Source organism: Oryza sativa, chromosome 11 (genome assembly GCF_034140825.1).
Source record: "Oryza sativa Japonica Group chromosome 11, ASM3414082v1".
NCBI classification, from domain to species: Eukaryota; Viridiplantae; Streptophyta; class Magnoliopsida; order Poales; family Poaceae; genus Oryza; species Oryza sativa.
The window spans coordinates 23,100,164-23,170,464 of record NC_089045.1 but is presented as its reverse complement, the minus strand read 5'-3'; the positions used below and the strand labels follow the sequence as shown (position 1 = coordinate 23,170,464).

The 70,301-nt window shown below is 42.0% G+C and overlaps 7 protein-coding genes and 1 long non-coding RNA gene across 11 annotated transcripts; 4 read left to right on the top strand and 4 right to left on the bottom strand.

Annotated features, from left to right (window-relative positions):
* Positions 1-333: 333 nt before the first annotated feature.
* Positions 334-12,034, top strand: LOC112937000 (DNA damage-repair/toleration protein DRT100). The gene is made up of 3 exons (XM_026021696.2): positions 334-787; positions 2,340-2,847; positions 11,797-12,034. The coding sequence occupies exons 1-3, from the start codon at positions 334-336 to the stop codon at positions 12,032-12,034; spliced, it is 1,200 nt and encodes a 399-aa protein (XP_025877481.1).
* Positions 12,035-19,103: 7,069 nt separating this feature from the next.
* On the top strand, positions 19,104-25,124 carry LOC9269230 (receptor kinase-like protein Xa21). The gene is made up of 2 exons (XM_015761909.3): positions 19,104-22,042; positions 24,502-25,124. The coding sequence occupies exons 1-2, from the start codon at positions 19,111-19,113 to the stop codon at positions 24,888-24,890; spliced, it is 3,321 nt and encodes a 1,106-aa protein (XP_015617395.2). The 5' UTR covers positions 19,104-19,110; the 3' UTR covers positions 24,891-25,124.
* A 3,246-nt stretch (positions 25,125-28,370) lies between these two features.
* On the bottom strand, positions 28,371-33,921 carry LOC9267082 (uncharacterized). Of its 2 annotated transcripts, XM_015761599.3 has the most exons (11): positions 33,792-33,921; positions 33,160-33,349; positions 32,699-32,820; positions 32,255-32,363; positions 32,133-32,172; positions 31,239-31,328; positions 31,026-31,125; positions 30,778-30,917; positions 30,081-30,183; positions 29,395-29,906; positions 28,371-29,306 (listed from the first exon to the last, which is right to left on the bottom strand). In XM_015761599.3, exons 2-11 carry the CDS (start codon positions 33,314-33,316, stop codon positions 29,030-29,032), a joined length of 1,650 nt encoding a protein of 549 aa, XP_015617085.1. In that variant the 5' UTR covers positions 33,317-33,349; positions 33,792-33,921; the 3' UTR covers positions 28,371-29,029. The 2 variants fall into 2 exon arrangements, with proteins under 2 accessions (XP_015617085.1, XP_025877405.1); XM_026021620.2 differs by lacking the exons at positions 33,160-33,349; positions 33,792-33,921 and having other exon boundaries at positions 32,255-32,381.
* Positions 33,922-37,816: 3,895 nt separating this feature from the next.
* LOC4350746 (uncharacterized) lies at positions 37,817-47,232 on the bottom strand. Of its 2 annotated transcripts, none has more exons than XM_015761600.3 (6): positions 47,017-47,232; positions 46,080-46,511; positions 45,379-45,518; positions 45,169-45,289; positions 44,320-44,460; positions 37,817-38,124 (listed from the first exon to the last, which is right to left on the bottom strand). In XM_015761600.3, the coding sequence occupies exons 1-6, from the start codon at positions 47,218-47,220 to the stop codon at positions 38,038-38,040; spliced, it is 1,125 nt and encodes a 374-aa protein (XP_015617086.1). In that variant the 5' UTR covers positions 47,221-47,232; the 3' UTR covers positions 37,817-38,037. The 2 variants fall into 2 exon arrangements, with proteins under 2 accessions (XP_015617086.1, XP_025877406.1); XM_026021621.2 differs by lacking the exon at positions 37,817-38,124 and adding an exon at positions 40,817-41,307.
* Positions 39,325-43,549, top strand: LOC107277535 (uncharacterized). The gene is made up of 4 exons (XR_001541409.3): positions 39,325-39,681; positions 40,186-40,286; positions 42,374-43,203; positions 43,301-43,549. It is a non-coding gene; the product is annotated as an uncharacterized lncRNA (long non-coding RNA).
* Positions 47,233-47,902: 670 nt separating the features above from the next.
* On the bottom strand, positions 47,903-50,083 carry LOC4350745 (prefoldin subunit 2). Of its 2 annotated transcripts, none has more exons than XM_015760030.3 (2): positions 49,881-50,083; positions 47,903-48,595 (listed from the first exon to the last, which is right to left on the bottom strand). In XM_015760030.3, exon 2 carries the CDS (start codon positions 48,543-48,545, stop codon positions 48,102-48,104), a length of 444 nt encoding a protein of 147 aa, XP_015615516.1. In that variant the 5' UTR covers positions 48,546-48,595; positions 49,881-50,083; the 3' UTR covers positions 47,903-48,101. The 2 variants fall into 2 exon arrangements, with proteins under 2 accessions (XP_015615516.1, XP_015615515.1); XM_015760029.3 differs by having other exon boundaries at positions 47,903-48,580.
* A 3,233-nt stretch (positions 50,084-53,316) lies between these two features.
* On the top strand, positions 53,317-57,093 carry LOC4350744 (uncharacterized). The gene is made up of 5 exons (XM_015760085.3): positions 53,317-53,809; positions 54,747-54,986; positions 55,315-55,398; positions 56,025-56,154; positions 56,366-57,093. The coding sequence occupies exons 1-5, from the start codon at positions 53,457-53,459 to the stop codon at positions 56,774-56,776; spliced, it is 1,218 nt and encodes a 405-aa protein (XP_015615571.1). The 5' UTR covers positions 53,317-53,456; the 3' UTR covers positions 56,777-57,093.
* A 561-nt stretch (positions 57,094-57,654) lies between these two features.
* On the bottom strand, positions 57,655-59,885 carry LOC4350743 (receptor-like protein EIX1). Its single transcript, XM_066305901.1, has 2 exons — positions 58,995-59,885; positions 57,655-57,665 (listed from the first exon to the last, which is right to left on the bottom strand). The coding sequence occupies exons 1-2, from the start codon at positions 59,881-59,883 to the stop codon at positions 57,655-57,657; spliced, it is 900 nt and encodes a 299-aa protein (XP_066161998.1). The 5' UTR covers positions 59,884-59,885.
* Between the last annotated feature and the right edge of the window lie 10,416 nt (positions 59,886-70,301).

Here is a 70,301-nt window from a genome sequence, read left to right as displayed (position 1 = left end):
ATTAAAAAATTCAAATCTAAATAGATAATGACATATAAAATCAAATCAAATCAAATCAAATTAAATATTCCTTATAACAAAAGATGGCTAACATATTTAATTAAAAGTATATTTTTGTTTATTTCTGGTAATATTATAATAATATTTTCTTTTATTCCAAGCAAAGTATGTAAGGTCATTCCTAATTAAGCTATAAAGAGTTGCTAAGGTCATTCTGGTCATTCGTAAGTATAAATTGAGCTAAGGAGGGTTGGCCGTGCACATACAGACCGCCGATGCTGTCGTCCACTATTAGTCTATTACTCCACAAGTAGTATCTCTACGTGTGCCCCGATGAACATGAATCCCACCAGTAAGCCATTGCTCCTCCTCGGCAGCCTTCTCCTCCTAGCTGCCAGCACTTTACCCCTGCAGGCAACGACCGCCTGCGTGCCACGGGAATGGGATGCCCTGTTGGCCTTCAAGCGAGGCATCACCAGCGACCCCTTAGGCCTCCTCACCTCATGGAAGGAAGACGATCATGACTGCTGCCGGTGGAGAGGCGTCACCTGTAGCAACCTCACCGGCCACGTCCTCAGGCTTCACCTCAATGGCGGATATGACCTTGACCGTTTCGAGTTGGTTGGTTTGGTTGGAGAGATAAGCCCTCAGCTGCTCCACTTGGACCATATTGAACACCTTGATCTCAGCATCAATTCCCTGGAAGGGCCAAGTGGTCAAATCCCCAAGTTCTTGGGCTCTATGAACAGCTTGAGATATCTGAATCTCTCGAGCATACCATTCACCGGTACGGTGCCTCCTCAACTCGGTAATCTTTCAAATTTGCGATATCTTGACCTTTCCGATATGGAGGGAGGTGTGCACTTAACAGATATATCATGGTTGCCGCGTCTAGGATCGTTAAAATTCCTCAATTTAACTTACATAGATCTTAGCGCTGCATCTGATTGGCCTTACGTCATGAACATGATCCCATCCTTAAGAGTCCTCAGTTTATCATTTTGCCGTCTCCAGAGGGCAAACCAATCACTCACACACTTCAACCTCACAAAACTTGAGAAGCTCGATCTGTCCATGAATTACTTTGACCACCCGTATGCATCTTGTTGGTTCTGGAACTTAACAATCCTCAAGTTCCTCGATCTTTCACAAAACCGTTTGTATGATCAGCTACCAATTGCACTAGGAGACATGACGTCCCTCAGAGTCCTTAGAATTTCAAATAACGATTTGGGCAGTATGGCACCAAACTTGCTGAGGAACCTATGTAATTTGGAAGTTCTAGACCTTGATGAGAGTCTTTCGGGAGGGAACATGACAGAGTTGTTTGGGAGTCTACCACAATGTTCATCGAGTAAGTTATCGGAATTGAAAATGTCATACAATAACATCAATGGATCTCTACCAGCAGGGTTGTTCCGACAGTTTCCCAACCTTGTCACTCTCGACATGTCTATCAACCTAATCACTGGACCTCTACCCGTTGAGATAGGTATGCTCGATAGTTTGACTTATTTGAACCTACGTGGCAATAACCTAGAAGGTGTCATCACAGAAGAACACTTTGTTAGCCTAAAGAGTTTAAAATACATAGATTTATCTGACAATCAATTATTGAAGATTGTGGTGGATCCTGGATGGTTAGCACCATTTACATTAGAAGAAGCACGTTTTGCATCTTGCCAGATGGGTCCTCGATTTCCCTCTTTGGCTCCAGTGGTCAGTTAATATTTCGTACATTGATATTTCAAAAGCTGGTATAATCGATAAACTTCCAGTCTGGTTTTGGACAACAGTTTCAAAAGTAAAAGACTTGGTCATGTCTAACAACCAAATCAGTGGTGTCTTTCCAGCAAATATGGAAACCATGGCTATGGAATATCTTGATATACGTTCAAACAAACTAAGTGGTCAAATACCTCTGTTGCCGAGAAACCTTTCAGCATTGGATATTCACAATAACTCCCTATCTGGACCGCTACCATCAGAATTTGGAGTTAATATATACATGCTAATTCTTTCCCACAACCATTTGTCAGGCCATATTCCAGGGTCTTTCTGCAAAATGCAATACCTGGACACCATAGACTTAGCAAACAATCTTTTTGAAGGAGACTTCCCTCAGCAATGTTTTAGCATGAAAAACATAAAAGTTCTTCTTTTAAGTAACAACAGATTCGCTGGCACATTCCCAGCTTTTCTAGAAGGCTGCATACAGCTACAAATCATAGATCTATCAAGGAACAATTTCTCCAGCAAATTACCGAAGTGGATAGGAGACAAGAAGGATTTAGTGTTGTTACGACTAAGCTATAATGCTTTTTCTGGGGTTATTCCAGACAATATCACAAATCTTCCGAATCTTCGCCAGTTGGACCTAGCAGCCAACAGTTTATCAGGTAACTTACCGCGGAGTTTCACAAAATTAGAGGGGATGAAGCGAGAGGACGGCTACAATGCTTCAGGTTCCGTACCTGAAGATGGCTTGTCATCAAACTGCTTAATTGGTGGAATTCCCGAACAAATAGCTTCTCTTGCTGCTTTGAAAAATCTGAATTTGTCAAGGAATAACTTGAATGGAAAAATTCCATACAAGATTGGATCATTGCAGTCACTGGAATCGCTCGAGCTCTCAAGGAACAATCTTTCTGGAGAGATCCCATCTACCCTATCAAATTTATCATATTTGAGCAATTTGGATCTGTCGTACAACAATCTATCAGGAACAATACCCTCCGGATCACAACTTGGCACCCTATACATGGAACATCCTGATATGTATAATGGCAACAATGGTCTATGTGGGCCTCCTCTTCGAAGGAACTGCTCGGGAGATATTGAACCAAGGCAACATGGCTATGGTGATGACAACTATTGTTCAATTTGGGGAATTTTTCTAGGGTTAGCCTACTCAGCTCACCCCTTCCTCATCTATTCTATTAGCATAACACTTTACAGATAGGTCCTTAGTACAACACATATTTACACCAACACTCCTCCTCAAGATGGGCAAAAGATATCAATCATACCCATCTTGTTACATATTGATTGAATCTCACTAGGACCTAACCCCTTTGTTAGACAATCAGCTAGTTGTTCACATGACTTAATATACTCCAACCTAATCACCCCGCTATCAATCTTCTCCTTAATGAAGAACCTATCAATCTCCACATGTTTAGTGCGATCATGCTGAACAGGGTTGTTTGCAATGCTGATGGCTGATTTATTGTCACAATGAAGCATCACAGTGTCACTTCTTAGCACTCGCAATTCAGTCAACAAGCTCCTCATCCACAACATCTCACTCAAGCTCAAAGCCATAGCTCTGTATTCTGCTTCTGCGGTAGACCGAGCCACCACTGCCTGCTTCTTGCTTCGCCAAGAAACAAGATTACCACCAACAAACACACAATAACCTGATGTAGATCTTCTATCATCCATACTACTCGCCCAATCAGCATCACAATATCCTTCCACATTTAGATGCCCATTCTTCCTAAACCACAATCCCTTTCCAGGAGTCCCTTTCAGATATCTGAGAATCTTATGAACAACATCCAAGTGACCAGTTCGAGGATCATGCATATACCTACTCACAACACTAACCGCATAGGAAATATCAGGTCTTGTATGGCAAAGATAGATCAAGCGTCCCACCAGTCTTTGGTATGCTTCCTTATCAACGGGATCACCTGATTGAGCACACAATTGGTGATTCCTATCAATAGGCGTAGTACTTGCACGACACCCAAGCATTCCTATATCTGTCAACAGATCCAAAACATACTTCCTCTGAGAGAGAACAATCCCCTTTGATGAACGAGCAATTTCAATTCCAAGGAAGTAGCGAAGAGGACCAAGATCCTTCACCTCAAATGCCTTTCCCAGCCTTTCCTTTAGACACCTGATTTCTTCTACATCATCACCAGTGATCACTATATCATCAACATACACAGCCAAGATGGTGATGTGTGTCCCCCTATGTTTGTAAAAGATAGTGTGATCTCCATTACACTGAGAATACCCCATATCACACACTGCATGCCTGAACCTATCAAACCATGCACGTGGAGACTGCTTCAACCCATACAAGGATTTCTTGAGTTTACATACTTTTCCAACTGTCTGGCTATTCCCAAATCCTGGAGGGATCTCCATGTAGACCTCCTCATGTAAATCACCATGGAGAAATGCATTTTTCACATCAAGCTGATGAAGGGGCCACCCAAAGTTCACCGCACAAGATACCAAACCTCTCACTGTACCCATTTTTGCCACTGGTGCAAATATCTCATCATAGTCAATTCCATATGTTTGACTGTAGCCTTTTGCAACTAACCTTGCTTTATACCTATCCACCTTCCCTTCAGGGGTTTGCTTCACTGTAAAGACCCACTTACATCCCACTGTCCTTTTTTCTGGTGGAAGTTTTACAAGCTCCCAAGTCTTATTCTTCACAAGGGCATTCAACTCTTCTTTCATTGCATCTTTCCACTTTGGATCCTGCTTTGCACACTTCCAATCCTTTGGTATAGGCACTGTCTGTAATGATGCAATAAATGTTTTGTATGCTGGTGAAACATGAGAATATGTGATATAGTTTGCAATGTCATGCATAGAACTAAGATGCTCAAAACCAAGACGTATAGGAGGTCTACTAGCATTAGATCTAGTCTCTCTACGTTGTGCAAGAGGTAATTCTACATGTTCAAGAGTTGGAGAAGTATTACCAATTGTCTCAAGAGAAGCCAAGGAGGCTGGAGGAGAGAGACTCTGGGAGGATTCAGAGACTGGACATTTTGGGTGTGGTAACTCTTCAATTTGACTTTGCACTAACCCTTTTCTTTTCTCCCCCTGACTATCAAACCGCCTCCTTTGGTAAACTAGCACATCCTTTTGTTTCACCCTTTCGGCTCCCTCCATAGGACATGGAATTGTCCCAACAACTACTTCTCCTTCTTCTCCATCCTCTTCATGAGGGACCATTTCTCTATCCTCATCTTGTGTATCTTCAATGACTTCCACTACTTCTTTACTCGCATCATCAATAGAGCATGGTATTGATCCAATCACTACTGCCTCTCCATTCTTGTCACCAACATTTTTTTCATGTATGTCACCTCTCTCTCTCTCTCCCCCTCTCGACTATCAACCTCCATGACAGTCGAGAATTCCTCAAGAAATTGGTCAAGATCTCCTTTACTTTTATAATAGGGCTCAAACTCACGAAATGTCACATCCATACTCACAAACAGTCTTCTCTCAATGGGATCCCAACATTTATACCCCTTCTGACTCGAAGCATAGCCAACAAACACACACTTTACTGCATGAGGATCTAACTTGCCAACAGAAGGTCGGTGATCTCGCACAAAACAAACACAGCCAAACACCTTTGGAGGAACCTTGAACTCTCGCTTACCCAATAACAGTTCGGCAGGAGACTTCATACCAAGTATTCTAGAAGGCATGCGATTGATAAGATATGCTGCTGTCATCACAGCCTCACTCCATAGATACTTTGGTACATTCATCTGGAACATCAGAGATCTTGCCACTTCTAGCAAATGCCGATTCTTTCTCTCAGCTACACCATTTTGAGGAGGGGTGCCAGGACAAGTAGTCTGGTGAATAATCCCCTCATCTGAGACATATGACACAAATTCATTATTGATATATTCTGTTCCATTATCAGTCCGAATAATCTTAACTTTTGCATCAAACTGAGTTGTCACTAATTTATGAAAGTCTTGAAAGCAACGAAGGACCTCACTTTTGTGTTTAAGCATATAAATCCAAGTCATACGAGTGTGACAATCAATAAAGGTGACAAACCACTTGAAACCACTCACAGAAGTAACTGGGCATGGTTCCCAAACATCAGAATGTATTAATATGAAGGGCTCACAGTTACGAAGACCAATTCCAACATATGTAGAGCGAGTATGTTTGCCAAGCTCACAAGCATCACACACCAATCTATGCTTATCCACTCTACTAAAGAGGTCTGGATACAACTTACTCAAAATCTCAAAAGATGGATGTCCTAACTGACAGTGAAGCAAACTGATCTCCTTCTCAACATCTCCAACCACCGCAGCTAGTCCCAGTTCCTCATGATTGATGTACCACAACCCATCACGCCTGACTCCAGTCCCAATCCTCCTCCCAGTCCCCTTCTCCTGGAACAGACAAGAATTCTCATCAAATACAACAATGCACTTGAGTTGATCAATAGCCGAGCTAACTGAGAGAATGTTAACTGGAAAGGAAGGAACATGCAGAACAGAAGACAAGTTCATTGATGATGTGCACTCTACCGACCCTATACCATGAATAGGCTTGGATGTACCATCAGCGATTTGGATAGTTTCAGAGTGGATATAAGGAGTGTATGATGTGAAAGTATTATGCAATCCTGTGACATGCTTTGATGCTCCTGAGTCTATGATCCAATCTATAGGATGTCTATGTAGATGCAAGTGCCTGTGCCTGAGTACCTTCGCCCACTTGGGCGTAGTTGGCGAAGTTACCAAAGTGAGTGGTGGTGTTAGAGCTCTCATTGGTCTTGTTCTTCTACCATTCCTCCCATTGTGTCACTTGTTCACCTATTAGGGTAACAGCTTTCCCATCCTCCGTAGCTGCATTGGCCTGAGGAACACCTCTGCCCCTACCACGACCTCCAACACGACCTCCACGATCACCTCCTCTACCACCACGATTTCCCCCAAAACCACCACGGTCTCCTCCAAATCCACCACGAGTTCCACCATGCCCTCCTCGAATCGATCCCCTACCACCAATGTTCCGGGAAGTGGGACAATTGTAGCTCACATGACCCACTTGCCCACAATTGTAGCATTCCCTATTATCAGCTGCAATGTATGCTGATCTTATAGAATTTGTACCTCTCATCAACCTCAATCTCATCTCTTCCTGCACCATTGCTGAAATGGCCTCTTCCATAGTGGGCAATGTAGCTTGGTGGAACATAGCTGCTCTCCTTGTCACATCCTGATTTTTTGTTTCAGGATTTATAAATTATTTAATAAATTATTAATAGAATTTATATTAAATGTTCTTTAAGTTACAAGTGAAGTTAAATGTGGGAAATAAAATTTCCTAAATATAAAGCATGGATGGATTTAATTTTTATTAAATTCTCCATGGTTAAGTCAACTCTCTGAAATTTTCTCGGATTTTTCAGAGCTCAATTCTTAAATAATACAAAGAACAGTTCAGTAATTATTTGATCATTGATGATCTAATTATATTTGTTAAGAGCTTTTCTTGTTTAAAATCCTTAAATTATAAATTGTTGTTTAAAAGGAATTATTAGAAATGATTTTAAAAGCTTAAAAGAGAAGATCTAATTTTAATTTGCTAAATCTCAACATAAAATTGGGCTAGATAAAATTTTGTTAAATACTTTGCTTAATTCTATAATTCCTAGATTTTTCTGGGATTTATTTGAGCTAAGGAAGTATTTTTAATAAATGGAATTGCATTTAAGAAATAATTTAAATTGAAAAAAAGGTTTTAAAAGTCTTCTTTTGGCTTTGGGCCGAAAGCCGGCCCAAAACCCTTCTCTCTCTCTTTCCCTCGGCCCAGCCGGCCCAGTCCGCCGAGCCGCCGCTCTCCACTCTCTCTCTGCCGCTGACAGGTGGGCCCCGCTTGTCAGGTTCGTCGTTCTCCTTCGGCCGCCGCCGCCCGCAAACCCTAGCGCGCCGCCGCCGCCTTCTCCTTCCAAATTCGGCCGCGCCTTTCCTTCTCCGGCCGAATTGTTTGAGGGCAAATGATCCTTGAGATCTCCTCTTCCTTTTCTCTTTTGGAAACATCGGCTAATTTTCTTTGGAAACCGGTGGATTCGAGTTTGAATCGGATTCCTCTCTCTCTCCCGAACCCGATCTTTCCTTTCCGTCGCCGGCAGTCGTGGGCCTTCGCCGCCGCCTCCTTGCACCTATATAAGGACCCCCGAGCTCTCCTCTACCCGCCGCCTCTCTCGCCTTCGCCTCTCGTCGTCCGTATCGCCCTAGCGCCGTGTGCCCTAGCGCCGCCGTCGCCGCCGTCGCTCCAGCCGTGCGCCGCCGCCGTTCCAGACGTCGCCGTCGCTCGGGAAGACCGCCATCGGGTTCGCAACGTCGTCGCCGTCCCCGTCCACCGCTTCGCCGCCGCCGAAGACCGCCGGAGCGCCGTCGCCGTCGTCGACCCGAAGAGCTTCGCCGCTTCCTCCTCGTCGCCGCCGCCGTCCGTTGGTCTTCCGCCGACGTTTTGGTCACCGGTGAGTTCGCCGCGTCGTCCTCTACGTCCTGGTGCTCTCCGTTCGCGTCGCCGTGCCGCCGTTCGCCGGCGAGCATGCGCGCCCAAGCCGCCCGAGTCGCCGCTGGTGCTGACGTCATCGCTGACGTCATCGGAGCCGTTCACCGTGAGCCGGTCGTGGACCGATCGATCTCGGCCGTCCGCATTGGATCAAGTCGATCTCGGCCGTCCGTTCCCGTGAACCGTCGCCCGTGCGCCCGGTCCACCGAAACCCTAGCCGCTGGCGCAATAATCCTCCTTTTCCTTTTCAAAAATAATTCATTATTGCGTCATAATTCAATTAAAATCCATATAAGTGTTTTAATCCGATTTAATCTTTAAAAATTCATATCTAATTCATCTTAACTCAGTTTAATGTGGTTCAAGTTGCAAAAGTTGTGTAAAATAAAGATCTACATATTAAAATTGTCCACAAATTGAATTAAATTCATTTAATTCTTTTTAAATGGGCTTTAAATAGATTTAATCTTGTAAAATTCATAATAAATTCATTTGAAGTCAGAATGAGGCCGTTCAAGTCTCATAATTCATCTAAAATTATGATCTACATGTTTGTTTACTTTTTATGTATTGTTTATTTGGTTTTTATTAGTCTTTTTCCTCGTTTTGCGTGTTAGCTTGTCGTTTCCGTTGTTGCGAAGGTTCGCGAGTGCGCCGGAAGTATTCAAGAAGATTAATTGAAGACCGATTATTGCAAGGCAAGTCACACAGATCCTAAACACAATTCCTTTGAGCATGTTGATCCTATATTTAAATTCTCTATTTATTTCAACTGTGCATTTATTTTCGAATGTCACTGGGTGGTGTGAACCTATTCCTTTGTTATGGCCTGTTTGCATTGATTACTTTATTCCTTGATACCTTGGGTGATTATAACTTGACTAGTTGAGCTTTATATATTGGTTCAGCTAGATATTAGATGTGATTGCTTAGCCATGCTTAGAAACATTAGCACACAATTGGGATAACTAATGTTTCACTATCACTTATGGTTATATTTAATGGTAGCTCACGATGGTCAATCGTGATTGGTTAATTAATTACTTGTCAACTAAAACTTGATAATGGTGGGTTGTGAGCACATGGTTTTGAGAGTCGTGCTCATGACAATTAAGGACCGGTTCGCGAGCTACTATTGTGAAACATTAATCGTGCCAACCACAAGCCAGCGTGGGCAACGGCTTTACCTTTTGTATAGCATGGTTCATTGCGGAGCACCAGACTGAGAAGTGGCGGAGATAAGCCCACGGGGGTCGCTGGGGAGTCCATGCCTTGTTTTATAAGGGGGTGATTATGATCCAGGAATGGTGCGCTGCGGTGGATTGTGTTATGCAAGGGGTACTGTCACAGCCCCTTTCCGAGGTACCGTGGTGGTACTGAGGCACATGGTGACATGATGTGGGGCTGTGTCTTGTGGGTACAGTGGTACACCTCTGGCCAGAGTAAAACTATTCGAATAGCCGTGCCCGCGGTTATGGGCGAGTTGAGCAATGTTTTTCGTGATTAGTCTCACACCTCTCACAATAATTATTGATGCTATAACTGGTAATAATTTGCTTAGCTCCTGGTTTGGAGTTAGATCTGTTCAGCCGGGTATGGTTGTTCAGAATGGTTGGGCCTGTGCAGCATGGGTGTGCTGTTCAGTGTTGATTAAAATTCCTGATTAATTACTCCACTGTTTTACTTCTCTTAAATGTTTTGCTAAATGCTGCTTTTGCAAATGAGCCTATATTATGCCATCCTTTGGTATCCTTGTGCACTTGCATATTTGCTGTGTGGCTTGCTGAGTATGTCATATGCTCACCTTGCAATAATCAATCAACCTCAGTTGAAGAAAAAGGATCCAAAAGGAGAAGACGTTTGGCTTATACCCCAGTTGAGCTGCCTGTGGGAGTGGAGCCGGAGCTTCGCTAGATTTTATTTTTCCGCTGCAGTTTTCTTCTTGATGAGGACTAAGTGCCTCATAAGTAAGTATTTATCGTTTTAGTTAATTTGATGAATCTGTATATTAAATTGTCAGTTTGTGTACCTCGGCTGATTCCTGGACGAGGATTTTATGCACAAATAAGTTCGGAAATTACTAGTGAATTTCCGGGCGTGACACTCCTATCCTCAAACTCCTTGTTCAACCCCTTCAAGAAATGAATGACTCTTCGCCTCTGCAGCCATTTATTTCCAATCACAATGTCATCCTCATGTTTCAATTGTAAGGGATCATAGTGGTCAAGATTTGCCCATAACTGTTGCAGCTCGCTAGCGTACTCTTTGACTGTTCTCCTCTCTTGCTTCAAATTCTCCACTTTGTTCTGAGCCTCAACCATCATCATTACATTTCCCTCTCCTGAATACATGTTGCTCAGCGTCTTCCATACAACTGCAGCATTCTGGATAGCTTCTATCATCCTGCCAATAGAAGGAGCCACCGGTTCATCAACCAAGATACCACAGTGGAATTTGTAGTATTCCACGTCCTCCATGCTTGGCTCTCCTTATCAGAAGGTTCTTCACAACTCTCTAGTAAAAAATGATCCACCCCTTTTGCTCTCAACATCAGTTGGGCTCTCCTACACCAACTCAAATAATTTTTGCTCCCCTCCAACCTCAACTCATTTGGCATCAATTCTAGTTTCACTTCAGACACTCCAGCCGCATTCCTAGGACCTATCATGCCCATCTTCAGCAAATCTTCTAGCAAACCTTTCATATCACCTTTAGTAACAAGCAAGAAAGTATCCACAACCTCCTTTCCCTCCCCAGAAGACATTTTTTTTTTCTTCCCTTAGCTTCTTCTTTACCACATTAACAGAGATACAACAAGGACCAGACTTCAATCCCCCATGGCAGATCAAATATTAGCCAAATCAACTAATAGGAGCAACAACACTACTCCTCAGTTTCTCACCAAAACAGAACAGCAGCAATAGCACTACTTCTCAGTTTTCAGCACAGCAGCAAGTACTCAGTTTCTTCCCCAAATCAGCACAGCAGCAGCAAATACAGTAGCAACAGCAAGCCAAGCGCCCACTTCACCTTCTCAAGTAGCAGCAGCACCAACACCTCACCAGCAGCAGCAACAACCTGCTCCTCTGCCACACGCCGTCACCAGCTAGCCCTCCGCACGCGTCGTCGCCGTTGGTGCTCCCTGCCGTCGACACCGTCGCTTCCTCACTCCACGTCCTGCCTTAGCAGCGCTGCCGTCCTGCGCCGGCACAGCGCCGCTTCCTGCCGCGGCCACCAACCGTCTCCACCGCGTGCGGCCACGCTGGCCTCGCGCGTGCGTCGTCGCGCCGCGCCAACCTCGCCTCGGCCCGCGCCGCTGCGACCTCGCCAGCTAGGGTTCAACCTCCCCAGTCGCCGTTGACCCGCTCTGATACCATATTGTTCAATTTGGGGAATTTTTCTAGGGTTAGCCTACTCAGCTCACCCCTTCCTTATCTATTCTATTAGCATAACACTTTACAGATAGGTCCTTAGTACAATACATATTTACACCAACAACAACAAAGCTGGACATGTACCTGAGCCAATGTTCTTTTATCTTGGCCTTGTGTCAGGATTCATTGCTGGCCTATGGGTGGTGTTTTGCATCATACTCTTCAAGAAGACATGGAGGATTGCATATTTCCGTATTTTTGACAAGGTTTACGACAAAATATATGTGTTAGCTGTTGTTACTTGGGCCAGTTTATTCCAAAAGATGACTGCACAATAAGCTAATTAGAAAGCTTGAGTAGAATGGTGTGCGTATTTGCCGCAGGCCGGTGTGGTGGAATGTTTTCTGCGCGTGATGCATGATTATTTAGCTTTGCGTGTTATTTATTAATAAGATTATGGCGTATTACTTTTTTCATCTATCTATTATATTATTAAGACAGCTCGAAAAGAAGACACCACGTTCACCGTGGAGGCTAGAAATTCCTACATTAATCGAAAAAAATATGAATTATTTACACCATTGGATTATAAGAGGCATAGATTTTAATGTCTGAGATTTAACACAAACTTGACATGTTAATTAAGGGATACGGAGTACCGTACACGTGTAGAATTAGAATCAATCTCTAGCTAGAACCTTTACATGCAAACGGACTCAAAAGAGTTTTGTCCGATTTCCTAAACCAATTTGAATTAGGCTATAATACACATATATAAATGAAGCAGCAGGCAACGAACCACTGTACAACCGTAATTTGGATGTGTTTTTGTTGATACGGAGATAGATGCTGGCAGCGGGTCAAGCCGTGCGGCTGCACAATGAGCCGGATTTGGGTGATGCACGTCAGCAACCAGAAAAGCATGATGGCATGTGCACGGATTTTTTATTTGATTCTGAAATAATAACACAATAAAAAATTCATAGAAGAGTTCATGTAGAACACAATTAAAGATTAATTAAAATCCGTAATAAAAAATAAAATAAATTTAGAAACTAGAAAAATCAAATATAAGAGTTCAAGTAAAAATACATTTTGCAAACAACTGAAATTAGAAATAAAAAATAAGAAGTATTAGAAGAATAATTCATATAGACACAGTATGAGATTAATAGAAAAAAAATAAATTTCACAATTAAAAAAAGAAAAAGAAGAGTACATCTAGTCTAGGAATATAATTTATAAACAACAAAAATTCGAAATTAAAGAAAAGATTGTTGAAAGAAAATATCATCTAGAACCCATCATGAGATAAATTAAAAATCGAAATAAAAATAAAATAAATTTTGAAAATATAAAATAATTATATAAGAGTGCAAGTATGAATAAAATTTATAAATAACAAAACATCGGAATGAAAAATATGATTTTTTTTTTTAAAAAAAAGGTCCATATAAAACGCAACAATGATAAATGATAATAAAGAGGGAAAAACAATAAGTTAATAAAGGAGTAGGGTGATGATGCATGATGAGACCTATAAAAACTATAAACAAAATCTCAAATAGAAATCCAATGACAAATAAGATGAGGGACGATTGGCTGGACTTTTAAAAAGTAAAAAAGTAAACCCCAGTGATAATTATGTTCGATTTTTAAAATCTCAATGATAATAAAAAGGGGATTTAGCGGGTGGGCCGTAGAGGATTACAGTGGTGGAGCTGATGACTGTTTGACCGAACTTCTAGAAAGTAAAGAAAAAGAACACCAATAATAATTTTGTTCGATTGTTAAAATCCCAATAGCAATAAAGATGAGAGGTAGCGGGCGGACCATAGAGGATCCAACTGGACAATAAACTCTAAAAGCTATAAGATCTAATTTGTAAAGGCTCCAATGAGAATGAATAGAAACAATGGTAGATCAAGCAAGCAAATTAAGAATGGTAGATCAAGCAAGCAAATTAAGAATGATATGACAGAAGTAAGGGGTAGCAACTGGTGTGACTTTTAAAAACTATAAAATTAGAAACACGGGGATGATAAGGTTTGGTCTTTTAAAAGACAACGAGATAACCATTTAATAAATTTTAAGTAAAATCATATAAAATATATATATATGTAGTGCTAGCCGCGCAATTGCGCGGGCCACCCAGCTAGTTACTAGAATGTATACTCGTTTTAATTTTTAATAACAGCATTTTAATGTTTCTTTTGTATTAGCTTGTTATTGATTCCTTTATAAATATGTATAATACAGCTTATCGCGGAACATTGTAAGTTTGTAACAATGTGGCACTTTGCTCTCTAGCTTAGGTGCAGAGGATATATATTCTAGGGGCAATTATGTTCTTGCCCCTGCTTTGAATTGCAATTGTGATTTTGTCATTGTTTTTTAGGGTTTGTGAATTTACCCTCACTTTTTTAATCGAAACTACCGTTTGTCCTTATTTTAGAATTTAGATGGCTATTAGGTGGGACCAAAACTTAGCGAGTAAATGAAAAATAAAATAAAACTGATCTACAAAATACGATAGGACCACTATACGTACCCTTGGACCAAATGTCCTTACGAGCCACCTCAACACCAGCCCGTTCCCATCCCGGCAGAATCAGTTGCGTCGTGGCGGCGAGCAGGCGGCGGCGCGGCGCAGATTGCGCAGGTTGCGAGCAGGCGGCGCGGATAGGTGGAGAACGGGGTGGCGGCGAGCAGGTGCATCGCAGATGGCGGGGGGAGGCGAATCAAGGAGCAGGCAGCAGCAGCCTACGCGGGCAGGGCGCGTGACGGCGCAGAGTGTGAGGCTGTGAGCAGGCGGCCGTGTGCGAGCATGCTGGGAACAGGGCCGCGAGCAGGCCTCTGCATCTCACCGCGTGCTGGTTAATTATCTTGTTTTCTTTGGGTCGATTTTGATTCGGTTTGGTTCGTCTATGCGTAGGATTACATCTCCACTGTGTTCGACAACTTCATTGCCAATGTCTCTAGACGGCAGCTTGATTTTTCCTCTAATGTTTAGTCATCTGTGCCTAGAGAAACAGAACTTAGCAAAGATATATGCAAAACAAAGGGGCGAAATATGAAAGGATATACACGTCTTTTTATCTCATACTTCCTCTGTTTCAGATCTTAAGATTTTTTAGCATTGACCACATTCATACAGATGTTAATGAATTTAGGCACACATATATGTTTGGATTCATTAACATATATATGAATATGGACAATAGCAAAAAGTTTTATAACCGTGGAGGTAGTAGTTAACACTGTTAAATCATTTTAACATAATAAAGGTAACACTGAGTGATCATTTCGAAGAAATGAAGGCAAAATACAAACCCTAAAAACGAGGGTAAAATCACAATTCCAGTTCAAAGTAGGGGCAAGAATACAATTGCCCATATATTCTATTATTAAAAGGGTTAATTTGATCCGTGCCATTAAAAAGTATCATTTCAACTAAATATTGCTACTATTCGTCTATTCGCAACCATACCAAATACGTAAAAGATTTAGTTCGATGCCATGCCGTATGGCTCGGTTTGACTCATTTTCTTCGTAACGTGTTTTTGTATATGGTTGTAATTACCCTTGCATACTTGGCTGTAGCAGCTAGTGGGTTCGGTTCTCTCGACGCCGATGACCCCCTCCTGCCGGCGGCCTTTCTGCTGGTCCTCGCCGTCGCCTGCGACTCACACCGCTTCAACATCACCCTCCCTCCCTTCCCACTGCATGCAGCAGCCAGCGACAAGGGAGATGGCCACGGCTGTGTAGGGTAGACCTGCAGTAGCCGGCGTCAAGGGAGACGGCCACGACGACATATCCATGTCCGCAGTGGCGAGCAAGCTGGTGTCGAGGAAGATGGCGATTGGGGTCGGTCTTGGCGTCGCCGGCGGCCCACAGCAATTAATTGGAGGCGGTGGACTGACCAACGCCGAAACTAGCGACCGCGAGACAGGGTTTTCAATTTCGAAATTGGATTTTATGCTGGGGGTGACCAAAATTTTGGAAATTTCTGGCCGAAATTATTTGAAAATTTGACTGAATTTAAATAAAATTTGACCAAATTCACAAAAAAATTGTAAAAAACCTAAAATTTCGGGCGAGATTTGAGCACACCGGTGGGGGACGAAATTACCGAAATTTCGGAAATTATGAACCGAAATTTCAAACCCTACCGCGAGATCAGTAACTAAAAATCCGAGATCAAAACGATGTTGCCACTAAACGCTCTTGATTTCTCAACGAAACCCAACAAAACGAGGAGTTTCTAAAACAGCGATTAAAATCTCTCCAGCAACCAAAGCGGACCCCATTTTGACCAGCGAAGCATGTCAATCAACATGGACCTCGTCGACGTACGAGTGCTCCGGCCGCCAAGTCCCCACAGTAGCCAGGTGCAGGCAAAGCCGAGCGGAGAGGAGAATGGATAACCTCGCCGACGAGTGCGCTACCACTGCCGCAAGAGGTGAACGGCAACTCCTCGTGGTGGGAGTTCAGTGGGGATTTGGAAGGGAATGACGTCTGGGACCCATGTGTCAACGATGTGGAAAGAAGACATGTAACAGGGGTATTTTGGGCAATACGAAATGCCATGGCCTGCACGTGGGTCCACTAGAGTCTAGGTGTAGAAAATGGCATATCTCATACTCCCTCCATCTCTAATTATACTTAGGGATTATGATTGGATATAACACATGCTAATATAACGAATTTGACATACATGAAGTACAACGAATCTAGACAGGATGCTTTTCCAGATTCATCATATTACCATATATCACATCCAATCAAAATCCCTTGTATTTAGGGACGGAGGGAGGACACTGAAAGAATTACTTGGTTTCACATAGATGATAGTAGTGATACTTTTATAAATACTAGAAAAAAATATCCGTGCTTGTAACGGGTGAAGTCTATTTTAATTTTATTATTGTTATATGGCTTAGTTAAGATGAAATTCACTATGGGAATTCGCCACGATATATATATTTTAGAAAATCATGAGGTGTAGTTAGGAGTACGATCGTCTCAAGTTAGCATGCGAGTTTTTTTAAACAAATTTCTTATGTGATTCCTTTTGTATTATCAAAAGTAAACGATATTAAAAACGACTCAAATACGGATATGTATTTCCAAAATCAAACTAACTTAAAAGCCGACTCATAGACGGATGACGTACCAAAATACCGGCAAAAACATCTTCAATTTTTATAATAATAGAGATAGAGATAGAGATAGAGATATCAAATTTACAATGACATGGATCAAATTTATCCTTTCTAATATGCCATGTTTATAAAGGCATGGTTCAAATTAACCCTATTTTCATCATAAATAGGAGTTCTCAGGACCTTTTCTTTTACTATCGTATCGCTCAATTATGGGACCAACTTGTCACTGACCATTTCTTGTCGTTTACTCCCTCCGTCTCATTAGTAACTATGAGTTTCTATGCTTAACTATGATCTTCCGTCTTATTTGAAAAATTTTTATGATTAGCATTTTTCTATTATTAGATGATAAACATAAATATTACTTTATACATGACTTCTATTTTTAATTTTATTAAATAAAAAGTAAATAAAACGGACGATCGAACTTGCACCGAAAATTATGGCTATACTTAGATTGGGACGTAGGAGTATCATTTTTTTCCTGTCTGTCTCTCTCCACCGCTTTTCGTCGAGATTCCCCCGTGAGATGCCTCTGAAGCCGACGAGATTGCCGCCACCGGCGCCGGCGTCGGTGCAGTCCAGTGCGCGGAGAGGCAGGCCCACCGGCGGCGGATGAGGCGCAGGAGATGGCCGCCGAGTGGGATGGAGAGGGGAGCGCGGCGGCCTGAGGCGCTCGCTGCCGGAATTTCCAAGGGCGACGGGCAAAGAGGGAGGAATCTTAGGTGCGTTCATGAGACTGATCTAGAATCCCCAACATTTAACCTCAAAAATTATTATTATTATTTTTCTTTTGAAAAAAAAATTGTCTTGCATACAGAGATTCTTGCGACTCAGAAATTAAGTTTAGACTTGTAGAAATTTTGGGGGAACACATATGATGTCGGGATTGAGTGGCGATAACACTGCTCATGTTGTTGTATTGTTGAACTTGATCTAGAGGTCGTATGCAAATTCAGGAGAAATCATATTAAATTGAGTTGAAACCAGTGACTACCTCGACTCGACTGAGACAGCTTTGTTGATGATTATAGTGATTTAATATGCAGAAAATTGGCAATGTAAATAGCAAGGACTACTCATGCTGCTCATCAGACTGCATTATTTTGTAGTCACTAATCTTATTTCGAACAAACTTTTTGTCGAGATGACCGAAGAAGATCATCCAAATATTATAAAGATAGAGGGAAAAAAAGGTTAGAAGAAGGTTTTTTATCGAAGCACACCAAACGTTTTGTCGAGAAATGATGTGCACCAAAGCGCATGCCCCTTGACTACTTGTTGAATGAAAACAAAAGTGCATGACTGACTGGAGAACACAAAATGATTATATATTTTGCAAGTGGCCTGCTTTGATTAAAAAGACAGGAAATTATTTGCCAAAAGCTGTCTGGTAGGAACTGGGCAGTTTCAGTACTACCGCATGCATCCATAGTTCCATACGTTAGATCAACTGATTGCATTGACCCTCCAGTGGACTGGAAGTAGCAATGAAATGACCGGTCGCCGACATATTCCTGATGTGGACACAAGTAGCACATATATACATTCTATTCTCGCCGTATTTAGTTTCTAAGTTTTTCTTCAAACTTCCAACTTTTTTATCACATTGAAACTTTCTTACACACACAAACTTTCAACTTTTTCTGTCACATCGTTCCAATTTCAACCAAACTTCCAATTTTGGTATGAACTAAATACATCCTCTTTGTTTGCTGGGGATCAGAAGAATAACTCAAGGTTTTTCTATATATAAAGAACCCTTTAATATATGCAAATGCATTCTTGCAGCCACTTGTCATCCTCAAGTCGATCAGCACAAGAGCAAGGTGGGAAGACAGGGTCGTCGGCGGCGGCTCATGTCGCAATTCAGGCCCACAGGAAATCTTCTAGAGAAAGGCAGCCCAACACAAAGTATTCTACTCACTTCGTTCCATTTTAAGCATAGCTATAAGTTTTTTCGTGTCTAACTTTGATCGTTCGACTTATTTAAATTTTTTTTATAATTAATATATTATTGTTATTAGATGAAAAAACATAAATAGTATTTATGCATGACATATGTTTTTAATTTTTTTTTAAAAAAAATAAAGAAGACAGACGATCAAAGCTAGAAACTAAACAAGCGAGTGGAGTCAGCCAGTATCTATTGGCTAGCCCACTATCAGCAAGGGGGAGAGAGACCTAATGGCGTTGTGCTATATAAGGTGGGCAGGTGTCAGAGACAAGGGGCGGACTGATTTGTAATGAAACAACTATTCCTTCCTATAATTCCAATCTCTCCCTGCTTTCATTCCAACCTACTCTGTTCTATCTTCTTCTTCCTCAATTCTTACTCTGCTCTATCTCTTTCTCCCAAAATCCTCCCCAAATTCCTCACCGTTTGCGGTGCGATTCCTGTCAACACCACTGGCTTGATCATCATGGCAAGAGCAACAGCATTGCTCTGCTCCTCACTGCTGTTGCTGTCCTGTTTCTACGCCCAGGTTTCTCCAGGGAGCAGCAGCAGCAGCAGAAGTACTGCCATGGCGGATGAGCCTGCGCTCCTCTCGTTCAAGTCCATGCTGCTGTCTGATGGCTTCCTGGCATCATGGAACGCTTCAAGCCACTACTGCAGCTGGCCGGGAGTTGTGTGCGGCGGCCGGCATCCCGAGAGGGTTGTGGCGTTGCAAATGAGCTCGTTCAACCTGTCTGGAAGGATCTCTCCGTCATTGGGCAACCTGTCCTTGCTCAGGGAGCTGGAACTTGGTGACAACCAGTTCACCGGGGACATACCTCCAGAGATCGGGCAACTCACCAGGCTTAGGATGCTGAACCTAAGCTCGAACTATCTCCAAGGAAGCATCCCGGCTTCCATTGGAGAATGTGCCGAGCTCATGTCGATTGACCTAGGCAACAACCAGCTCCAAGGTGAGATCCCAGCCGAGCTAGGTGCGTTGAAGAATCTTGTCAGGTTGGGCCTTCATGAAAATGCTTTGTCAGGAGAGATCCCTCGGTCTCTGGCAGATTTGCAATCGTTGGGCGCCCTATCTTTGTTCAAGAACAGGCTGCACGGTGAGATACCGCCTGGTTTGGGCAATCTCACCAACCTCTATCATCTTCTTCTTGCACACAACATGCTATCAGGAGCCATCCCATCATCCCTTGGCATGCTCTCTGGATTGTCATGGCTTGAGCTAGGCTTCAACAATCTAACCGGGCTGATCCCCTCTTCCATCTGGAATGTTTCCTCTCTGACAGAGCTTAATCTCCAGCAAAACATGTTGCATGGGACGATGCCTCCTGATGTGTTCAACTCTCTTCCTCATCTGCAGCACTTGTACATTAACGACAACCAGTTTCATGGCAACATCCCTGTATCAATAGGTAACGTGTCCGCTTTGTCGCGGATACAGATTGGTTTCAACTCTTTCGGTGGAATCATTCCTCCGGAGGTTGGAAGGTTAAGAAACCTCACTTCGCTAGAAGCTGAGCACACATTCCTTGAAGCTAAAGATCAGAAAGGATGGGGATTCATATCTGCGTTAACGAATTGCTCCAAGTTGCAAGCTTTGTTCCTGGGCAACAATAGGTTTGAAGGGGTACTTCCTGTTTCAATCTCAAACCTTTCAGTTTATCTTGAATACCTCTATCTTGATTTTAATGCAATATCTGGAAGCTTGCCTGAAGAGATTGGTAACCTCGTTAGGTTAGAAGCTCTTCTACTCCATAACAACTCTTTCACGGGAATTCTTCCGTCATCGTTGGGCAGGCTTAAAAATCTGCAAGTTTTATATATAGACAATAATAAAATAAGTGGATCAATCCCATTAGCCATAGGGAATCTTACAGAACTAAATTATTTCCGCCTTGATGTGAATGCCTTCACTGGTAGGATACCAAGTGCACTTGGAAACCTGACAAACCTAGTGGAACTAGGTCTTTCAAGCAATAATTTCACAGGTTCTATTCCTGTTGAAATATTTAAGATTCACACGTTGTCGTTAACTTTGGATATATCCAATAACAACTTGGAAGGATCAATACCACAAGAAATCGGGGGCTTGAAAAATCTTGTTCAATTCTATGCAGATTCCAACAAGTTATCAGGTGAAATCCCTAGCACCCTTGGTGAATGCCAACTTCTCCAGAATATATCTCTCCAAAATAATTTCTTGAGCGGTAGCGTTCCATCACTCCTGAGTCAATTGAAAGGTCTACAAATTCTTGATCTTTCCAATAACAACTTGTCAGGTCAAATACCCACATTCCTGTCAAACCTTACCATGCTCAGTTATCTCAACCTTTCATTCAATGACTTTAGTGGTGAAGTACCAACTTTTGGTGTCTTTTCGAATCCTTCCGCAATTTCCATCCATGGAAATGGCAAACTTTGTGGTGGCATACCAGATCTACATTTGCCTAGATGCTCTTCACAGTCACCACACAGAAGGCAAAAACTTCTGGTAATTCCTATTGTTGTTTCTCTTGCTGTAACATTACTACTCCTCTTATTGCTCTACAAGCTTCTCTATTGGCGTAAGAATATAAAAACAAACATCCCATCTACCACATCCATGGAAGGCCATCCCTTGATCTCTCACTCCCAGCTGGTAAGAGCAACAGATAATTTCTCAGCAACCAATTTGTTGGGATCAGGATCATTTGGGTCTGTGTACAAAGGAGAAATAAATAATCAAGCTGGTGAAAGTAAAGATATAGCTGTGAAAGTGCTAAAACTCCAAACCCCTGGCGCACTCAAAAGTTTCATAGCCGAATGCGAAGCACTGCGAAACCTATGGCATCGGAACCTTGTCAAAATAATTACAGCTTGCTCAAGCATTGATAACAGTGGCAATGACTTCAAAGCAATTGTGTTCGAGTTCATGCCTAATGGCAGTTTAGATGGTTGGCTACATCCTGACAATAATGATCATACAGAGCAAAGGTACTTGAATATCCTGGAAAGAGTGAGCATACTCCTTGATGTGGCTTATGCATTGGATTATCTTCATTGCCATGGCCCTGCCCCTGTGATACATTGTGATATTAAGTCAAGTAATGTTCTCTTGGATTCTGACATGGTGGCTCGTGTTGGAGACTTTGGACTTGCAAGGATTCTTGATGAGCAAAACTCAGTTTTCCAACCCTCGACGAACTCAATACTATTTAGAGGGACGATTGGCTATGCTGCCCCAGGTTAGTCTGTTTCTTGTTCTTCAAATGAAGCCCACATTTATACAATAATATTAGAGCAATGCTCCGGTGCTTTCTACTTGGAGTATTATACTACAAGTAAAATTAATCTCGACCGTTCATTTTAAAGGGTAGATTAGTAATCTCCTAATATATATTAGGGGCAATTTTGGCAGGATCTATTTTCTCTGTCTCGGTCGGTCTTGGCTTGATCGCATCAGGTCCGACGAAAAGCACCGCATCTCGCCCGACGCACGTTGCTTATCGCTACTCCTCCCGGCACGCCGTGGCTCGGTGCGGTGAAACCCTCAGGCGTCCCCTCCTCCCACCTCTCACCTGTCTATCCGTTCCTCCTCCTCTCCTGTATTCCACGTCGGCATCCTGGTTCGCCATCGTGGCCTTCTGTCCGCTGCGAGTGGCCTTCCGCGCGCGTCCGATTTCGCCGGAGCCCCTGCGCAAGACCTAAGATTCTTGGCAGCGCCCACTTTGGAGGATTCAATCCATTCCGCCGGCGGGTAGTGATCTCCATTCCGTGTTGCTCTGATTGTGTGGGCTGCGGCCACTTGGGAGGCAGCTGCGATACATTCCAGCGCCGTATCCCCGGTCCCCCTCCGTGCGTGCCCGAGTCTTGTGGCTTGCATCGGCGAGCACCTCCTCGACCGCGAGCACGGCATGAGATGCAGAATATGCAACAGTGTCGCTCGCTGCGTGTTGCCGTGGAAGGCGTCGCCGGCGAACCTGATAGACCGCAATGCTCAGAGGTTTCAGCACATCCGTGCTCGCGGCGGCGTCAGGACACTGGATCGGACGCTGAACGATGCATGCGGCATGCCCGATCTGCTAGCTCAGGATGGTGGCCGGCGACTGTCCGCACGCTCTCCTGCGGGCATGACTTCCACGAGGATTGCAACATCGCGAAGTGGCTCCGTGACAACAAGAAGGCCTGCCCAGTTCATTCTGCTTGTAATATTCAGTTGTATGGTGTGTCGAATACTTCATTGACTAATTGACGAGCTTTGAGATACTGATGTTTATTGGATCTTGTGACTGTCCCAATATATTCATTGTTCAGTAATGGTTTAAGTAAAAAAGAAAAGGTGAATAGTGATGGACTACTAGTAATGTCAATGTGTTGACCATGTTAGTGTGTTGTGCATTTTTTTTGTGTGCAACTGTGATGGGGTGAGATGAATCCAAGCAATTTGAACTGAAATATGTCATCCTGCTCCTGGATCAGTAAACAAGTTGTTTTGCTCCTGAAAGAGTGAGACTGAAAAAATCTGATAAACTGCTTAAATGAGATTTTTCACTATCAGAGTTTTGCCCATATGTAAATTGCATTTCAGTCAGAGCTGTAATTCAGGATTTGTTTTATATTTCATACCATCGAAACATCTAACTGCATTCTGTCATATTCTGGCGCTCTGAATCATCGCTACATGATTCCTTTCTTGTGCTCATATGGGGGTAGCTAAGCCCTCAATTGCCACTAAATTGATTTTTTTTCAGTCATAGGACAATGTCTACTAATGGGGGCTTAGAACATCTTGATTCACTCTTTGCTGCAAACTCCCTGGTCTACTGTCGTGTTTATGCAAAAGCATTTGCATTAGCTCCGCGGCAGCTTGTGAAGTCATGCACAGTCCCTATTCATGTAGCATCCAAACACCTCATTCCCAAGTCCCTTAGCTGCTCGTACGGTCGCCGGCGGCGACCAAATGCCACCGCCTCACTCGAGCTCCGCCACTGCACGTCGCCGGCTGCCATAGCTCATTTCTTGGCCAATCCGAGCCGTCCACCACATCCCCATACTACACTCGTTCATTCCCAGTTGCCCATTCCTCCTACCTCGCCGCCGTTCGCCGGAACCCGTTGAATTTCGTCCGCCGTCCAATTGCCCGGCGATCTCCTGTCTTGGTCAAAGCTACATGGCAGGACTAGTCGTCCGCCGTGGGCAAGGACCTTCAGCGGCTTGGCGAAGAGGAGAAGGGCCACCCTTGGTCGCTGGAGGGGGAGGAGATGTCGATCGCGCTGGAGATGATGGAGGCGGAGAGGGAGATGGACAAGCGACGAAGTCAACGATGGATGGGGTCAGCCGCTTGAGAATGGCGAAGGTTTAGAGTTACTGAATAATAATTTACGATAATACCCTTACATGAATTATTATCTATGGACAAATATACCCCTCCACGTTTCTACTACCACTATGAGTGGTGGTAGTAGAATTAGATCTCAACCCTACGATTATATACGATCAACGGCTCGGATTATTTTCTACTATAAGTAGAAAGCACCGGAGTGAGGCTCATAATATTATGGGCCATTTGCAGATGAAATTAGTTTTAGGGGAAGCATTGAATTTTTATTTTTACCTAATTGTATATCAGTACAACTTATGGTAAATTTATAGCTATACAAGTTATAAGAATTCTAATATTTCTGGGGAATGTTCGATGCAACAGAATATGGTGCTGGGAATACTGTGTCGACGCAAGGTGATATTTACAGCTACGGCATTCTTGTGTTGGAAACTGTAACTGGGAAGAGGCCCAGTGACAGCGAATTTACACAAGGATTGAGCCTCTGCGAGTCTGTAAGTCTGGGTTTACATGGTAAAGTGATGGACATTGTTGACAACAAGCTGTGTCTGGGCATTGATCAGCATGATCCTGAGACAACCGATGATTTTTCAAGCAAGCAAAAGATCGATTGCCTGATTTCATTACTTAGACTAGGACTTTCTTGCTCCCAGGAAATGCCATCGAGTAGATTATCAACTGGAGATATCATTAAGGAACTGCATGCAATCAAGGAATCTCTCTTGCTGGAAATAGAGGATACAGAAAAATGAAGACACTGCATTTCTTTTTTCTGCTGGGTTACTTTTATGTTCTAATAAATCTGTCATGCATATTCTTGAGCTCCCTCTTAAGTATCTGCAGCTGAGTCCTGTAGTGGTCATTCCAACTATTTGTATCCTATGATAACTGGATCACTGATGTTCACTGCAGAAATATCTGTTATGTTTCTTTTGATGCAATTACTTTGGATCAAATCCAAATTGTTTACAGTGTGGCCGGTTGCAGTCATGCTTCTACAGTCTGCATGATACCTTTGATAATTTATACAAGAGTACTATGCAAAATGAATATTCCCTTGTTCATTTCTGGTTACAGTCTGCATGATACTCCCTCCGTTAAGGTTATAAGACGTTTTGACTTTAATCAAAGTCAAACTGTTTTAAGTTTCACCAGGTTTGTAGAGAAAAGTAGTAATATTTTCAACCCAAGATAAATTTATTATTAAAATATATTCAATTATTGATTTGATGAAACTAATTTAGTATTATATATATTACTATATTTATCTATAAACTTAGTCAAACTTGAAATAGTTTAACTTTGACCAAAGTCAAAACGTCTTATAACCTGAAACGGAGGGAGTACCAAAGTACATAACAAAGTAATACATTGATTCGCATGATAATTTCGACGATTTTAGACTGGGTAAGTTATTGCTTACGTTTTTTTTTTTTGGAGAATACGCAAGGAGCGCATCTTTGTATTATGAGGAACAAAAGTTATTTACTGGGAAAATTGAAAAAAAAAATAAGGGACGGGATACAAGCGATAACCAAAAACACTAAGCTAGACCTATTCTCGCACGAGTATTGTGCGACCTAGAGAAGACTAGGGGCTGGACATTCAACGCCGGAATTGCCGCGTTGGCCAAACGCCAGAGTTCCGCTTCAGCAATCATTGCCTTCGCAACCTCTAGCCACGTTCTATGCTCTCTTCGTGTTGATCACAAATGACGCAACGGTCTAGGTGTGGGAGGCCACGGTTGTGGAGGAGGTCCACGATCCAGCACCTGTTGAGAGCAACCAACCATAAGAAGTAGCGGCATCGCGGGGCGCCATCAATTTCCAGATTGGTTTGGACTGAAACCAGACTCTTCCTAGGAACAATGCTCGATAGGCTGAACTGGAGGTGTATTCCCCCGAGCAGTCCCACCTCCAAGAGAGGGAGTCCGGTTGATCCGGCAATAGCTCCATCGAGTTTAGAGTGGTCTAAAGGTGGAGGTACTCGAGAATCGCTTGGATCCCTAGAGCTCCATAGATGTCTCTGACCCATCTTCTACCTTGAAGTGCCTCAACGATCGTTTTGCGACGTTTGAAATGCTCGAACCTCAGGGACACAGTTGTAGACGGCTGGTGCAAAGGAGCGAACAGAGTATCCTTCTAGCTAGTTGTCTTCCCAAAAGAGCGCAGATTCACCATTGCCCAAGATACACACCGTGGACGCCGCCACGAAGCTGCGTTCCTTGGGTGAGATTGGGATGTTCAGACCTTGCCAAGGCTTATCCAAGCTTGTTCTCTGCAGCCAAGCCCAGCGAGATCTTAAAGCGATGCCCATTCGCTCTAAGTCGGGAACACCCAATCCACCGTACTCTTTAGGGGCGCATACCTTGGCCCAAGCGACACAACAACAACCACCATGGGCATTGGCCTTACCCGCCCAAAGGAAACCTCACCGGACTTTATGAATTCCCTTGGTCACCCATTTTGGAGCATTGATCGCGACCAAAAGGTAGATGGGAATGGAAATGAGCACCGAGTTAACCATTGTTACCCGACCGATCGACGTCATTTGGTTAGATTTCTACTTTGGCAGCCAGTGAGCAATTTTTTTTTCAAAAGAGTGGATCGACATGTTATATTTGCAGTGTTACGTTAAATCAAGAGAAAGCACGTCTGAAATACCAACGATCATGTACGGGCAAGTCTGAAAACTAAAGAAGGGTAAAACCGTATTTTCTCCTGCTAGTTAACACTGTCAAATGTAAAAACTAACGGAAGTGCTACATAGGGAAGGAAAATTTTAGAAGTGCCTAAATAGGGAACTTTTGAAGTTTGGGTGCTATAGAGGGAAGAGCAACTTTTTTTAATGCTAGATTGAGAATTTTCTCATTCATTAATATATGTGTACCTAGATTTATTAACATATATATGAATGTAGGCAATGCTAGAAAGTCTTATAACCTAAAACGGAGGAGTAGTATTTATACCCACCAACCAATCTATATTGACCAGTTAGTTTCTTGTGACTTGTAGTAGTACTTTTTATTATGGAGGTTATAACTTGTACGGATTTTGACTTTTTCTTGTATTATTTGACCACTTGTCTTATTCAAAAAATTTTGTGCAAATATAAAAAACGAAAAGTTGTGCTTAAAATACTTTGGATAATAAAGTAAGTCAAAAAAATAAATAATGATCCCAAAAATTTTTGAATAAGACGAGTGGACAACAGTACAAGTAAAAAGTCAAAATCATTTATATTTTGGGACAGAAGGAGTACTAATTAACTCTTGTTGCCCAACACCATTTCATGACAGATTGGAGGCATCGTTGGTTAATTATAAGAGAAAAATATTACCCACTGACATGTGGGACCAATGTGTCAGTGGTCTTTTCGCTGTTTTTGTCGCACTGAAATGGCATGGAGGGTGAATACTTGACCCCTAGCCTACTCTGTTTCGTTTGCCTCAATTTGTAGAGTCTATTGGATGGTCTACCTCTGTTCCAAATTACATATAGTCCTCAATCAAAAATGTCTATTTTTTTATCGTTAATTTTAAATATCCGTGTAATTTAACTTGTGAATTATATATTATGAAAGTATTTGTTTTGATGAATCTAAAAATAAAATCTTATGATATTAAACTAAATCAATGGTTAAAGATTGAAAATGCTTAACTTTAAATAAACCTAAAACAACTAATTTGAAGCGGATGGAGTATTATAAAGTTGAAAAACAGATTTAAAACAGTTTTCAATAATTATATATATATATATATACACACACATATATATATATATACACACACACATATATATATATATACATATATATATATACATACATACATATATATATATATATATATATACATATATACACACACACATATATATATATATATACATATATATATATATACATACATACATATATATATATATACATATATATACATACATATATATATACATACATATATATATACATACATACATATATATATACATACATATATATATACACATATATATATATACATATATATATATATATACATCTATATATATACATGCTTTTGCTAAAATAGTGTCATTTAAAACAAGGTTTATATGTATCATACTTTTTCTTTACTTCACCCCTAGATAAATCTGGTATCAGAAATACTTTATAGTATCTTTATTACTATATCTTAATTTAGAGATGAAAAGTTAATGGTCAAAGTCACCTCAAATACTCTAGTCAAAACATCAATCGAAAAGGTAAAACATCAAATTATCACTATGTTCAATCTTGCATCTACAAGACGCTAAATCCATACCAAACAAAACTGAACTCTATAGCAGACAAGCTGACCTGCCGACATCAAATTCAACAAATAGCAGACAAACTGATCTGCCGACATAAGAAATTCAACAACTTGGTCTGGGACCATACTCAAACTGTTGCTGTTGCTCAGAAGAATCTCTGAAGGATGACTGAAACTTCGAAAATCTGGTGAGGTTCATGTCATTAAAATCTGATAGCAATTCCTTCATTCACTGATATCAGCACCAACAAGCTGATCATGTGTTTGGTCATGAGGATTGTACCTACCTAGAACCCCCCATAAGGCCATAACAGAATTCTCATGAAAACAACATTGCACATTTTAGATGATGAAGTACAATTCCCAGCATCTGCATTATCGAGAAACATCATCGGGAATTATGTTACAACAATACAACAGCTACTATACAACTTATCAAGGACTGGATCTGCTCTTGGTAACTATCACAAGGTGCCACCTGGGTTGTCGTTCGATTCCCCGTGTATTTCGCAAACTATCAATTTTTTTATAAATTAAGACTGCTTTGTGTAGTGCATTCAAAATTCAATGGTTAACTCAGCAAACTGAATGGGCCTCTCATCATCCTGTGGTGCTAGGGGTTAAGCAGCAGAGCCAACTGTTTGTCTTCCTTTTCCTTGTTCGTTTAGACTCTTTGTCCTTGTGGAAACCGTTCTGATGTAAGCCATTGGTGTCAAGGCTCTCTTCTCCGTGCACCCGTGTCGTGCTCCTCCTTGTCATGGACATAGTTTTTGTTACGGTAGAAGCTGTTGTGTATCGTTGCGAGTCACTGTCAAGAGCATCTTTCTCCCTATGATTAACATTCTCATTGGACAATGAATAAGTGTGCTGGGTCTCTCTGCATTAAGAAACATACCATGTAATAACTGTGCATCAACTTTAGTGCAAATGTACCACAGAAGAAATTAATATCATTTAGTGCTGACCTTGAATCTCGAGGTGGCAATGTAGCAGGATGTTCATTTGGAATATTGTGTGAATTTCTAGAGTCAGTGGTACTGCCATCTAAAGTTACATCGTAACCGATAAACTTTTGGACCACACTGGCACTTCCAGCATTGTTGCCTCGGATAATTGCAATAGCTTTGTCCAATATGTTCAAAGCCTGCTCTACCTCAGGACTAATGTAAGGCTTATTTTCAACATGTTGCTCTTGCTCAGCCGGAGGGTTTGAAGGGCCTATTGCATGATGATCCAGCTTGAATAATGCCTTCTGTTCACTCTCCTCTTCGACTATCTCACTGTTCGAGGTGATATTAGTAACCGCGAGAACATTCTGCAAAGTGGGATTGTCAGGGAGGGCTTCTGTTGCCCTTTCCTCCACTGGAGTGACATTTGCGATGTCAGTAGAACCCCGGTGCTCACGGATTCTAACATAGAGTGGTTCTCTCAAAGCTTTCTTGTAATCCTCATCACAATTTGCCACAGTACTGACTGCCTGCAAAGATAAGTCAATAGCAAGTGTTTAAACAGGGGATCTCTTGTGTCAGAATTTGCTCACCCCACATAGCAGTACCACGAAATCTATGTAAAGACCATACTGCAATGGGAAAAGCGCTATGCATATTGATATCAAATCATCACAAAAGTATCGAGGTAGTATGCCACTGACCTTCTGATAGAGTTTATGGCCGCTGCCAATTAGTTGCCTTGATATGAAGTTGATAAGCCATGGTGGAACGAAGTCTAGCTTAATATCCATATTAGCTATTGCCCTGAGTGGAGGATTTGGTTAAAAAATGGAGTATCAGCATATTTATTAAACTGAAACTTGTTGAGCAAAAAGAATCACAAATGAATAAATTTTAAAAACTACATACAATTATATCTTTCTTAAAGTTCAAACGTGATTTAATAACAATCTGTTCAAAAAAATGGAGTCAAGACATCATGTAAACTAGCATTCAAGACGCAAGAATGATGAAAATTATATATTGCTAAACAATTAAAATTAAGCAGGTAAAACAAATTCTACAGCTCAACTCACAAGTACAGGAATAACATGGCTTAATAATGAAAAATTAACTAGTAAAATAAAAATTATAGCATGTATCCAGAACATGCATATCAAGTCAGAAGTACGTCATAGAAAAATGAAAAAACTTAATGGAACTCTACCTTTTTCTAGGACAAAGTCATCCAGTCCTTTTACAGTCACTAAAAAATCACTTTGGTTGACAGAATCACTAATTTGATTCCAAGTTTCCAACAAAAGTGGGTACAATTTCAATAGCAAATGGAGCGATCTATAATGCATCTTCGTGCTTTATATTAAATAATTCAATGCACAATAGGATTGGATGTTTTACCTGAAAAAGCTTTTCTCCTTTGTAATCCTTTGCAAAACAAAGCCTCCGACTACATCTATCCGAACGGTGTCACCAGCTTCAGGAATTCCATCCCTACTAAATCCATGTGTCTCTATATTTATATTGTCCGTATCCGATATCTGCAACAACGCAATAAGCAGAAATAAATGAACTGGAGGCATGGACAATGAAGTCTGTGGATCAAGGTTCATAAAAAATAAATAGCCCAGAAAATTCAGCATACGCACAGTTTTCATGATTACAATGACAAGATCTTCTTTAAGATACTCTAATTCGAAGTAGTGAAGAAGAGCTTCTCTCTCCGAAACTGGCCATGGAACCTTCACCCTTTCTTCCAAATAGTGGATGCAGATGTTAGTCACAACATCCATCAAAGAGAAAATCCAACTAAAATTTGTAGAAAAATCATGGACTGTAAAGAAGATTTATCTTTAGCCAACCTGACCAAAGAAATTTCTTCACCAACCCGAACCTTCTTCAAACAGCCTGACTGAGCAACTTTAAAAGTTGGAAGGTTGTATTGTGGAAACCTGGAACACAAAAACCACATCAGCATATGAGAAAGAAAGTACCCATTTGTCTATCCTTTTTGTTTCTTGGGTTCAGTGGGGCTGCCAAAACTTTAGTATACCGCTGGCAAACATGTTATGTTTCATAAAAAGTAGTCGAAAGTAAGCCATAGAATTATCCCCAATTTTTTTTTGCAAACATTGTTGGCAACAATTAGTCCAATCTTTATGCATATGGCTGAAATGAACATTATGTTGTCTTTGTCAGCTTACTGCAGAAAGGGACTTTACATGAGCAATGGTGCAACATCAGGTAGTTGCTAAAGTAGGTACATGTGGGCCATATCGCAGAGTGACTGCTATAAGCAAAATAGGCAATATTTGAGTACACTTCTCAATTAAGAACAGTCATGTGTTAACTCAACAAGAAATTGAGTCATGTGAGTGCACTTCGTGAAGAACAAAAAACAGCAGTAAAGAAATTGAGTAAAAAAACACAAGAAACTGATAATCTGAATATCTGAAATTGTTGTGTATAGATTATCCATTCTCTAAGTAGTTTTCTTAGTATGGTTCTATCAACTTGATGTAATCGTCTGAGATTAATAAAAGCTTCCTTTATCAAAAAAAAAAAGTAGTAAAAAGCTGTACTGCCATGTTCTAGATAAAAGTTTTTGTGTTGATTCCACATGCTAAAGTAAAAGCTGAGTCAAGCAGGTCCTGATGCTGCCTCCATGAACTTTTTTTTAGTAACAAATATAGTGTCCGACGATGCAAAATTCTAGGCGAACAACATCTGAAGTTGTCCTTAATGAATGTGCTCACCATTTTTTGTACAGAGACGATTCCCATGAAACACATGTACCTATGCAAAAAACAGTGTGCTTAAGTGACTGTGTGTATTGTGAGACCATAGCATTTTACTCACTACTAGTTAGATTTCATACAAACATCAATTGGTCCATCAGCAAAGCCTTCAGCAAGGAGGGTGTGAAATGGGGTCCCCTCTGGTCCCTCGCGATACATAACTCGTAATTGGTCCGTGTCTTGCTTCACCTACAGAACAGAGAGTAACTGCATATCATTGCACCAATATAGTACAATTTGCATGGGAATGTAACAGACAATTTAATCACTCCCAAAAAGAAGGGAGAAGAAGACATGATAACAGCAAATTCTGACGCAAATAATATAAATGAGGCAGAAATTGCAAGCATAAATGCATCCTTACGCTCTGGAGATTGATCATAACATGGCATATGAATAAGTAAGCAAGAAAACAATGAATACATCACATTTTTTGGTGCAAAGTAAAGATCCATTTCTTTGTGCTCTAATCACATACACGCAGAACATATTCTTTAAATGTTTTACTTTGGTTCAATGCATACCTTCCATTCTTTATGTGATGCCTCATGAATCTTCGAAGATCGTTCATTCCCCGAAGTATTTAGCATTTCAAGAAAATTCGAGATCTCTTTAGACCTTGCTTCAGCAATCAGGTCAATATTGCCTAAAAATGATACAAAACCAAATCATAAGAAAAACCAACAACAGAGAGATCACACAAGCAGCCTGATTATGATCAACTCAAATAGATCTTTCAAAACAATCAACTGAAATAGTAGCAATCATTCAGGAACCAGTAGGATATTCACACATAGACGATGAAACAATAGAATCTAAACGACATCACATGAGAGAATATTTTCTCAACTGCAACCATAACAGCTCACGTGCAGCACAGATAAGGTAAAACTAAAGTACACAAAAATCACAACATTAATTACATCAACAAGCTAACCTACTCGATCCAGAGAAGAAGAAAAGAAACCAAATCAAGCCCCCAAACCTTCATCGTTGCCGGCGGACAGCGACGACGCAAGAATCTGCCTCTTCACGAGAGATCTCAGCAACTCCTCGTCGGCGAGGTCGGGCAGCGCCAGCGTCCGGTCCATCCGGTCGCGAAGCTCCCGGATTTCCCTCCGCTTCTCCATGGCCGCCACCATCAAGCTCTAGCTCCCCTCCTCACCAACCTATACCTTCATTCACCCAAAGCCATATAAAAGGTATAAGATGAGACCTTTTTCTCTCCAAGAGCAAAGAAAAAACCCCAAGATAGGAAACCACGCAATCAATCCCCCAACGATTATTCCTTTTTCTCCCCACAAAAAAGGCTCCCATCACCCTTGAATGAATGCCAATAGGAGGGAAAAAAAAAACAAAGAAGGCAAGAAAGCTGGAGACTTTATGCTCTCATGGCTGCAAAGGAGGGAAAGCACACGCTCTCCACCACCTCCATAAAAGTTGCCGAATTTATCTCCAAGGAATCGATCTCACTGAGATGCCAAGATTGCCTACTTGTACTTGATACTACTACTACTTCTTCTTCTTCTTCCCAAAGCCTTTTCCACATAATAAGCGAATATATGGGAATTGGGAGGAGAATCCAACCCAAGCAGAAGCTAGAGATACTCTACTTACCGCTCTTGTCAATGGAGATTGCTCCGGCGATGCGCGGCGGCGGCGGCGAGGATCGGCGAGGAAGGAGGAGGAGGAGAAGTAGTAGAGAGAGAAGACGCAAATGAGGAGCTTTGGTTGGTAAATGGATGCTGGATGTGGGGCCCACCTGCCGGAGTTTTATTATTAGTGGCATTTCATTTCTCCGACCGAGTATTTTGACTAGTATATATATTTTCGTTTTTCAACCTGACTGATCGCAACTGATAACTGACTAATATATTTTCGTTTTTCAACCTGACTGAGGGACTATTAAAAAAAAACCTTATATAGGTTTTCTTATATAGTTATCAAAATATTGGCAGAATTTTTTATATAGGTACTAAAATTTAGCAGAAAACTAAATGTAGCCATTTTTTTAGTAACTTTACCAAAATTTGGTAAGGTTAAAAATAGCATTGAACAGCTCATAAATTCATCAATCAAAGCTACTCTATCTGGTAGCTGTACCCAGAATTTGTGGTGCTCCACTTGACCTTTATGTACTTACCTTGACAATTCGTAGAAACTTCGGTAGGATGTATTCACTCCGTTTTTAATACATATCACTTTTAAAAATATATATCCGTATTACTTACGCACTTCATGCTAGAAGTAACTTTAATAATAAATTAAAACACAATAAAATAGATAATACTACCTCCCTCCGTACTAAATATAATAAAATATAATTTATATACTTTAAAACAAAATTAGTATTTTCTTTTTAAGCTGAATGTTTAAACGTTTGTTTAAGAGTTAACGGTATTATCTATTTAAAGTAAAACCGGAGATAATAATCATCGACAATGCGTTACGGGCAATGGTAAAGTGCACAAATAGACAATGTATTAAAAATTCGAGAGGCAATTTCGTTGGCCTAACCGCCTAAGTTGGCCGGTCATACAACATCGCGCACTAATTTGATTGTAATTGTCGTTAATTATCACATATCAGGAAATTTGTATGACACTCTCTAATTCCAAACATATTATTTTAGACCAGTGTAATGGAACTTAGGGAAACTGCTAAAGTGACCATGTAACTACATGGTAAGAGGATACCTCTTTTATTAATACTATTCCCTCCATTTTATAATAATAATAAGTGTAGTTTTAGCTCTTTTCATTTTTCTTAAAATAAGTTTATGTTTAGTAATAAGTGGATCATAATTTATGAAAGTAGAAAATATTTATATTACGAGTAGATAAAGTGAAAAATAATTATATTGGAATTTGATAAATTAGAGGTATTTTATTATTTTTTTTCTATTGATATGTGTGGGATGGGTGAAAAATAAATATAGGTTGTGTTTAGTTCCACGCTAAAATTGGAATTTTGAAGAAATTGGAACGATATGATGGAAAAGTTGAAAGTTTGTGTATGTAGAAAAATTCGATTTGACGGAAAAGTTGGAAGTTTGAAGAAAAGGTCTGAATCTAAACAGACCATAGATGGAAAGAGTATACGATAGCGGCAACCAGAAGCAATTTACATTTAGAGATAAATGGAGAATTATATGACATCCTATGTTTGGAATCAAATGAACTGTAGGCTAAAAATCTCACTGGTAGACGTAGGCCTGGTTTAGTTCCCAATTTTTTCTTCAAACTTCTAATTTTTTCCATCACATCAAAACTTTTCTACACACAAACTTTCAACTTTTTCATCATATCGTTTTAATTTTAATCAAACTTTTAATTTTAGCGTGAACTAAACACACCTGTATCCAACAAATCTAGAGCCCTAACCAAATACTATTACCCCATCACAATCACAATGAAGGCACACATTGAGCTATAAATTAAAGGATTCCTAAATTAAATGCACCGGCTAGAGCTAGCAAGAAAACCGGCCGCAGCTTCAGGAGGGGGACCAACCACCATCTACCAGCTGATCGACCATCATCTTCTGCTTGGCTGGTTCGAGCCACACCACACCGCCGCAGCAGACGAAGTCGCTTTCACTCTCGCCTCCGCCGGTGGTGCCGGCCGGCCGGCCGGTGCGCCACGCCGCGGCATTTATTTCGTTCTGTCCGGGCCGGGCTGTTGAGAAGAAATGGGGATTTGGGCGGCAAGCTAGCCGGCAATGCCATGGAACAATAGATGTGGTTTTGGCTGTGTTTAGTTCCACGTAAAAATTGAAAGCTTAAAAGAGATTAAAACGTTGCGACAGAAAAGTTGGAAGTTTAAAGAAAATGTTAGAATGTAAACAGGGCCTTTTTTTTATTTTTTTTATAAGAAATATGTAGATGCCCACGATGCGGGCCCATTTATCTCTATGAACACACACGTACATCTTATCACTACGAGCAACCTCGAAAGACTGGACCGACATATTTTTGTTTTTATTTTTTTATTTTTACTTTTCGGTGGTTGCTAAACTGTTGTAAGTAAGATGATTGGATAAAGAGGGGGTCAGCGAATTATGTTAGCCGTCATCCCTCCGTTTCGCAATAAAATAAAAGGCGTTATAACTTTTTCTCTATGTTAAACTATCATGTTTATAAAAAAACCAATATCTATATCATCAAATTAGTTAAATAAAAATTAAATATATATTTTGGCATTATATATTTTTTAAAGTATTATAATTTTTCTATAAACTTAGTTAAAATTAATGAAGTTTAATATAGAAAAATATCAAAACGTTTTACTCCATAATATAAAACTAGATGAGGAGGAGTCTGTCCGCTCCATGTCACATTAGTGCGTTAGTGGGTAACCACAGCCTCTTCGAGAAAACCAGAAACGAAACAAACAACCCGCCGAACCAATATTAACCAAGAACAAAAATAAATTGAGATGTTTAGTTGACACCAAAATTAAAAGTTTGGTTGAAATTGAAACGATGTGACGGAAAAGTTAAAAATTTATTTATGTAGGAAAGTTTTAATGTGATGAAAAAGTTAAAAGTTTGAAGAATTATTTTGGAACTAAACACGGGCGTGAATCACATCCACCAACAAAAAAATCAGAAGAAAAATTGTAAATAAGCATACTTTACTAGGAAAAAAAAACTAAAGCATAATAAAGCATAGAGTGGAATAAGATTATGTTGTAACACACCGACAGCTAGCAATCTTCTCTGCAACGGGGATAAACAACCTTTTTCTTTCCTTGATGTGTACACCTAAATTTACAAAGTTCACCCCCTTGCTAAGAGTTATAAATCTTATCGATAACTTACTCATAACTAAATGTCCCTATGATAACATCTCCCACAAAAATCTACAAGACTAAAATACAAACACAGAAAGAATTAAGAAAAAAGGAGCAGCCTAGCAATGTCAGTGGGCATATGGACAAGCACAGCAGCCATCAATGAAAACAGGCAGCGGAACTTTCATCACAGTTGAGCGTAACATCCCTGAATGTCTCACTCTTTCTAGCACTTCATACAGGCTAACTGTTTTGCTGAATTAACAGATTTAGCTGGCAGATCTTGACCGATTTGTTATCTCCATAAAGGCCAATTTGGCGGCAGAATAGTCGCCACTCGCCCACCGTCAAATTCTTGACTTATTTGGAACAGTGTGAAGAAAAGAAAAGAATCATTCAAGGTTGGTTTGGTTTGTGGCCTAAATAGGCCTTACCAATCATTCAAGGTTGGTTTGGTTTGTGGCCTAAATAGGCCTTACCAATCATTCAAGGTTGGTTTGGTTTGTGGCCTAAATAGGCCTTACCAAATTTTGTCAGTGCCAAATTTTGGCAAGTTTTGGTATGACTAATTTTGGTAAGGTAAAGTTGTGTTTGGATTGAAGCCAAAATAGCCTAAGTTCACTATTGAAATGGCCAATTTTCTTAGGCATGCCAAAATTTGGCTTCAAACCAAATAGACACTATACACTATTAAAATTGCCAAATATTGGTAAGCCTAATTTAGGCCTCAAACCAAACCAGCCCTCAATCCATCTGTAGAAACTATACCTTTTGAGATAAAATCCATTGTACTTCCAAAATCTGATTTCAAGCCAAACAGATTCTATAGTACCACATGCACTGTATGTATTTAGATAGCGAGAACCTTGACGAAATTTATTGGACCGACTGCGGCAGTAATAATTAAACAATTCCAAAATTGCACTGTCAAGCGTTAAACATTCCATGTTGCTTTCCAACGATTTCCAGGCTTTGATGGATACAATGAAATCTTGGTTTAATAGTGATTTTCACGGCTCAACCAACAACTAACCAACTGCTGCCGAATCTAATTCAAGCTGGTCAATTGGCTACTTCTCCGGTGGTGAGGTCAGCTGCCTTAAGTTGAACTTTGCGAGCTCTTTGTACCTCTCGACCACCCCAATCATGCATATAGTCTGTCCAAAAATCAAACAAGTCCATCAGAAACTGAACCGACTGGCTTAGCACAGCTTCAGCAGGTGACCAGATGCACAATTCACACAACTTAATGTGAGCTATAGTTCACACTTCAAATAAAAAAAATGTTGGCATAAGATTAGAAGATATGTATCATGTCGAATAGCAAACTAAAAAGGAGAGGCTACTGGCATGAACAGCAAACTAAAAGGGATAGGCTACTGGCATGAACCATGAGTATTGCTCCTAGTTTCACTAGGAGCTAGCTTTTGTGGTTGATACATCAAGAGCCATGGAAAGGTTGACATGACATTAAAGACAAACAAAGGAAGTTGAAGTCATGAACTTGAATAGGTTGGCATGACATTTATAACAACAATAAAAGAACGCCAGTTTGGATCATGATGAACAGTTCATGTGCTCATTCACAATATACCAATCAATATTCATGAACTTGGTTGAGTACAATTAATCAAAAAGGGGGGAAAAGCAAAAACATCATAAACATATATTTTCTAAGTCCATTTTATTACCAATGATCCAATGTATTGGGTGCCATCAGAATGCCAAATGGAATCAACTGAAAATATGGCTCCAAATTTATAACCATGCTCATAGCCTTATGTGATCAGTTTATCATGTATATCTGCCACAATCTGATATCCCATGGATAAATTTGCAGTGTGGCTGCTGCCCAGATAGAGATCATGGAGCAGTATATGTTCATTCACTTCTGAACAATAAATGCCAACTAATCATTACGGCACATTTAACAGACAAGCTAAAAACTGCTCCACTGACCACATTCCCCTTTGTAGCAGGTTTTTGTATTTGGTTAACTTAACCGAGGAGCAGTATGCAAAAGAACACATCATATATTTTACTAAATTAGTTAACAACACAGAGCATGAATTGCAAACTAGAGCATCCTCAGCTTGTTCAAGCAAGTGGTTAGGATAACAGTAAAGAAAGAAAAAGGACATCAATTAAAGGATGATATTTTCCCTGTGTACTGGGCATTGAAAATACTACAAGAGTATATTACTCATCTACCCTATAGTTCAACAAATACTTTCACTCATTCTTTTATTCATCACTCAAGGGTTCAGATTACCTCGCTCCGATCCAACGCTCCGGATTCACCCCACCTCCCTCCCCACCCTGACCTGCACCCCTCCCCAGTCCCCACCCCAACGGCCCGACCTGCGCCCCCTCCCCCAGCCCTAATCCCTCCTCATCGCGAAGCCGCCGCCGCCTCCATCCCCTGTCGTCCCTCCACGCCGCCTCCATCCAACGACGCCGCTCCGACCTTCGACTCGTGACGAATCTGCCGCAACCTCGCCCCCGCAACCCCGCCTCCATCCCTCAACGCTGCCCTGACCTTCGGCTCTCGACGAATTTGCCGCACCCCATCCACCCCGCCACGCCAAACACCCAGACCTCCATCCCCGACGCCGCCCCTGCCACCACGCAGCCCGTTTGTTTGTTTCTGCCCGTTTGCTGCAGATCGTGCCGTGCTGAAGATCACGTAGGAGTTCTTGAGTCCGCCTATGGATGTAAGTGTTTCCCCTTATCCCTTCGTGATACTTTCTTTTTTTTTCGGGGTATGAATGGTTGATTTTCTGTTGCGTAAAGCTGTGATCAAAACATGTAGTATTTGGGTTGCTTGATTTGAAAGTGAGATTTGGGGTAGGGTAGATGATGGCCATGAATTGTGTAAACTAAAGTTTACAGATGACAAAAACAAAAAGAAAAGAGTGATTTAGGTTGTTTGACAGGAGAAAATTGTTTGATACTATCACTGAATGTGCTTTAAGCAATCTATTCCCGCCAAATTGGCCTTGGCCAGTCATAGGTTGAAATTGCGGTTCATTGTGTATGAGTTGCACTGTATGTTTACATAATTACATGCGACCCGGTTCCAAATTTGATGCTGGTTGTTCTCTGATCTAGCTGCTTGTTTTACTGGCTACTTGGCATCAACCAACTTCGCTCCAAATTCGATAAATTAGGCCTTGGGGTGTCTTTGCGTTGCATAATTTATGCTTTTGATTATGCAGGTGATGATGCAATTGCTCCTGGGGTTGGCCTTATGCATGTGGGCAGGTCTTGCTGTTCCAGCGAAGTTCCTTTCGGTGCTCCCTCACTCTGAGGAGAATAGGTAAATCTGTTTGGAGCTAATTATTTTACTTATGTTGAGTTTTGATATGCGATGGTGGCTGATAGCCATAATGTAGCTTTGAAGATGACACAATCTTAGAAACTCCGAAGTAGTTTCCTTCTTTAAGTTTCAATTGCATACTGCGGAAACTAAACTATGGCAGATGCTTGTGGTTCTTTACATCTGATATGTACATGAGTTTGGGTGCTATCGTCCGAATCACTTGATACTGCAAATTACAAAGATGTTTCATTTACTTGGAGCATTAACCAGTTTTCTATTCTTTATATTTGATATGTACATGCTTCTGAAATTAAAGTTTGGGTGCGATCGTCTGAATCACTAGATACTGCAAATTGCAAAGATGTTTCATTTACTTGGATCATTCACCAGTTTTCTATGTTCTATTGAAAGATGTTTCATTGGCTTTCACATGTTTCAAGATACACCGTGCACTATCTTTGGGTCTAAAATATGTTAGTATTTTTTTCCCTATAGCTTCTCCAGTAGGTATAAGTGGTCTATTCTCATGCATAACACCAAATAACATCTCTTGTTTAACTGTTCCATTTTCATGTCTTTACACTATCCATATCATGCCATGCTGATAGTAATGCCACACTTGATTTTCAAACTTGCACAAGCTACTGGTTCCTTTGAAGCTAATTTTTGGGGGTAGATAAATTGGTTCTTGCTGAGTGGCTGTGGTCCATGAACAGAAGTGGTATATAATGGATGTTGGTCTTGGTACCAGAATTTATCCACTTTCTCTATGCATATGCTGCTGTTCTTGCACACTTCCGGACTGAGACTGATAGCTAGAAAGATTATGTTCAGACAATTGAAATCCCATTGCAGTAAACATTATGTTCATTACATTAAACATTATGCTCTTGACTCAAAACTTCATCCACGCCTTCAGGTTTGCTTCTTGTTTGCGTCCTCTCCTCTGGCTCCTTTCTCAAGCACCCCACGCTATACACCTACCAAAACACACTCCCTGTTGATTCTCTCCGAAAATCTGTGCATTTGACATGGTACTGTGTGAGGACATGGGTGTTGGTGAGGTCAGGGATTGCAATTTTGGTAATTTAGCTACCCAGTGGCTCCCCACTGGCAAGCACATATATTGCCTGATATTTTTTTTTGTTAATTTGGTCAAAATTTATTCAAATTCATTCAAAATTTGTCAATTTTTTAAATAATTTCGAACAAAAAGTACCAAAATCCTGAATTTTTGGAAATTTTGGTGGCCACCGAAATTCTGAAATTTTGCTGGAAAACGAAAGTTTAATCACCGAGTGAGGTCAGTTATAGTGGAGGATGGAGTATTGGAGTGTTAGATATAGTATGCTGCCTTGACCACACCACCTGTTGAATGCCCTTCATGGTTTGAAAAGGTTGTGGTCTGAGAGAACTAACAGATAGCTCACTAAAGTAAAGTTATATACAACTGCACAATTTCTTTAGTTGGATGTGTACAAATCTTTAGAGTTCTAAAATTGGCATGGATGCTTAGGACAGCTCTCGGCTTTCAGTAGTTCAAGTGCTCGTTGAGGGAGGAAAATATTTTGAAAGGTTGATCAAGTATCTTAAAATATTTTTACTGGTAGATTTTCTTATAGTAAGTCATAATATATCCATATTATCTGTACTAATAATTTTTCATTTATTTTTGATATAATTATGAAACAGCTCATCAATGTTGAAAACTAAATTGTCACTAACTTTCTCTATACTTGATAGGATGCATAATGATGCTTGTTGTTATACCGCAGCAGTGCTCCTTAGTCCTTGCTTTATTTAGCAAAGAAGGGGCATTTGACATTTTCATTGCTTAGTGATATGAGTTCAATCATTTCTACTGAAGCAGAAGATTATGCTCCACTAAATGCTTCTCTTGTAGTTCTATTTGCTGATGTTGTCAAAGGATCTTTGCTATCTACTAATATATAGTACAAACAGGGACATTTTAATTGATCTTCCATTTCAATCTGATAGAAGAGAATGTTGCAGGTTATGTCTTTGAGGTCCTCAGGTTATTGGGTATGAGGAACAATTTCTAACCCAGTTGTTATATGTTTCAGGAAATAATGAACCGCTGGTCATTGCCTCTATTCAAGTATCCCATTCAGAGGAGAGATTCAAGTCAAAGCTGGCCGTTGCATTTTCTATTCAAGTATCTGTTTAGTTCAAGATGTTCAGTGTTTTCGTGGATATATATTGACCACGTACTCGGTTTATATTTCTTAATTTGGGTGCACAGTGAATCAGACCATATAGGTTCAGTTGGATCCCTTGAGATAAGGTTGCGTTCTTTTGTTGAGTTTGAAGAAAGATTTTTCACGCGCGTAAAGCAAGAAAGCTCATTAGCACATAATTAATTAAGTATTAACCATTATAAACTTGAAAATGGATTTATTTGATTTTTCAAATATCTTCTATATTTTTTTACAAAAAACTCACCGTTTAGTAGTTTGAATTGTGTGCTAACGGAAAACAAGGAAGATAAAATTTGGAGTCGAAGAAAAACATATCAATAAGATGTACTTGTGCTGGCTGGTTAATCGAACAGCTCCATCAACGCTGTGGGGCTTGGAAGAGGTAAAAGGTATGGCTGGGTATACGATACAATGGTTTCATTTCCTGTTTTAGGTTAATGGAAACTCTTCAAATGAATGTGAATGTCCTTGACAATCGACATATAACAGTGCTTCTTGTCCTGCCACCTAATAATGTAATTCTTGTAGACTAATTGCATAGATCTGATACTAACACACACAGCCAGGTTGCAACTATCATTGATTCATAGAAGAATTGTACAGCATATCCAATGTTACACTGGAATCCATCTTATTCGTGCTGTTAATAAAGACATTAAGTGCTTCATAGGTGATACAGCTATACAGTTGGAGATGTAAGTTTTGCATGATCTTTTTTATTTTTGTTCATCTGTTTACTGGCAGTTGTGATCATGTTCTTTTTTATCATGACCTTGTTTATTATTTTTCAAGGAGGAACAAATGGATTTTGTTATCCTCAAGGTAGAGAAGAGGGACATGATGATATCGCAGCGCAAGAAAGCATAGGCACCAAGCAGACACAGTAATCAGATTTTAGTTACGTTTGTCAATGAATATTAATTCATATTTTTGTATTTGTATGCCTTGATGACCTGCTCTACAGAGATGGGATTAACCCATGATGCATATGTTCTATTGAATAAGAATTGCATGGTCTATTCAATTTATTTATCATTAAAATATGCGTGTTTTTCTTCAAAGCAATATCTAACCAATAATTGTATAAAATACTACACAAATTCTGTGTATAATCTAAAAAGTCAAGACATATACATCACTACTGTTTCGAATTTCAAACTGTGTATGTTTAATTTCCTGTTCGTAAAGTATTACATGTTAACCTATATCAGACCGTACTCGGGCTTTTATGTTAATTGCTTGAATGCATATTAATATGGTGTTCTGTTATACAAAAGAAAATATAACAATGAAATCAAGCATGATTTTTGTACAGAATTTTTTTCCTGTCAAAGTATCATTGTGATGTTGTTGTGAGATGTCACGTAGCGTTAGCACGGGCATATTACTAGTTAAATGCAATCAAGATAGGTATTTTTGTTCAAAATCTGTGGGGCCCAAATAAGGGTGCAAGTGGACAGGCCCACGAACCCACTTATAGTACAAATAAGCGGGTAACCCAGCGGTATTTGTACTATAAGTGGGTTCCCGGGCCTGCCCATTTGCACCCTTGGACCCAAAAAAGCTTTCACTACAACTACATGAAGTGTGACAGAGCAACTGATTCAAAAGCTTAACAAAATTGGTTCTTACAGCATTAACCTGATATGTTACAGAGTTTTAGCCATCCATGTAGTTTTCATTTGAATAAGCAACTGATTCAATGGATTTTCGGTGAAAATCATAGGATATAAGCATGGTTTTCTAACAGAACAGTTCATATGCATTACGGACAATAACGTCATAAGTGCATTCAGGATAAAATCATTTACCTTAGCTATCTGGACAATAATAGTCCTGTCTGGACTGCTGAGATCAACCTTGTGAGGTTGAGGTACAGATTTTGCTACCGCGTTGATAATTTTCATCCTATCAATACCTGTGTTCGACCTTGCTTCATATAACACAGCAAACTGCAAAGATTAAAAACCTCCAAGTAAAGAAATGTAATTTTGTATAGCAAAACAAAATAGAGGTAATTTGATTTATATTTTCTTATTACTACTATCAGCTATTGCAACATGGCCACAAGGTGTGGTGAATGTCAGATATACTTTATATTGGGTGGAGAAGGGGAATAAATATCATAAAATATTGTTGGATCCCTTCTATGAAGGATAACTGGGAAATGGTGATAAACTAATGACTCATCATTTACAAATTATTATCCAATCAACAAAAAGTAATACTGCTATTCGATTGACTTATTACAGCTGACATGATCATACAAATATATAAGTACATAGCCTTATTACCATGTGCTAAATTGTTCCATTTATTAAATGGAAAGGACACCTGGTGTTAACACTTAACACACAATTATACATGATGACTGGTTTTACCTAAGATAGTTGAATTCACATTGAAGTAACAACATGACTGGTTTTACTTAAGATGGTTGAATTCACATTGAAGTAACAACAATTCCTCTCCAATGAAGTTTAGAAACGTCTTCTAATTGGACAACACGAAATATGAATAAAGCTACCATAGACAAAATGACCTGGCAACATGCCTATCTTCTCTTACAGTTTTATAATAGATCTTAGTTTCCCTAAGAATCTAAGTCCCTAAAAGATTACATTGAAAACATCAACATAGAAATTAGGCCAGAAAGTTACCTTATATACCGAAGAAGATTCCTTTGGAAAGTACTTTTCAACAAGTGGACTAATTGCTTTTGTTATTTCCTCTTCTGATGCATAACATGTCACCTCAGTGGGCAAAAACCTCAGAATAAATCTAGCATGCATTAAAAAGGAAAGTCTGAAAACAAGAAAATAACTGCCTAGTATATCTATGCAAAGATTGCAACATAACCAAATCTGAACCTGGACATATGTTTACGAGTTGAAGCAGCTGATGACATCATATTCTGTACGATCTCAACTGGACCAGGGTCTCCATCTCTTTTGTGCATTTGAATGAAGATGCAACCGTTGCAGCCTGAATCAAGGGTTGCGAAGAGCCTCTGTTTGACATACAATCGTTTTCATCATATAAGTTAGTACATAAACCATTGTGGGAAAAAGGATATCTTGGAATTGATCATTTTATATCGTTTTCATGTATTAAGGGATTGTTTGGGAGGAACAATTGGCATGCTAGGTAATAATCTCAATACAGCATCACCTCCAAATTCACACTAATTGTTGACCATAGTGAAATGTAATACATGTCACTCATCAAATTGGACTCCTAATAAAAAAATTTGTTACTAAAAATTCCTTTAATGTACTTAAACAGCTCCAGATAGGTTCACAATAATGTCATCACATGACCAAAATAAAACCAAGTATCAATGAATGAATAGCTAAATACATGTTTGACTTTTGAAGATGTTAGTTGTTGAAAACCCTTTATCTACTACAAGTGAACTTCCAAATTTAGTATCTGAGCAAGAATTTCAATTATTGATCAAGAGAGTAGTTAATCACAACATTCTAAGCTTTGCCAATATTTAAAACAAAAACAAACATTTCAGTGATAAGGGGAAAAAGGGTGTGCAGAAAGCAAGTAACTTCAAACAAACCTTTTTCCTATCCCCAAGCTCCTTCAAATCCTCATCAATCAAATCATCAATGGGTTTATCATTGGACCCTTTTGGTTTATCAGTGGACTCTGTTGGCTTATCAGTAGGCTCTTTTGGTTCTGTCTGTTCAGATATCGGAGGATCTTGTACGCGCTGCTTCTTTAGTTTTGATTCATCAGCATTATCTGTTTGTTCCTCATTGTCCTTGCTGGGAACTACAGGGGTGTCAGACACCTCTTTCTGCTGCTCAGAAGGTGTGGTTTCACCTTTGTCTGCATTGTTTGTGTCATCAGTCACCTCCCCTGAATGATCTTCTTCCTCATCATCCGAAGAATCGGAATCCGCAAACGTAATTTTTTTGTTCAATGGTTTATCAGGGATGCTTTTGGGCTTCCCATCTGATCCTTTCCCATCCACCAGATCTTCATAGAACTGCAGATCCAACAATTTGAGTATCACACATGAGGTATATTTTCTCGAAAAAAAAAAAAGAAGAGCATAAGCCCATGCAAGCTCTACAGCCAGAAAATCCCAAACATATGACTAGCAAACAAGCCAACATCCAGCGCGGCGACTATCAATTTCTCATTTCAGTCATTACTTAATGTGTTCAAAGGGTGCAGCATTAAGCGGTAAATTAAACAAGCATATGAACTACATCATCACAACAGAGGAACCCAATGAACACAACACAACGCTAACATTTAACATCTCCAAATCCTGTCCCTGCTAATTGAATTTTCAAAACATCCAAGTCACCACAAGCTCCAGCACGAGATTTTTGAAACAATAGGACTAGCGAAACGCCGAAGTGATGAGTTCTAGCTACCACCACGAGCAAACACTGAGCCGGCGAACCCGCGCGGACCAGCAGTGTAGAGCACCATAGCCGCAGATGGCGGAGGAAGGGAAGTGAACCAGCGTATCAGCAGCTTACGGAGTCGAGCAGGGAGAGGGCCTCGCGGGTGGCCTGGCGCTCGCGGCCGCCGTCGCAGGTGAGGAAGAAGCCCTGCACCCCGGGGCGCAGCGGGTACGCCCCCTTCCTCACCGGCTTCCCGTGGGGGAGGTACTTCCGCTTCCTCCCCTTGGCCACCACGCCGCCGCCGCCGCCGGGGTTCGGCTTGCCCTCGCCGGAGGCCATCTCGTGGGTTTCTCTAGGGTTTCCGGCGAGGTGGGGTTTTGGGGGGAGAGGGGAGGGGAGGGGAGGCCGACGAGACAGAGGCCGATTGGATCAGATTGTGAACGAATTTAGGCCCATGTTTGGGAAGCATGAATTTCAATTTCAAAGGGATTTTGCTGCTACATCTTTTTGCCCTACAACTTATATACAGATACCAAAATTTGAATCTTAAAACTTAATTTTAGAGTTGGTTTTTGATTTTTTTTTCTTTGTAATAGTTTCTTTTTTAACATGGCGTTCAAGTCATGAAAAAACACATGTAAAATTTTAACCATAAATTATATTTTTGTCGCTAATACGCCATTTGACGTATAATTGGACGTATTATCAGTAATTGGTCAACATATAGCAGCCTGGCCTTGTACTGTTTTCTTGTGAACTTCCGTTCTCCCATGAGTTTCGTGCTAGAGGATTTGCAACCTCCTATATGGATAGCTTTGCATGGAGGATGTACAAAAGAATTGCTTACAAAATGCAATTGGATTAAGTTAAATTTCAAAAACATGCCATGGTGAAGCAGAAAAGTGTGGAGCATATGGCAAACACCAGAACAGATGGGCATCCAAAGATGAACAAATCATGTTGCAACCTGCACAAAATCTTACCAAAGTTCTCACCTAGAATACCTGCACAAAACCTGCAGTTATGACCGAAGTTATCAACTAGCATAGCCAGATAGCATTCAATTGTACATGGAACGGATTCCACGGTTCCACAGAAGAATAGTAGTATACTTCACACACAGATAGAAAGAGAGACCGAAATCAGTTGACATCTAGCAAAGAGCAACCTAACTTTCATAATCTCTAGGAAAAACCAGTATGCAAGCTTGACATTTTGCTTCACTGGCCAGCAGGACCAACAAGAACACCCTGAGCAGACCCTTCCTTCTTGCTGCCTTCTTCCTCATCAGCGTTGCTGTCCGCCTTCCGGATCCTGATCTTGTACTTCAGCTCAAACTCGGTGATCTCCTTCTTTTTCTTCTCCAGTGCTTCATGCATGCGAGCGATTACCTCTTCAAGGCCCTCCTTGTTGCGATGCACCGCAGGCAAGACTTCCCTGATGGTCCTTTCAACCAGGACGCCACCAACCATTCTGTAGCAGCGCCTTGAGTGATCCAGTGGCTCGATTGCGCCAATCACAAGAGAGTGTTCACTGACTTCCATCTCTAATTCTGTAATCTTGGTGTAAAGTTGAGTCATTTCAGACCGCATGTTCCCATAAGTGTTTGCAATTATTTGCTCATTGATGGCTTCTTTGCCGTCACCACCTGCTTTGCTTGCCATTTTCCTTAACAGAAGGATGCCAACAAGACTAAAACCTGCAGAATGAAAAACTGCATATTTTTAGCATATTCGTCAACATATAAAAAAACATGCAAGAGTAATGATATGGCATAAACAGTACAAACTTTTACACTAACTGCCAGTTATTATGATTTAATAACAATTAACATTATTTTCTCTAATTCCACAATATTCTAAAATATTACGGAATCACGGGAACACACGACTCTCGGTGGATTAGTTCCTCGAGGGAAAGCAGGGTAGTAGCTACCATCTGTCAATTCAATCAAAGCAAGGGCAATATGGATGTCATATAAATACAAGGGCAACACCCAACATGTGGCAAACAAAATACTGTAGCACACAATAGTATGACCAATGGTTAGGAAGCATATGCGGAATAGAGCTACCGTAACATTTCCAGAAACGGCAATAGAAACGTAAAGAATTTTATATGCCTTGCATATACTACACTCTCCTAATAGAGGTTTAACGCTTTCTAAATAAAGAACAAACCTGGATTACAAATCAAAGAAATAACCAACTATTAATTCTTTTTTTTTGCGGGAAAACCAACTATTAATTCAGAAAGAACCAACATGGCTTACAAATCAAAGAAACAACCAGCTACTAATTTGGAACAATTTAATCGGTCGGGATGACCGCCCAACTGAAAAAACCATGACTACACAAATCAAGATAGCGGCCTTACATCTTTTTGGTCAACATACAAGAAGGATGGAATTTATTGATAATGAAATGCCATCAGGAACAGGTACGGGCAGTGTTCGTACAAAGTTATCTGAGGAAGCCAATTTGGTCATTATGAGCTCTGGTAACCAATGCCCATCCAATCTATCCAGGTTTTTGGTAACTATTAACGAATCAATTCCTGCCAGTTGCATGTACAGACTAAGTAATTCGCCTCCAGACATAATGGAGAATACAATTCACCAACACTACATTTATGAACACAGTCAGATCCTGATTGGACTAAGCAAGTCCACAAAGATCAAACCAATATCACCATCACATGGCTAACGTGGCCAGCTTGTGCAGTTCATCTAAATTCCTGCACTGGAACAAGAATTTTCACTCGAGATAATGCAATAACTTCAAATGAAACAGTCACAGTTCCGTCGGTAACAGGGGAAAAAAATCAATCTCACACGTGTTGCAAAATCGCCCCTAAAATCCGCCCTACTACTCCCCACCTTCTTGCGAGAGCAAATGCGGAGGCTGCAATCCTTGATCGCAGCCATATTTCTCCCCTAAACTTCTCCAGATCAAGAACCATCAAACCTAGGGGCTCAGGTAAAAAGGTTTTGGACTAACCAGCAGCGCGGGTCGCTCAACGAATCTGCGGCCGTCCGGATACGAGTCCCACCGCTGCCCACCCCCGGACGGAATCGACGCTTTCTCAGGGGGAGGACGGCGGCGGCGGCTAGAGATGGCGCTCCGGCGAGTGAAGCGGCGGCGGCGGCGGCGGTGGCGGCGGCGTGGGTGGGAGTGGGACGGCGAGGTGAAAACCTAGGTGTGACTTTTACGTAGTGGTCCCTGTGAATAGAAGTATTCACATGAATAATGGGCTAATGGCGCAGCCCATGACTGTGATTGGGCTTTCACTGGACGGGTTAGTAAATGGGCCGTTTCTAAAAGCTTTGGTAATTGGAATCAGATATTCAGATAACCCATAAGTGTAATAACGGTAATTGGATACTGATTTTAAATGTGTTTGTGCATAATTCGCATAACTAACCCTGTGGAAATTTTGCATCATAATTCGGTCACAAAACTGGAAACAGATGGATTTTCCCAAAAATATTGGCAGTAAAAAGAAAACAAGGTAAATGGGGGTGGAATCCGGAAAAAGAATTATCAGCAAAGAAAATGCTGCCAAATCTAGTGAACATCGGTACAAGTACGCGCGCACAGGTGAATATAGTGTGCCCCCATTAACATGCCAAAGAAAAAAACAAGCGATGGTTGTTGTTAACTTGTTACTTCCTCCGTTTCATATTATTAGACTTTCTAGCATTATCCACATTCATATATATATTAATGAATTTAGACATATATGTGTGCCTAAATTCATTGATATCTATATGAATATGGGCAATGCTAGAAAGTCTTATAACCTGAAACAAAAGTAGTAGGTAGGAACCTGTTTCGAGCATTATATTATGATACCAGGTCTCATGCCTGTGGGTGATAGGTGCTAGGTGGGTACATGCTCTAATACATGTGAGTACCACGTCTATATTCAAAAACACATGCTCTATTGTGGTACCTCACCGTCGCGCCCATTGCACTACAGCTATGCCCACGAGTGTTGAAGGAGTTGCCCTACCGTGGCCACATGAGTCCCTGACCACCCCCATTGACACCTCGAACACGGCTTCCTCATTGGAGCCCAGGTCGAAGCCACCCAACTATGCTATGGGGGTGCTCAATGATGGTTGCATTGGTGTTCATGATAGTGTGGGGGTAGCAAGCAGCAGTCTAGGAAGGTGAACTGCACGACATTCTCATTTCGCATGGGCAAGCAACAATACGAATGCCCGATAGTTTGTGGTGAAGGGGTCGACACGACGAAAGTTCTAGGCAGAGGTGATCGAAGACAACGGAAAATCCAAGCGACCAGTTTGTCATCGGCTCTGGCAGAGCAGTCGATGAACTATCCACGGGCGAGATGGGTGAGATATGTCCAACTAGCGGATCATGCACATGGACATCGGCATGCTCCTCGCCCGCGTCTATCACTGCCACCATGTTAAGATCCTCATCTTTGGAGCAGCCAAAACGACAGCGATGACACGACAACGTGCTCATCTACGAGTACATGGAAAAATATACCTTCTACGGTTGGCTGCATGGCAACTTTGCCACCAGCTACAAAGGCGACGATGATAAGCATAAGAAGTGTGTGTTAAACTAGGATGCATAGATCATGGTAGCGAATCCCTCACACGAGGGAACATACCATGCGGGGATGCAGGTAGAGGCCGGTGATGTTCCCTAGCATTCCAAAAGAAAAATTGCTAACCTCAATAAAATTACGTTGAAAGCATATCACGTGTATGTAATATTTGTGGTCAATATGGATCTGAATCTGAATAGGTGAAGTCATACAACCACTACTTAGCTAATACTCGTTTTAGCACATAACACCCATGTTGTGTACATAATTTGGGCTTTATCAATTTTTATGGGCTAGTCATTCCAACAAAGCGTAAACGGTCGATGGCCAATACACCTATCAGGGCTTGGATCTTATGGTTTATCGTTTGGAAGCCCAAGTAGGCCCGACAGAAAATGGACATCTATATATTCCGTCAACAATGCCCTCTTCTATTCTCCCTCTCCTTTCCACCCGCCGCCCCCTCTCTCATGTTTCTCCTAATCAAATCTACCTATAGCTATAAGGTCCCCTTCGTCTATGTCGGCATCCATCACCACAAGTTGCCGCTCATCTTCACCAAGATATTGGCACTCACCATCATCGAGAAGTTGTTGCTCGTCATGACGAAGATGACGCCTCTCATCCTTGCCAAGAAGTCGTTGTCTCATCACCATCTAATCTTTTACCACATGCTCTATGGTATGCCTCTCTCCCTTAAAAATAACTTGTTGTCTTAACCTTATTTGTGTTGCGTTATCAATGAAAAATTAGGCTATGGGAAATATGGAAGTTGATCCGAAAAAAAAGGGTTAGGGCAGGCTTTTGAGTAGCTTTGTTGCTCGGTTCTTGCATTCTCGATGTCGGAGTTGTAGTCTCATCGGAGATTAGTGGTGTTGCAATTCCTACTCATGAGTAAGGATTAGTTGAGATTAGATTAAAAAATAGAAAAAAGGGATTTGTTGGGATTAGATAAAAAAAATAATGCATACACGGAGTTGCAAATGAGCTATAGTGTTGATATGTTCGTTGCCAAAATAAATTATAAGTTGCCTAAACTAGCCTCCATTACCTGCAATTCTAAAATCTTCCTCTTACAAGAAAAAAAGTTGAGAAAGGAAACAAACCAAATACAACTTACACATTTCAATTTTACCAAATATTGACAATTAGGCATCAAAATTAAGCAACCACCTAATGACCTTGTAATGGCAATTTTTGAAATCAACGGCAAGAAATCATCTTAAACCAAAGGTTGTCCTAGCTGTCAACACACACAGAAATGCATCAATGCGATTTCAAAAACCAAATATCCTAGTAGTTTCCAAAGTTTATCGATTCCAACGGTACAAAACCGAGATACAATTGGCAACTGGTAAACAATTTCCCAAAATTCACACCATCGCCTGTACTTTACAAGTCCACTGTAGGTCTACTACTTTAGTACAGGTAGGTTGCCTCTTCGGCCACCCGCGCGCGCACACCTTTCCATTCCCGCCACCCCGAACACACGAAGGTAGGTTCCCCACCTCCACTGACAGATGGGCCCCACAGTTAACGCGCCGCTAACCTGACCCCACCTGTCAGCGAGCGCCACACAACCCACCCCCGCACGTGAACCCCACCCTACTCCCCCCTCTCCACTCACCCCACTACGCACGGGCGACACAGCGTGCGCGCACGCACAAATGTACCCACCCACATCACCTCACCTACTGGTGGGACCCACCCAATCCAGGGCCCATACGTCAGTGAGCGTAGCCGAGTGGGCTGGGTAACCGAACGCGTGCAAAAGAGGGCGAGCGGGGTCGGGTCACCGCCCCGGTGAGCCCCCGCCTATAAAATCCGCGTGGAGAGGCAGCGAGAAAATCTGACCGTTGCAATCGCGGCTTTTCTCCTCCTCCTCCGCCGCTAAAACCCTCGGCTCACCGCCGCCGACGACTTCGCCGCCGGCGAGCGAGAAGGCTTCGACCCACCAACCAAGACAAGTTGTATTAGCTAGCTAGCAAGCCATGGTGAGCACCCGGGGGGCCGCGGCGAATGCGCCTGGTCGGAGGGGGCGGCCGCCGAAGGCTGCGGAGGAGGCGGCGAGGAGCCCCGTGTTGTCGTCGCCGGTGGTGGCGGCGGATGCGGCGGAGGGGTACGAGAGGGAGAGGGCGGAGAGGATCCGGGAGAACATGGAGCGGATGCAGAAGCTGGGGATACTCGACCTCGCCACCCGCTTCAACCAGTCCGCGGGCGGCCTCGCCGGGAGCGGGAGCGGGAGAGGCCGCGGGCGGAGGAAGGCGGCCGTGACGCCGGGGTCCGTCGGCGTGGGGAGGATGATCAAGCCCGCCTCGCCATCGCCTGCTCGTCGGTCTCTCAGGTTTGGGGGTTGGGCGATTTAACTCTATTGGGGGGAAGTTTCCATTTGGGGGGGTTTATGCAGAAATGGTTGGTGCTTGAGTGGTTGATTGGTGGCGATGGATCGAGAAATTTCTATGCTTAGTCGCGGGGAAATCTGTTACTTATCTTTTATGCAGTTCTATTCTTTCTTTTTCTTTTTTTATTTGTTGTAATAATCGGTGCTTGAGCGGACTGCGGTTGATTGATGTAGCGGGAAAAAAAGGAAATGTTCTTTCATGCAGTTCAATTCTTTTGGATATGCGTATCTTTGGTTCAATAATCCGTTACATTTCGATTATGATAGTTTGGGAAATTATTGTACGGTATGCTGTGATTAGGCTCATTTACAGTTCTTGTTCATCAGTTCATCAATCATGCGATTTTGTTAGAATTATTTTCTATCCCCTTCTGCTACTTGCTTACATGTGTTAAAACTTCATTACGGCTCATGTCAGTACTAAATGCTCAAATCTTTGCTTACCATGCTGTTCTTATCTTGCACGCACCTCTCTTGGTACCTGAATATGAATCGTTGTAGTTGGAAAAAAAAAGGCAACTCTCTAAACATAATCCCATTACTGAATCCTGTGATTAACACAATATTCAATCATCGAATGCTACATATGGTTGATAGTTGCAACTGATGCTTTTCCTCTTAAGGATTCTACTAAAACCAGCAGTTACAATTTTTACGTTCATGAAAGTGTATGGCTTTCTCATGTTTTACTGGCACCTAGTTTATTTGCCACAAATTAAAACTGCAGTGTGTTAATTTCTTTCTTGTGTTAACAAGAAGCTATATATTGATTTAAGTTTCTGTTGGTTCATATGCATTCCTTCAATCTTGGCCTTTACTATGGTTTGTATAGGAATGGCTTAACAAGAATCGTCTTGTTCTGTATCCATTTTTAATGTAGGCTGAAGAACGTAGAGCCTGTTAGCTACTGTGAAATTCGGACTAAAAAGGACAAGGACGACAATGAAGGTGGAAACTCTGTTCTAATCGAGGCTGGATCAAAGGAAGAAGTTTACACGGAAGAGGATGAGAAACTTTTAGGCCCTTGTGTGGAACCCTGGACTCTCTTTGTGGATGGTTATGGGAAAGATGGTAAGCGCATCTATGATCAAGTGAGGGGCCAAACCTGTCATCAGTGCCGGTAAGTTTCCCTGGAAGAATCATATGGCAATGTTGTATAGCTGTACTTTTGCTACAGGTTCCTTTGCTTAGATGTAATAGTATTGACTGTTACTGTAAGGTTAAGAAAGACAATGTGCACAAATATACAATGGTTCCCCTTCTATAATATTAAACTAATAGGATCTGTATGGAACAGTGTACATTCTTAGTAATGACAAAATGAGAAAAATAAACCAAGTTAGTGTAGCCGCCAATTTACAATTTAAATTACTTCTACTGAAGAATCTGTTAAATGCTGTTCATGTTGTGAAACTGTGACATAATAGTTTGATGTTTCCATGATACAGGCAGAAAACTCTTGGCCATCATACCAGCTGCTGTAAATGCCAGATTGTCCAGGGGCAGTTCTGTGGGGATTGTTTGTACATGAGGTGGGGCCCTTTTCTTTTCTCATACTTTCTCAATCGACCAATGATTTTCCTGAAAAAAGTGGACACACTATTGCATATGATAGCTGTAGCGAACATGCATCTTTTCTTAGTGCTATTATTTTTTTAATCGATTGTTCCATACATCCTTCTCTGCCATCTTTGTCTATTACATTATGTTTGCATCTCTGTATCCTTTAACTTGAAGGTTTGAGCCAGGGTTCAAGTTACAGGAACAAAACTACTCAGTTTTTGCATCTGGATATGTTTTCTAACTTCAAGTTTTTGCAAATCAAAACAGAATTCTTAATATCCGTGTCCTAATTTGTGAATCAAAACAGGGTTTCCTAGTATTCAAGTTTTAAAATTTGACTTCTGAATTTATTGCAAGCATGGAGGGTTTTATGAATTGGTAATCACCTACCTGTTAGTGTTTTTTTTAACTGCCTACCCGTTAGTTTTTGCTTGCATTAAAATATCAAGTTGAAATGATCAGCAATAGATATTGGAAAGTAGTAAATTCCCACACACTTTTAGTTACTGGAAGATTACAAATAGACTGTACATAAACTACTAGTACCTAAACCGATTGAGCTCTCCATTTTGGACTGACTTTATAATTAATGCAGGTATGGTGAGAATGTGCTCGAAGCTAAGAAGAATCCTGATTGGATATGTCCAGTTTGTCGTGGCATTTGCAATTGCAGTATCTGCAGAACTAAGAAAGGATGGTTTCCAACTGGTGCTGCGTATAGGAAGGTACTGATATGATCTATTTACATTTGGAAGCACAAAATGCCAATTTCATGTGTTCACTTTTGTTTGTTTGTGGTACTTGTCCTACTTTCAAGGTAGGACAAGAAACTAAATAATGGATGATATGTAAGATGGTGCTTACTACTCTATTTCACAAACAATGTAGTAATCTATCCAACAGTTCTGAGCAAGCAAGCATTTTCCCTTCATGCAGGTTGTCAGCCTTGGGTACAAGTCTGTGGCTCACTATCTCATCGCAACACAGCGTGCATCCCCAGCAGGCTCAGCTGATTCAAACAAGGTGGCAGCTACCAAGTCAGAAGCCTCATCCGAATCTGACCAGGCTCCAGTTGCTAAGGAGGATCAAGAGGATGCAGAAATGAGCGGCAAAGCTATCCAGAAGGTAGAAGCTGACCACCAAGTGAATAATCCCCCTGATGACAGCGACAATGATGATAGCAGGAGCGAATCTGTCGTGACTTCTGACTCTCAGGATTGTCAAGTAAATCTGGACATTGGGTGTGCCACTCCATCTAAGCCGACGGGTCCAAAGAAGAGGAAGTGGATCGAACGAAGCCCTGACTGTGTTGCGAGCAGACTGAGGTCCCGTTCCAACAAATCATGAACAGCCTGATCTTATGGGCATGACCGTGCTGGTGCCCAGTGTTCTCGGTGGTCATTACCTTTTGCGACGGACAGGTTTACTGGCATGTGTGTTTAAAGTTCCATGTCCGTGAAGTTTCTAGTGCATTTTGTGTTTATAGCTGAATTGCAGCATTTGATTGTAGTGCTAGTGCCAACTCTTTTGCTTCAAACAATGATGCCTATGTGCCTATGTCTAGTGTGGACTCCCTATTATTATGCTTTCTGATGTAAGATTAGTGCTCCAATGAACTGCAATATTAATAGGCTATCATCGCAGCTAATGCTTTAAATTGTCTACTGCTCTGCTTTTTAAGTGTAAGCAGTCTAAGAGCAGGTACAATAGCAGGCTATAAGCCAGCTGCAAACATATTTTAAGTAGATAAATGAGGAGAGAGAAGGGCAGCGGGCTACAGATTTGTAGCCAGTTGTAGCACGGACTCCAAGACACAGTGTGTGTATGATAGGTGGGACCAGGTATTGATAGTGTAGTATGTAACTATTGTATGAATGAGCTATTAGATTGGCTATATATGAATTGGAGCTAGTAATTGGCTATATTAAACTTGCTCTCAGGAAGCTTCAGGAGCTGAACCGTGTGTATTAATGGTCTCATTTGTTCATGCTTGTATTGAGATCCGAGTAATTTGCTATGCTGATCTATTCTCTAGCCATCAGCCCATTACCATCCATAGTCTTAATTTAGTTTCAATGAGAAGTGAGAAAAGGTCTACATTCATTACAATAATTAAGCAACACTTATTAGTAGTTTACAGAGGAAACAACATATGGATGGGAACAATATAAAGGACAACGGCAAATGCTAGCACAAGCCCAAGACTGTAGGTAGTAGATGGAAATCTAACTTTTCTCTGCAGTTAACATAGCATACAAGTAGTTCAACGACAATGCCGACATACAAACTGTAGTATTAATCTTCCATGGGGGTATCAAGGGTATATATAACATGACGCTTTCTCTTTGTCGCCTTGCCTCTGAAAATGTGAACTGTCAAGGCAAGACGCCTGATATATTATTGTTTGCCAGATTCAACCGAGCAAGTTTTGCAAGATTGGTGATGCTGGTTGGGATATGCCCAGAGAACGAATTGTTGTTTAGGATTAGAATTTGTACTTCTGAGAAGTTTCCAATTCAACTTGGCAATCTTCCATGGAACTTATTCTGTGATAGATCCAGGTACTTTAGCTGCTTGCAACCTTTCAGAAAAGACGGGACCTTGCCGGATAAGCTATTGTTATTTAGGATAAAATGCTGTAGTTCTGTCATCCCAATGCATTGAGGAAATTCTCCCTCCAAATGATTGTTGGCTAAATTCAAGTATTGCAAGTGCTGCAACTCGCAGATAGAACCTGGAATATGACCTTTGATGTTGTTGGAGGATAGATCCATAAAACCTAGTTGTGGAGCTGATCCAAAGGTTTTTGATGCCACAGACCCTGATAGCATGTTATTTTGGATCTCCAACCAGGTGAGGTTAGGTGGCAGGATTGGTATTACACCGGTTATTTGATTTGAACCTAAATAGAGTCTTTCTAGTGACATGGTTTCCATATTTGCTGGCAAGCTACCACTGATATTGTTGGAGGATATGACTAAGTCTGTTGCCTTAGAAAATGTTGTCCAAAACCAATGTGGAAGTTGATCGGTTATACCTGTGCTCCAAATATCAAGTTCTTTAATATTCACCATCCATTGAAGCCACGAAGGAAACATTGGACCTAGCTGACAAGATCCAAATCTCGCCACCTCTAGTCTAAAGGGCGGTAACCATTCATCACCAAGCACAATCTTCAAGTAGGGATTATAATACAAGTTTAAGCTTTTTAAACTCTTTAAGCCAGCTAAGTGTTCCTCTGTGATTTCACCTGTCAGGTTATTGAGGCTTAGGTCGATCTTAGCCAAACTAGTCAGCATGCTAATCTCATATGGAACAGATCCAGTCAGTTGGTTATGAGAGAGATCAAGAGTGTCCAAACTAGTAAATTTGCCCACCCCAGTTGGCAGAGTTCCAGTGATATTGTTGTCCCACAAATATAGTTTCCGTATTCTTTTGGTTAAGCAATGCATCAAACTATCGAGAAGCTCTGTTATGTTGCAGGAACTTAGGCCTCCAAGGTCTAAGATTTCTAAATTGCATAGGTTTTGTAGCAAGTTTGGCATTATGATACTGTGACCATTACTCGAGAATCTGAAGACCTGGAGGGCCTTCATGTCTCCTAGTGAATCTGGAAACTGACCGGGCAAAATGTTCATTATAAGATCAAGGTACGTGAGACTTGTCAAATTCCAAAACCAACAAGATGCCAAAGGTTGGTTAAAATTATTGTAGGAGAGGTCGAGCTTCTCGAGTCTTGTGAGGTTTAACTGTGAGAATGATTGGCTTGCACTTGTAAGAGAGCAACCAGAAAGATCGAGTACTATTAGATATGAATTCATGTTCACCACACGAGGCCAGTCAGATACTCTGCTGAGGTTTACATTTGATAAGCCTAGGTACCTTAGGGCTGGTAGATTGGTGAGCCACTGTATATCTGTTGAGTACATACCTATTCCATGGGAAAGGTCGAGATATTGCAGCTTTGTAATATTACCGAGTTGAGGCGGCACCATACCTGTTAATGGCATACCAGAGAAGTTAATATATATCAGGTTCCTGAGAGAGCTGACGAACCGCGGGAATCGGCCGGCTGGACCCACGAGATTGTTATTGCTGAGGTCAAGGTGCTCTAGGTGCTCGAGAGAGATCAGAGAAGTACTTATGTGCCCCACCAAAGCTGTTGCTTCGTCGTATCGCGGGAAGTTATTCCGAAGGTGGAGCTCAAGGACATGGCCGGTGAGGTTGCTGCACCGGACGCCCCTCCACTGGCAGCAGTCATGGCTACCTCGCTTCCACGAGGTGAGACGACCTGCGGGATCACCGGTGATGCCTCGCTTGAAGGCCAGCAAGGCCTCCCTCTCCCGTGGCGTGCAGCTGGCTGGCCACTGCGGCACCGGTGAATTGGTTGCAAGGGACAAGGTGGCGGCTACTCCAACGAGGAGGAAGAGAAGGAACTTCTGTGTAGGATCCATGGTGGATACTGGGTAGGCTAGCTTGGATCATGAAAGTCACAATATATATAGAGGTAAAAATGATTATTCTTGAAAAAAAACTGTTGGCTCAAGTTTTTGTTTAGGTATGTAGGCCCTGTTTAGATTCCAACCAAAATTTTTTCACCCTGTCACATGAAATGTTTGAACACATGTATAAAGTATTAAATATAGCCTAAAAATAATTATTTTGCGAGACGAATCTTTTAAGCCTAATTGCTCCATGATTTGATAATATGGTGCTACGTACAGTAAACATTTGCTAATGACGGATTAATTAGGTTTAATAAATTTGTCTTGCGGTTTACTGACGGAATCTATAATTAGTTTTTGTTTTAGTACACGAACACCTCAGCGACACCATATATAATATCCGATGTGACACGTTAAAACTTTACACCACTGAATCTAAACACCCCCCGTAGTAGGTCAACTTTAATAATAATACACACACAGTCGTCGTATACGTATAGAATAAAGCTGGAGGCACAAATGCTTTTTTTTTTTTACCCAACGCACTATAGCTCAACTTTAGTAAGTTTCAAAAACAGCTGACACTGTCTGTGTCATGGCTAGCGGATTAGTCTCGCTCTCGTCTAATAGCCTTTTTGCGGTCTGTATGTACTTAGATAAACTATCTAAATGCTACAAACAATTATGTATAGTATTTAAAAACAAGGACTGTCAATCTGTCATCTAACAAAAACCCTAGGTCAACCATCCATCAAAGGGTACGTATTTCATAAACCTACGCGCGTATTATGGTACAAGTTAGCAAAGCCACAAGTGACGCATAAATCCCGAGTATCATGATTTTATAGTTTGAAAAACAAAAATGTTAATCAAATTTAATTTGTTATTGTAGAAAAATAAAAAAAGCATACCTTAGAGGCTAAAACTTATGTGATGGATCGAATAAACCATAAATTTGAGATTTGATTTTTGATTTCAGAAGTATCATGAATCAAAGAACAAATGATTAATAGCATGATTTTGTGAAACTATACCTGCATGTGGTTATCTATCACATGCTAAAATTTCTATGATTTTTTGCAACAAAAACTATAATACCTAGGGTTTTACATGAAATTTGATTGCTCAATAACTACTACAGAAACCGTTTTCGCAAACGGGCCGGAGCGATTTTCACATGCAGTTGCGCCAACTGCATGCGCCAAATCGTCTGCAAAAATGCAAATCTTTGCATGCGGCCAGGGCACCCGCATGCGAAAATCGGATTTTCGCATGTGGGCGCTTAAGCCGACCGCATGCAAAGAGAAAAAATCGCGAAAAAAATTTCCAAAAATAAAAAAACGAAAAAAAACCTAGCGCCACCGCCCACGCGAGATCGTCACAGCCGCCGCTTCTGCTCTCGTCATCGCCATCGCCGTCGCCATCGCCAGCCGCTCGAGACCGCCGCCGCCACCGCCCGAGACCGTCGCTGCCACCGCCGCCCCCAGATCCACCGCCGAGCGTCGAGCTCCACCGTAGGGCGGCAGATCTGGCCCTCCCGAGGACGGCGCCGCCGGATCCGCTCCAATCAGATCCGCCGCCACCGTTCGTCGCCAGCTGCCCAAGACCGCCGCTGCCGCCGTCGCCCGAGACCACCGCTGCCACCGCCGACCCCAGATCCACCGCCGAGTGCCGAGCTCCTCCCTAGGGCGGCGGATCTGGCCCTCCCAAGGACGGCGCCGCCGGATCCGCCGCCGCAGGCCATCACCGTGCCCGCCGCCCGCCGTCCGCCGTCGAGCGCTGAGCTCCTCCCTAGGGTGACGGATTGGCCCTCCCGAGGACGGCGCCACCAGATCCTTCGCCCTCGCTGCCCGCCGACGCCATCGCCGTGCACCCATGCCCGCTGTCGATGAGAAGAGAGGAGAGAAGAAAGAGAGAGGAGAGGAGAGGAGAGAAAGAGAGAGGGAGAGAGAGGAGATAAAGAGAGAGAGAGAAATTAAATGGGGTGGTTGAAAAATTTTGAAATGGTGAGGAGGGAAAGAGAGAGAGGAGGAGTGAAAAAATGCCGGCAGTTTTACATGCGGACCACATAACCGTCCGCATGCGAAAATAATTATTAAAAATATTAATTTGGTACTAAATAAACTTCGAGTCGAATTTTCAGATGCTAAATGAACTCATGTGAAAAAGTTGTCAAAAGCAAAGTTGTAGAACTCATTGAGATCTACAATTTTTCTGTTGGTCATTTCGCGATCCGAGTTTGATTGAACTATATAAAATTTAAATTTTAAAATATAGGAAATTCAAATAATTTTTCGGGTAGTACATGATTTGAAATGAAAAAAATTGCCAACAACAAAGTTGTATAACTTATCAAGATCTACAACTTTTGTTTTGGTCATTTTTCTATATGACTTTGTTTCGACAGTTTGAATTTGAATTTCAAATGATGACAATTTCAAACAACATTTTCAAATACTAAATGATTTCAAATGGAAAATTCTTCTATAACAAAGTTGTATAACTCATCGAAATCGATAACTTTTATTTTGGTCATTTCTTCATCCAACAAAGTGATTTGTAAGATTGTTCACAAAATGTACATATCTCTTATATTGTTTTATAAACTATAAGAGAGATATATATAAATTTTGTAAGATATGTGATTTTTCCATACGGGCGTCTTAAGGAGCCGCTGCGAAAATGCCGCTTGATTTTTGCAGACGCCACTAGTTATGGTCTGTTTGCAAAAATGAAGGGGTCTCGTACAGAAAAATCACTTTTGTAGTAGTGAATAATTAATTCAATATAAGTGGTTCTGTATTATAAAAAAAAAGGAAATATCAACAACTACACTTGGTTGGATCAATTTTACAAGATAATTGTTAAATCCCCGTGTGTTGTTGTAGAAAATTTGTTAAGTTAAATGCTAAACATGAAATGCAAGATGGACGTGCTTTTTTGTGGTTTTGTATGGTCGATTTGCATCTTAGTAGAACCATCCAAAAAATCAGTTCATAAATATTTGCCGTTTAGGATAAGATTGGGTTAATTCACTATAAAAAAAGATTTTTTATGGTGTTGCCCTATAATTTTCGCTGGCGGTTATAGGCAAAAACCGTCACGAAAAATGTAACGAGAGGTGAGGGGTTACGGACCGCCAGCGAAAATCGGTTTTCGCTGGCAGCCACGCTAAGAGGCCCGTCACAAAAAACAGCTCTATTTTATGGTGGCGGCGCTAAGAGGCCCGTCATAAAAAAATCGGGTTTTCGCTGGCGTCCGATTTTCGCTGGCGGCATGTAACAACACCGTCAGCGAAATAAAATTTAACGCTATAAAATGACCGCCCCCACACCAGCCTTGTCCTTATGCTATCTCTCCTCCTCCTTTCTCCACTCCCTCTCTCCCTCCAACCCTCTCTTCCTCCAATCCTCCAGCGCCGGGTGACGGAGGACTGCGCAGCGAAGGTGGCGACGAGTTCGGGCGCGGGCGGCAGCGCTTGGGCGCGGGCGGGGAGGCCGGATCCACCACCGCCAGGCCTCGGGGAGGACGGATCCGCCGCCACCAGGCCGCGGGGAGGCCGGATCCGCCACCGCCGGACCACGGGGAGGGCGGCACTGACCTCGACGCCGTCGACTATGCTCCCGGCTCCCTCCTCTCCGACCATGACGCCGTCCTGACCATGCTCCCAGCTCCCTCCTCTTCGATTTGAATTTTTTTTTTGCATGTTGTTCCAGATGATGCACATGTTTTAATCTGTGTAAATGATGTTTGATCTGTGTAAATGATGATTTTGTATTTCATGTTTGAATTTGGAAATGAGCATCGAATCTAGATCTCTAGATGTGGATTTGAATTTTGAAAATGAATCAATGGGCTTTTCTCCAAATCATCTACGCTTGCGGCTGGGCAGCTGCATGGGTATTTTTTTTTGGCCCAAAATAGATTTTCACTGGCGGCCGATTTAACACAGCCGCTAGCGATAATTTATTTTCGCTGGCGGCCGTCTTAATCCAACCGCCAGCGAAAATGGATCTTTGCTGGCAGCTGGCTTAAGATCTTGATCTTCACTGGCTTTTGGTTTATGGCGGTACCAAATTCTGCTAGCGAAAACCTAAAATGGCCGCCACGAAAGATGGTTTTGTAGTAGTGATTTGTTTTGTCAAACTTAGATCTATTTTATATGAAAATAAGTATATGAAATATACTACATTTATGATATTGTGATAATACTTTTAAGACAAATTGATCTATGCAAACAATTTGTTATTTAAAAATTTATAGTCAAGGTTTCAAATTATTTTTTAGAAACATAATATAAATGCAGACGCTTGGCTTCGTTGTTTCTACTACAGAGAGTGGATAAAGTTTTAGATATTCGTGGCACACTTTCCAAACTGTTAATCAATGCGTTTCATGCGAAAACTTTCTATATAAAAGTTGTTCTAAAATATCAGATCAATCCATTTTCAAGTTTGTATCAATTAAAACTCAATTAATCACATGTTATTACCACCTCGTTTTGCATGAAACACTTCAAACACCACCTTACTCATCTCTATGACTACACACACATCCTATTCATATATATGAGCATCTCTAGAAAACTGTCAACATATGTTGAGATCAACAAAATCATCATTTGCCATAACTCCCTGTTATTGACTGTCACGCCCCGAACTAGTACCGACCGGAACTAGCCCGTGACGCTCCAAATTAACCTGTAAATCGATACCAGTCCCAGAAAACAGTGCTGGTATCACAGGAAGACAGATTATCACAGCAACCGAGGTCTCTTTATTATAGAGTAGAGGTACAGTCATGTTGGGCTGCGGACAGATCCCGAGCTCACAACTGCATTACAAAAGGGAAACGGAAGCCAGGACTTGGACCAAACAACACAGGCGCGACTTGGGAACTAGGCCGAAACCCTAAAACTCATCGTAGCCGGCTTGCTCCTGGAAGAACTCCTCATCAGCGGGATCCGCTTCATCTTCTTCAGCAACTGGGGGGGATTTATTTATATAGAGCAAGGGTGAGTACAGGAGTACTCAGCAAGCCATGGGAAATAGGTGTTTATTGCAGGCTTCAAGGAAAGGCTGTTGTTTTTGCAATTGATTTCATTTGAACTCTTTCTGAAGTCAACTAAGTGAGTGCTTCTCAAACGACACGGATGAGACAGTGCGTCTCGTCCGGTCGGAGTATGTGCAATGTATCAGTCTTTAGATTTGAATCAAGGTTGGCACCCGGCCAACAGCTTTTCAAACGGCCACCCGGGCCAACAACTTTCAAACGGCCACCCGGGCCTAGCTAATTCCATCAGCTACAGATTTTTCAATCATCGAACCCTTTTCCACAACAGCAATTTCACAAGCAGTAGTCAATCAAAACTACGCTAGGAATCACCTCACCTCCGCCCATGACCGTGGGCACGGCTGTTCGAACAGTTTGTTAACCTCTGCAGAGGGGGTACACTTTACCCACACGACATTACTAACCCGGATCACCCAGCCCGTGGGGATCAGCCACGTCGGGAGACCTCCAAGCTTTCATGACAAGGCATTTCCAAAGCCGACACAGGTTTACCATATGCCGACGAGAGGGGTCCCAGACCAACAACAGGTTAGGTCCCAGACCATACTGTGCCAGGAAGCCCAGGGGTCCTCCCCGACACCACCCCGGCGAATCCACATGTCTCTCGGCATCAAGGCTCCCCTGATAAGCTAGTTACTCAGCCAGGGGTGTCCCATTCCACCCATGTGGTCGTACTTGTCTTATGTTTGGATGAAATTCCAAGGAAACGGTCCTTAAGTGCAAGAGCGGAAAACCGTACACCCGGTACGTTCCCCGGTCCGCGGTTTTGGAAATTCATTTAGTTCGCAAGCACCGACCCAGGTGTCGGGTTTTCCAAGTCTTTTGTAAAACCCAAGTTTTACCCAAGAAGTTACTCAGAATTTTAAGTTTGAAGGCGTCCGTCGATACTCGCACAGGGTGCACGAATATCGAGACGCAACTAGATGGTTACAAGGGGACATGGTATATCAATTAGCAAAGGAAGGATCAAATGCAACAAATTAGGTAGGTCCGCCGATCTGCCTTGCAGACGGGACTACAGATTAAGTGCGATCCTATCAATGCATAATATTTTTCAAGCAACATAATTAAATTTCAAATATAGGCTCAAGATGTTCAAAGGTGGCTTGCCTTGCTCGAGATTTGGAGCTTGATGCTCGAAATCCTCGCACTACGGGTCTTCGGGCTCCGAAACTACACGCGAAACGGGACAACTCAACAAACGGCGAAAATAAAGCCCTATTAATGACCTCTAAGCGTGCCATTAGGTAGATCTCGAGATTTAAGGAATTTTGGAAGTTGAACGGAGTCAAACGGATTTACGGTTGGGAAGATATTGAATTTCTAAGATTATTGGATTTTTGGTATAAAGGAAAAGGATTTAATTAAATCCTTTTTAGAAAAGAAAAGAAAAGAAAAGAAAAGAGGGAGGGAAAATAGACTTTTCTCGGGCGGCTAGGGCGCGGCCCGAGAGAAATGGAGCGGTCCGGCCGGGCTAAATGGGCCGGCCGGCCCAAGGCGGCCCAAGGCTCGCGCGCGGGAGGGAGGAGAGAGAGAGCCGGTGGACCGGGCTTACCACGCGTGGTCCCGGGTGGGACCCGCTTGTCAGCGGCTCGGCTCACCGTGCGAAGGGAGCACGCGGCGCGGCGCTAGGGTGGGGGAGGGACGCGGTGCACGCGCGCGGTTCGCGGAGGACGCGGATGCGGCGGGCCCACGCGTAGCCTCACGGCTCGCGGTGGAACGCGCGCACGGGGATGGACTGACCGGGGTCGGCTCGACCAGGTCTTTGGCTGAGCTGGCGCCGACGTGGCGCCTACGTAGCTGCCACGCGGGCCGGCGGGAGGTAGACGACGACGCCGGCTGGAACGGACGGCGGACGACAGCGGCGAGCGGCGGAGCGAACCATGGCGATACAGGCGAAAGCGAGCACACCGGGTAGTTGCACAAGACGAGGGGAGACGAGCCAATAGCTCGGATTCGCCGGAGGGAGTCCGTCGGCGGCGGATTGTGGCGGCGGCGCCCGGCGGAGGGAAAAGGGGGAAACGACGACGAGGTCACGAGGGGCCAATTCCCGGCGGCGAGAGCATCTACGCGGCTACGGGAATCCGATGCTAGCGTCGGATTGGGCGGAGCTACGCTGAGCGAGGAGGGAGAACGGGGAGATGCTCTACCGTGCGGGCGGGCGCAGTGACGAGAGGCCGACGGCGCGGGAGTAATCTCTCCGGCCTCGGGCCGGGGAAGAGGAAGGAGAGGGCGCGCCCGGAGTCCCCTTCCGCGTCCTTGCTCGTGCCGGCTCCTCCGACACGCGCAACGACGAACGGCGACGGCGAACAGAGCACGGGGGCGGCGGCAATGGCGCAGATGAGAAACGGGGAGGAAGGGGGGGGGAAGAGGAAGGGAGGGCGCCTGGGGCTTTTAAGGGCGGCAATGTCGGTTTGGAAACCGACTTTGGGCGGTCAAGGCGCGAGCTGGCGCTCGGCGCTCGCGGCCAAATCGGCGACAGGACGGAGGGAGGATGACGCCAGCGGGAGAAAAAGGGGAAAAGGAGGGAGAGAAAGGGGTTTGCCTCCTTGCCGCTTTGGGAAAAGGAGGAGGGGAGCGGGGCGTCGCGGCAGAGGGAGGAGGGGCTCTGCCTCCGTCCCTTGGTGGCTTGCGCGCGGAGTGGCGGGGCCGAGGCGATGACGACAGCGATGACGGCGGGACGGTTTGGAGCGGAGCGGCGACACGAGCGACAGGCGCGGCAGAGGGTGACGGCGGCGGCGACCAGGCGGTCGGCCACCACGGCACGCGCGCGCGGGGGGCAACGGGAGGCGCGGCGGATTGAGCGGCGCGGCTCGGGCACGCGCGCTGGCTGCGGGGCCGAGCGGCTGCAGGCGCGGCAGAGCAGCGGGGCCGGGCGGCGCAGACGGCGCAGGCGCGACGCGGGCGACGACCACGCGGGCGCGCGTGCGAACGACGCGCGGGGAGCAGCAGCGAGGGAGCGAAGAGGAGGGCTCGGCTCGGCGGCTCACGCGCACGCGCGCGCGGTGCGCGGGCGGAGCGGAGGGGGAGGGGGAGAGGGAGAGAGAGAGAGAGATAGCCGGGAGGAAGGGGGGAGATGGGCCGAGAGAAATTTGGCCCATCGACCCTGGGGGAGGCAAAATAGACTTTTGCGGAGAAATTGATTTGGAAGGATTTGGATTCGGGATTGAACTCGACGATAGATCGGGGATTTGAGATCTTGAGATGGCACGGACACTAGACAACAAGCAAGAAATAATTTCGCAATTAGGGTTTTTAAAAGATAATTTTCCCGCTAGGCGCCACGACGGAACGGGCGCTACGTTGACCCACATATATGTATACATGTCTCTTGACTCTTGTTGACTCACTCACAGGTCTCTTCACTTACTTGGCACCAATAGTTACTCACCCACAGCTGTGCTTTTCTATAGTAAAATAACCTTATTGTATTTAGGCACTGCGCCTGATGGCAGTGGTTTTGCTTTGTTGACGCTTTACATACGCACAAAGTGCTAGACTTGACTAGGGTTGGTATACCTTGATAAATCCATGGCCATGAGCCCCATGGCATACGCAGATATATTATTATTATTTAAATAGACACGATACTCATATAAACACGCACACACATACATGTACCTTACCATACCCTTATAAATACTTTGGAAGATATACTACTCCCTCCGTATTTTATTTTAATGTATGACGCCGTTGACTTTTTAACAAACGTTTGACCTTTCATCTTATTTAAAAAAATTATGTAATTGTATTTTATTTTATTATGATTTGATTTATCATCAAATGTTCTTTAAGCATAACATAAGTATTTTTATATTTGCATAAAAATTTTGAATAAGACGAGTGGTCAAACGTTGATTAAAAAGTTAACGGCGTCATACATTAAAAAGGAGGGAGTATTAATTAGGCCGATATATCTTGAGTGCATGCTTGATGCTTTCCTAGCTGAGTGCAGCTTTCCATAGAAAGCTGTGTTTTGGTTGCCTGCCAAACAAGATGATTTTTATAAGGTGTAATTCTGTCTAGGAAGATTTTAACCAAAAGTTAGTCCAACTAGAAAATCGGCATGCACGGTACTTGTACATATAGCGTTAAATGAGTATTTAACCTTAATTTTAAGCTTTAGAAGTCTGAAGACCGAAATAATTATGTAGCTCATTGGGTCAATACAGGGATTCATTTGAAATGCCCATAACATTTGGGCCGGATCACGACTGTCTGGGACGTGCATGTCCCCACATATATGGTTGGGCCAAAGCGGGATTGCATGACGCGTGCGGCCCATCCAATCGGACTGAACAACGGGTCTACTTGACAGAACTCCAGCTCCTAGATTCATATTTCCTAGAGCTAGAATCCAACCAAACGATCTAACTTCACAAAAATATGGAGCCGATCAGACCGGATCGCTCTAGAAAATTGAACTTGTGATGTGGAGCGGCATTCTTATCGATCTACAACTCCAGCTCCGATTCAATTTCAGAAGTACCCAGCATTTCACACGGAACAGGGATTAGCTCCTTGAGGACTGCACTATGATATATACAGCCATAGTACAACGGGTATTTTCTCTATTGTTCTGCTCTTTATTATTTTTCTTTCTAAAGGAAGCTTAATGATCTAATGAATCACAATATATAAGGTATCGCCGTAATTAATTCTTAGATTCATATGCACCTAAGCATGCATACTTAACATTTGTGACATTGACCGGAACAGGCCCACAGAAAATATGTAACTTACGATTTTTTTTAAAAAAATACTAGTCCCGATCACGTCTCCGTCCACAGTGGCAATTGGGCGAAGAAATTGTTTCATGATCTGCGAATGTGCCCGCAAATATGTTGTTAATTACTTCATCTATTTCACAATATAAAATATTTTAGGTTTTTAATTGATTCATAAATGAATCGAGATATATGCTAGCTTTATATATATACAAATTCAAATTCATATAGATGTTAGTAATCTAAATGAGAAGTGAAGAGATCAAAATGTCTTATGGTATGGAAAAGAAGGATGTAACAGAGGGAGTGCTTAAAAACAAGAGCATGTAGCCTAGTGGTTACAATGACCTAAGTAACACACTAAGATCTTGAGTTCAAATCTGCATAGGAGCAAATTTCAGATTAAATTATTTGTAGTTTCTTCACAAGAAAGTAATTCTAACGAAAGATAACCTGGTTAAAAGAAAATTGGGGGGGGGGGGGCAAACATTATTCTTTCTGCTATGCACAAGAGACAATCCAACATCTTTTCTTTGAGTGTCATGTCGCTCAGTTTGTTTGGAGATGTGTGTTTTTTGCTTTTAATATCCCCCTACCCCGTAACGCCAAAAACATTTTCGGTAATTG

Bases quoted from the DNA above. Each gene is read 5' to 3' on its own strand.
- LOC112937000 (XM_026021696.2), top strand. From the start codon at position 334: ATGAACATGAATCCCACCAGTAAGCCATTGCTCCTCCTCGGCAGCCTT. The intron at 788-2,339 runs GTACGGTGCCTC...GGGTTATTCCAG, and splicing joins CTCGAGCATACCATTCACCG to ACAATATCACAAATCTTCCG. The intron at 2,848-11,796 runs GCAACATGGCTA...ATAGGTCCTTAG, and splicing joins TCGGGAGATATTGAACCAAG to TACAATACATATTTACACCA.
- LOC9269230 (XM_015761909.3), top strand. From the start codon at position 19,111: ATGAAACAACTATTCCTTCCTATAATTCCAATCTCTCCCTGCTTTCAT. The intron at 22,043-24,501 runs GTTAGTCTGTTT...TCGATGCAACAG, and splicing joins GATTGGCTATGCTGCCCCAG to AATATGGTGCTGGGAATACT.
- LOC9267082 (XM_015761599.3), bottom strand. From the start codon at position 33,316: ATGGTGGCGGCCATGGAGAAGCGGAGGGAAATCCGGGAGCTTCGCGAC. The intron at 30,918-31,025 runs GTGCGTATGCTG...GCGTTGTTGCAG, and splicing joins TCATTGTAATCATGAAAACT to ATATCGGATACGGACAATAT. The intron at 30,184-30,777 runs GTAAAACATCCA...TCCTCCACTCAG, and splicing joins AAGGAGAAAAGCTTTTTCAG to GGCAATAGCTAATATGGATA.
- LOC4350746 (XM_015761600.3), bottom strand. From the start codon at position 47,220: ATGGCCTCCGGCGAGGGCAAGCCGAACCCCGGCGGCGGCGGCGGCGTG. The intron at 45,519-46,079 runs GTTTGTTTGAAG...TATGTCAAACAG, and splicing joins AGCTTGGGGATAGGAAAAAG to AGGCTCTTCGCAACCCTTGA. The intron at 45,290-45,378 runs GTTCAGATTTGG...AATGCATGCTAG, and splicing joins ACTCGTAAACATATGTCCAG to ATTTATTCTGAGGTTTTTGC.
- LOC4350745 (XM_015760030.3), bottom strand. From the start codon at position 48,545: ATGGCAAGCAAAGCAGGTGGTGACGGCAAAGAAGCCATCAATGAGCAA.
- LOC4350744 (XM_015760085.3), top strand. From the start codon at position 53,457: ATGGTGAGCACCCGGGGGGCCGCGGCGAATGCGCCTGGTCGGAGGGGG. The intron at 54,987-55,314 runs GTAAGTTTCCCT...TCCATGATACAG, and splicing joins CAAACCTGTCATCAGTGCCG to GCAGAAAACTCTTGGCCATC. The intron at 56,155-56,365 runs GTACTGATATGA...CCCTTCATGCAG, and splicing joins CTGGTGCTGCGTATAGGAAG to GTTGTCAGCCTTGGGTACAA.
- LOC4350743 (XM_066305901.1), bottom strand. From the start codon at position 59,883: ATGGATCCTACACAGAAGTTCCTTCTCTTCCTCCTCGTTGGAGTAGCC.